The following is a 72,089-nucleotide window of genomic DNA, read 5'->3' as shown; positions in this document are numbered from 1 at the left end:
AAATCGTTCTTTCGTAACTCTTTGCGCGTTAACATAACCGTTTATCCGTCCGACGTAACTATTTAATCGCCGATTACTCATGTTTGAGGAAGATGCAAAAAAAACGTAATGGCATAATATTATTGCCCAAAAGGTAAGAGAATTTAGCTTTCGGCCTGTTATAACTTCCCATTACCCCGGCACGCATGGTGGCAATACAAATTTATGCAGCAGGCTCAAAAATATTTCTTAAAATTATAAACCAATTTTTCGTAAGTTACGAAGGATACGGAGCAGCTGCAGGACCGCTGTTTGAAGGACTCGCGGGCCTTTTGTCGGTTTAATTAGGTTAAAGAGCCGGCTTGTATATATGTATTGTATGTATGTGTGTGGGTATCTGTGTGTAAACTACATTCAAAGAGAATTTTAGTCAGCGCCCCCATGGCAGTCGTCGCAGTGTGTTGACCGAAGCGACCCCCAAATAGGAGAGCCCCAAGCAAACAAATTACGCGGCTTTAAGCAGGCCCCGTCCCAATCCCATGCCCCTGCCCCTGCCCCTGCCCTTTTCTCGTCCTCGCTCGAGGGCACTGCCCCGCCACTGCCACACGTCCCACAGATCCCTTTGGTTTGCTTTGACGCTCGGCGGGACTATCTGCTTTGTATCTGGAACAATGGCATATTTATTTTTAGCACACACAAAACCCACCGTCCCGCCCCAGACCAAACACCCCGAGCGATAACATGCCTCAGCCACCTGGCAAAGGGAAACCCTTGCCACGTTAGCGCCCAAAAAGGAATCAGAAGTCTTTAGCCATAAATGCTTTGCGGCACGTTTCTGCGCCATTTTTCAATTGTGGCCCATTAGATAATGGACTCCAAGGAGTGTCGTTTGCGGATCGAAGAAAGAAATAAGTTCTATGAAATATTTATTTATCGATTGCGCAGGACAAAGAGTATCCAAGCAAGCGGCAAATCTGAAAGCCTTGTAATCCTTTTAGCAGCAAGGAGTTCTGTTGTTGAAAATTAATTTACCAAGACCCATTCACTTAACTGAGAGATTGAAGTGAAACCGCTTGTGTGGCCAACTACTCTCATTTTCCATTTCAAAAGCCAAAACCAAAGATGCAATGTTGCACCTGAAAATCTAGAATTTTTAGGAAAATGCTCAATGGCAGCAGAGTGCTGGAAGCCAATCAAAAATGTTTTAAGTGCTTTTTTTGAATCTCTTGTTACTTGTTGTGCACTTTAAGTAACCCCCACAGACACAGTAGAGCTCGACATGGAGATGCATGGGGTCCCAGTATTAGCCCGGACAACTGTCAAAGGCAAAAGGCGTGACGTGCCCAGGAGCTTGCTCGTATATATATTGAAACATTGGCCAACTGACCGCCAGACTGACCAACGACCAACGACAAACGGCAAACAGTCGAGAGTCAAGTGCTACAGCAAGGGAGGGGAGCGGGTCTGCCTGACGAGCGGAGTGGCCAAGCGGAGAATTGCCATTAAGCTGCAACTTTAAGGCAACTAAAAATGGCAACAAATAAACAGACACAGGGCAAGGGAAGGGGTAAGGGAGAGTACCGAACCGTAATCCAGATGCAGGCACTGAGTACTGACGATGCTCTTCTCTGCTCTCTGCGCTCTTTAGTATCTCTTCCTGTCTTCTGCTCCTACTGTTCCTACTGCAGCAGAGAGTGTTGTGTGTGTGCCTGTGTGTGTGTGTGTGTGTGTGTGTGTGTGTGTGTGTGTGTGTGTGTGTGTGTGTGTGTGTGTGTGTGTGTGCATGTGTGTTTGTGTTTGTATCTTCATGAGTCATAAGCAAATGTGTGCGAGAGGATATATGCGGATTATGCTTGTTCCCTGTGTGCGCTGGCTTATGAGCAATGCCAAGTTTACAGCAAAACGTGTCAATAGAGCTCGGGGTCCAGGTCCAGGTCCAGGTCCAAGTCCAAGTCCGACTCCCTAGTACAAGTCCGACTACCCAGTCCAAATCCGACGGAAATTTAAGTCATTTTGTCGGTGCCCCGCCCCCCGAACAATTCCACAGGCACGTCCAGCAGGGCGTCGACACGCTTATTACGTGGCTGGCTGCACTGACCCATTCGACTTTTGGCAGGGCAAAAGCAACGGCAACGGGCCAGGGTGACACATATTAATGCCAACCCGGCGACAGAGAGCACATTAAACTGATGAGCTTAATTGGAGGTTACCTTTTGCAGCGTTGCCTCCAGGGGTGCAGAGCCCCAGGATCACGTACCACTAGAATGCTGCCAATTTCACATCAGCCGAAAGCCTTTCCATAAGCAGCTTTGAGTGGGGTTTTTAAGTGAGATAAACGTGGGGATACCCAGCAAAATTTAGCACACATATAAACCACTATTAAAATAGAACTTTACATAATATTTCAAGACTAAGTTAAACATTTTTTAGCAGTGATTCGCTGAACTTGTGTTTTATAATAAAAATATTGAAGAACCAATTTAATTCTCATGGGAAACATTTATTGCTTTAATTTTAATTTTAGCAAACGTTTTTAAGCGCTTGTAAAATCATCAAAAATATTTTATCTAGCAGTAAAAGTTGTAACTGCAATTATTTGTTATATCCTGTTACTGATTTTTCTTTTTCCCCCCCCTTAAATAATAACTTATAATGAGAGTGGCTGCCATCACACCTGTGCATGGCACAGACACACACACAGGCAAAAATCCTTTGACCAAATTGCTGGCAGGCTGCTGTCCAAAGGAGTTCCACCGACACCAACCAACCAACCAGCCACTGCCACTGTGCATTCACTTCAGGGGCTCCCTCTGTGCTGCTGTAGTTTTTATTTCCGTTTCGTGCGCGCTTTGTGCGGTTGTCATGCGTTTGCCACGTAGCTTCCTTTTGGCATTATCCTCCTGGCGGCCTCCTTTACACGTTTCTGACTCGTTTGTAGCACACCCCAAAACACAGAGTCACTTAATTAAGAACATCATTTGTGGCAAATATTTAGCTGGCCGAAATACAAGGGGTTGCAGGTGCAGGTACAGCTACAGGACGAGGCCCAGGTCGCGTTTCCTGAACGAAACACTGTTTTATTTTATGCGACTTGCTGACTTCATTAAGCGCACATAATAAAAAACACGAAAATAAAATATGAAATCACACAAAAAGAAAAAAGAGAGAGCGATAGAGAGAGAGAACACAGCAGTAACAAAAAAATATGCAAATTTTGTTGGGCAACTACTATATAAAAAACATCTAGCGTCAAAATGCAAATGTAAAATATTTACTTGCCGTCTCTCGTGCGATTTCAACATTTTTAATGGCATAACGCACACACCATACCCTCACACACACACACTCTCTCACCTGCAGGTGTTCAAGCATTTTTCAGTCCAATTACAAAACTGCCAAAAACGTAGAAACGAGCAGCAGAACACACTGCCACATCGACACATGGAAAAATAAGTCAAACAAATAGTCGCAGTCGCAGGGCCATTCGTGTTTGTAGGCCAACTTCATTAGGGCTTACCTGGCATTGGTGGCGCCTTAATGAATTGTAGCATTTAGCTGCTAATTTGGGCACAACAAGGGGAAGGTGGGTTGGTGGTGTCGGAAGGATTTGCCGCACAGCATGACAGACACTCGACATTGAAGGATGAGGTTCGAAGGGAACTAGCAGTGGGGTTGCGTCAGTTCCGGGATTAAATTAAAGCTGGAATTCTACTCTACACGCTTCCTAGAAGTTCTCATTTTGATGACTTTAAATTTGAATTTTAACTTCTGTAATTTCTATTTAATTTTATTATAGTTTCAGTCATATTGTTAGCATTCAATAATATTATTTAAAGCGTTTATCATTTGACAGGCAGCCAGGAAATCAGAAATAGCAGCAGCAGCAGCAGCACACAAACAAAGCCAAACAAATATAATAACATGTATCAAAATATCGCATTAAATGGAGTCACAGAAGCCGTGATAACGTTAGTTGTTGCTTGTTCATTGGAATGCCATAAAACAATGCAACAAACAACAAAAAATGTGCAACAATGGGCATTTGCCATTGCAAACTGCATAAATATGCAAATTATGTATATTTGTTTAACCAATCTTTATGCTATATGCGCTACCAATAGCCACAGAGCCAGAGCCAGAGCTTCATTTTGTTTGTTGCCATTTAAATGGCTCGACTAATTGCGCACATAAATAAATTGTTATTAATTTGTGCCAAATCATCGTTGAACAATCAGCCAGCGACAACAATGACAGCTTCACACCCCAGCTGGAGGCCACAAAAGGGGTTTCCTGGCATCACATCAGCCATTGGATTTAATGATGATTCTGGGTTTTGGGCAGGCACCGGAACACAGATCACAAATGGCAAGTGGCAGATATTTATGTTCAACTTGGGTCTGGCCTTTGAAAGGGATTATCAGCGCATTGAAATGTTGCAAGAAGGCAACAGCAAAAAGCAATAAATAAGTTACTTGTGGGAGTTAGTTTAGGGATTACTTATATTTATTATAAAGTAAACGATTTCTGTAGATATTTTCGAATATTTTCTTTGCTTATCAAATAGATTATACTGCTCGTCGAAGGTCCTAAATCTCTTCATAAATTCGTGCATTTAATGCCTTGTTTTTGCACTTTAAAACTCTATTGTTTAATTTGGCCAAAACTAAGGCAAAAATGTATCTCAGACTCAGCTAATCGCCGACTGTCGCCAGTAAAGTTCTTGCAGCGTTTCCATGAATTTTCTCCGAGTTTCCTCCGGCTTCCCGACTGCCGTTTTTGCTTTTCATAAATAATTGAATGCCTTTGGAAATATTTTATGATAGTTTGCTTTAACCCTTTCCTCCGCTGGCCCCAACCAATTTCGTTCGTTTCATTGAGTGGAAATATCGAATAATTAAAAATTCAGTTAGTTTTTACAGCCTCCTGCCGGAGAGCTCAGCGTTCGGCATTGTTCATTGTCGAGTCCGGTGGCCACCGCCAGCTTATGAACAACTTTGTCAAGCTCATGAAAATTGTACAACAAAATATTTGGTCATTTTTTGCTGTGCAAAAAGCAAACGACAAGCAGGCAAACAAAGGCATCGACTGACTGTGGAACAGACGGGCTGACTAGCTTAGGAAATGCCAGCTTTTAGTTGCTGAAAACTTTGGGCGCACTTGTGTATTGTTTACAATTTTCTGTGATATGTTTTTGAGCATATAAAAACACAGGAAATTATACTTTCTTTTCGGTTTTTAGTTAGAGAAACTTAAATTAAGATTGAAAGAAGAAATTCGCCTTGAAAGGGTATTCCATCAAGTGCTCAAGGTTTGTGCCGCCTTTTCTTCGTTACTCTTTTTCTTGTTTTTTGTCTGCTTTGTTCCATTTCAGGCGTACGCGATATGCGCGCTAATCTGGCCAACTTCAAAGCTACTTAACTTTTATCCGTTTAAGCCATCAACGCAGGCAGGCAGGCAGGCTGGCTGGCTGGCAGCTGAAAACAAATGGCAAAGAAAAAGCGCAATGGCAAGACGTTGAAAAGGGATGGCAAGAAAAGAGTGCTCGAGCGACAGAGAGAGACAGCGAAAAAAGGGGAAAGAGAGAGAGAGAGAGAGAGAGAGAGCAGCATGAATGTATTGTGTGGCCTGGCGACATTCTCGCTTGACTGCACTGAGAGCTTAAAATGTCTCTCGGCTTTCAGCTGCTGCTGCTCCTCTTCGAGGCCAGGCTGCTGCTGTGATTGCGATTGCGGCAGCTGTTTATGACATTACTCATACGCCTCGTTGACCTTTGGCATTGTCAGTTGGCCAAGTAGTCAGCTATCTCTCCAGCTCCCCATATCTGTCTGTCTGTCTGTCTTTCGGTGCTGAAAAGGCGCCAGCACTTAAAGTGCAGCAAGCGAGCTTTGAACATATGCTGGTCCATCCATTCGACTGATGAACAAGTTGCTGCAGCTTCACTGTACTTCCGTCAGCCGTTGCGGATGAAAACAAAAGGGTAAGGCAGGAGCTGGAAACAACAATGTTGCCTGCCCGCCTGCCTCGCCTGTCTGCTTAGAAATGCAAAGCAGCGTGCAGCGGCAAACACAACACACAAAGTGATTTTTATATTAAGACCACAAGTGCCTTGCATGCAGCCCGACCACGACCCACCACCACACTCATCGCTGGGCTGCCATTATGATGACTTGCAAGGCACGCTGATTGCCACAGAAAGCGAGAGAGAGAGAGGAGCTCTACCCCCCGTCTCAGCGTCTCGGGTTAGGGTTTTTCAACTGCTTTGGGTTTTTGTGTTCCCTATGCGGGTGCATGCTGCGAGTGTGTGTGTGTGTGTGTGTGCGTTGCATGAGATAATCTCTGGGCTATGTGCGTGCCACACGCCAAGCACGCAAGCATCCTTGGCTCTAGGCATCCTGGGATGCACAGCCAGAGCCACAGTAAGCGCGGATTTTTTGATGGTTAATAAAAATTCCAACATTGTCTCGTGCAGTTCATCATGGCCAAGCCATATAAGTAGGGCAACGAGCGATGACAACATTAAGAAGCTGCCTGCCTGCCTGCCTTTCACAATTTTCCATTTCCTCCATTTATATTTTGTCTTGACATTTATTATAGTTTGCCAGAGATTCTTGCCTTAAATTATATTTGAATTGGTTGGAAAATTGTAAGCCAAATGCCATAACCAAGACTCTCTTTGTGGCGTTTGCCAGGCTTTGGCTTTTCAATTAAATCTAAATGCATTTGTGTACATTTTAGTTATGGCAACTACAGCAGCCAGAGCCAGAGCCAGAGCCAGCCATGTCAAACAAATACAAAATATGCTGCGCTTTGCACACACATAAATGAAAATGGCAAGCAATCACCTGCAGCCATTTTCCAATCAAGCTGCGTAGCTTTTCTCCAGCTAAATCCCCGGCACATTTAACGCTGAGCTCAGCTCAGCTTTATGACCAAAAACAAACAGAACAAAAAACAAAAAGCAAAGCGAGGGATAACCATGAACATGAACCGTGAAGCATGAACACTCGGGGACCGGATCCGGATCACATTCACAGCTGCATTCTAGTCCTCGTCCTCGTCCACATCATCATCATCATCGTCCATGATGGGCCATCGTCAGCGTTTGGAATTTAGATTTTCAATAATCAGGCATCATTGAAAAACAAATACGCGTTGGATTTTTGGCTTCAATTGAATTGTTGGGGGGTTGCAGGAATGCTCTCCGAGTGTGTGAAGCTAGTCCTGGGGCTCCTGGATTTGTTACATAAAACGTGATTGGCTTTGGTAGAGTGCGTAAACGAGCACGAGGACAGGTGGGGGCGGGGCGTTGGCTGCTGCGAATATGCTTATGCCACACACACACACACACACACACGCTGCAACCTGCAGCTGCAGAGATCAACTGTTGATGGAGTCAGCTTGGAGCTGCGCAACTCAATCAAAGATTTATGCTGGTCGGGGCAAAAGTCTTTCCAACTAAATTCAAGTCAAGTTTCTGTTTGTGCTGACCCCCCAAGAAACTTACTCACGTAATTTCTGTTACAATTTTGTGCTGAATACGAGCAATCAATTCACTTTCACTTTGGATAATTTTACTCACACTCGAGGAGCAGCAGCAGCAGCCGCAGCAGCAGAATATATGTGGCCACGGCATCTGCATTGACAATTTGCTGTAAGGTCATACAACATTTGCATAATTCAATGAGCATACAATCAATGGGCTGCCACATAATGATGCACGTGGCATGGGCACCGGCACCGGCACCGGCACAGGCACTGCCACGAGTGGAGGTGGCTGTGGGAATTCTATTCGAGCAATTTGGTGCGATTAACTGCTCAATTATTTAAGCATCCCGTGGCGCATGGCAGCAAAAGCAAAGAAGAGAATCTGAAAGAGAAATCAGACTGGACTCATGCTCCACTTGCGCTCAAATGGAACGGCCAATGGCCACACACACACACACAGAAAGCACTTAGTGCACAGTTACTGCCACTGTCCAGCACTGTCCTCGTTCCTCTGTCCCTACCCAGCACTGGCCTGAAAAAGGGTTGCAATCAATTGACATTGATGTGCGCCAGACCAAAAATTATTTCAATACCCACGAGCCTTGGGGCACGTCGTGTATCAGTCGCACAGTCGCACAGTCGCACAGTCCTCAGACCTCGTTAAATCTAACATTTATAGCTGATGACTTTTTGGCTGTGACTGTGCCTAGTTCACGGCTACGAGCTAGGCATACTTTTAATGGCCAAGACACAGAACCAGGGCCAATCTTGTGTATCATTATAATCCGTGGCCATTTAGTGGCACTATTTGTCGCTGATACGACTCCCTTTATGGGGCTGAGTGGAGCCTGCGAGGCGGACCATTGTGCATGCAAAGTGTGCCACTCGAAATGGGAGGGGCAATCGTAAAAATACGTTTTATTGCCCAGCAGGAAGCGCCTCAAGACATGTCCCGGCATCAAAGCCACTTTAATGTCATGTGTGTGGGAGTCTGCTGTGTGGGTTGGGCAACTAATTTATAAGTGGGTGGAAGCAGGAGGTGGCTGTAACATGAAAACTAAAGTGCAAAGTATGTGGAAAGATGTTGGGCGGGTGGGGGGGGGGAGGGGTAGCAACAACAGAACTATGAAACGACAATAAAATTTAATGATTATGTCAGCACTTACAATACACACGGCCAATCCATGCCACGGCGCTTTACAACACTGGCGCACCCTTTAAACTTGTCAGCAGCAGCTCGTCGCTCTGTCCGCCTGTCCGCCTGTCGATGCTGTCCGCCTGTCGATGCTGTCCGCCTGTCGATGCTGCCTGCCTGCCTGCCTGCCTGCTTCATTGATTTTTATATCAATTTTCACACTAATATCTTTTATTATGTAATTTTTATGCATGAGACAACACACACACACACACGCACACCAACACACACTTACAGCCGTTACAGCAGCAACCATGTCCGTGGCAGATCTTTTCTCTGCTGCTCCTTCTGCTGCTTCGTTGTCATGCCACGGCGTATACGTTATATTTGATTTTTATTATCAGTTTGCCTTTTGCCCAGGTATTATTTGTTGTTGAGCGCGGGGGTTTTTCAATCACAAAAATTGTTCAATGCATATCTGCACCGTTAATTAAGTTAATTTTTGATTACATTTTAATAATCAAAAGTTTTGTAAGTGGCCGTCCTCGTTGGCACGTCCTCCATGTCCTTTACAAGCTGTACGTCCTGCATTTTTTTCATTAATAAAATTGTGTTGATAATTTAAAAAGTGCTTTGCATGCGCATCATGTGCATCGATAAGCCAGCCTCGTCTTCCTCTGTCCGACAAGCGGTGGCAATTAAATTCCATTTAAAAATGGCATTAAAAACATCAAAAATGCATTGCTACTGTGCGTACGTAGCAGCTCTGATAAGCTCAGTAAGTTAGGGTATTCGTTTGGGGTATACGCCCATGGATCAAAGTATTGTGACACATTTTTGGCTGCCTGAGGCTGCTGTATATCCTTCATTGAGGTTTATTTCGAGTCACACAAATCACCATAAGGTATAAAGTACTATGACCATCGGTCACTTGTCGCTGCATGACTGCAATTGATGTCTCTGTTATCGCATAAATTATTACATTCCGTTGCTTCGATTGAATAATGTTCAATGCACATTTGATTATACCAATATGTTGAATGCGCACTTAAAAGCGGCCACAATGCGTTTTTTATATTTAATTTTTATTCGCTTTTATTTGCTGTTGCTGTTGCCTTTGGGCTTGGGCTAATAAATGAGCTGCCGCAGGAGCAGTGATTCATTTATTGATTTTTAACAGTGGTGACACGAGCACCAATCACGCGGCAAAAGTCAAAAGAATTTGATGTGCGCTTGGGGTAGCAGAGAATTAAATACCAAAGAAAATCGTAAAAGAAAATACATTAGAAATTATAAAAAAATCACTCCAAAGTTGACTTTTCTTTCATTCTTTATAGTGTTGTTTATTTTTGTCAATGTTTATAAATGTGGGGAATGGTTTGTGTATCCTTGAGTGTGGGTCCGACTTATATTTGTCAAACTAAACGTCCAGAAGTTCCATGCGAGTGCACACCGCGAGAAAGGTTTCCTCCAGTGCGCATTGTCATTTGCATGCACACGATGGAACTGCAGAACAACCAAGATCACATCGGTAATCGGGGGAACATCCTGCTTATGTATCATCGGTGGATCGAAAGATATCCAAGGATGCGCTTCACACTTGCGATGTCAACTTGAGTGGTCTGCAGTGCCACCGTTTGCATGAAAATGGCGATGCGTGCCGGTGGAAAACCTTCCTCGTTGTGTCCACACTCATGGAACGTTTGGGCGTGCAGTTTCACAAATATACATGCCGGCCTTTGATTACTTTGTATTAAATGCAATTGTAACACCGGCACTGTAGACCGGGTGTAGGTTTCGGTTGAGTCTCCACGCAGCTGTAGCCATGGGCGGCAAATCCCTTGGCGTTCCGGCTAAGAATGTTCCACTGGTAGTTGGGTTGTTGAGGATCCCGAACAGCGCATTGAGTAACTCCTGTGCCAAGAGAGTTCAGAAAAGTTTCTTCTGCGCCAAGAGACCTTTCAGTTGCTGTATTAATTCGAAATTTATTTTTAGCTTCGTTTTTGTGTGAATTGTTTGAACGGAACTGCAAAAAGGAAACAGTTTTGAATTAATACAAAATAAAACCGTGACAAAAAGCTTGCTTTTCGCTTTTCCGAAAAAAAAACTAACTTTTTCAATTAATTTAATTTAATTTTTTTTTTAACAATTACTTCCGGTTTTTGTTTTGTTGGCTGCTTTTGTGGCTGCCTTGAATTGAACTGAATGAAAGCTGTCTATGTGAATTCCAGCCAACTTCGATCCGAAAACTTTTGTAGCAGCTAAAAATTGTTTTGAAACCGATAAGAAAATTTATTTTTAAATTTAATTTATTTGCCTCTAAACTCACTATTTTTTATGCCGAACTAAGCAGAAATTTTTATTTTTTTTTATTAAAAGAAACACGAGACTGATGGGTTGCTTTTTCACACGCGAAAATTACTTTAAAATTTTTTTTTTTTTCACTAACAGTTTTTTCCGAATTTTTTTAGTTAGACTGCCTTTGTGGCTGTCTCGAATTGAACTGAATGCAAACTGTACGAACTGTTGGCTGGTCAGTTCAATGACAAATAAAAGCCTACTACGTCGACTAGAAAAAGTTTTGTAGCTGTCAAAAATAAGGCTGAAATCGTTAAAAATGGATACATAAAAAAAAGACGCAAAACAGGGTAGCCAACGATTTATTTGAAATTTTAATAGGACTTGGTACTTGTCTCCTTATTCGATTCAGTTGGATAATGGATAATGTTTCCACTGTACGTTGTGGTTTTTTACACACTTGCACGATGATTACAATAGATCAAGGGGGAAGGCTAGGAACGAGGACTAGAGGATGCTTTAAGGAATATTAATGGCAACATGTTTTCGGTTAATACAGATCAAAATGCGGACGGCAAAAATAACAAAAGTTGATGTGTTGATGCTCTCATTGAATATCTGATCATTTATATTTTAAATAATTCAATATGCACAATTTCGGGCATACCTTTGGGTAAAATGAAGCAAAATTGTTCAATTAATTTCGCTGAGTATTGCCATTCCCCCTTGCAAAGTTGAACAACCTTCGGCTAGGCTGTGTATAAAAACACACAAAGAGACGTTGCGTGGACGTGCACTTTGGCATTTGGAAAATCATAAATATTTGAAAGGAAAATAACTGAAAATGAGCGGACGAGCAGTCGTCCTGCCTGTGGCATTCCATTGAGCCAGCCAAGCAGTGTGAAAATGCTCACAAAAGAGCCATTAGCAGGGAATTGGTAGACACAGAGGCACACACAAAACCCCAAGCCACACATATGCCAGACGACGGATGAGGAGCAGTCAAGTCAGCTGCTTAGCCAGCGAAAGCCTCCTCCTGCACACCACTTCGCAGTCGCTGCATCCGTGCCTCAGATAGTCAGCATTTTTCAATGGCGCAACAGCCGGCGGTCGTTATTAGTATGGGGCGTGGCACAGCCAACACCAAAAGCCGACACACACAGAAACAAAAACAGCAAAGAAAATGTGCAGCTTAATGGTCGAAGTTGAGAATACACTTTGGCGGGTGGCAAATTAAAGTTCAAGCTGTGTAAGCAGTTCGATTGAGAGACAGCAATGAAGCTGCCAGTAGTCTCTGAAATGCTTACGCTGCTGCCTTGCCAAATAGTTTTGCACAGCCAAAATACCCTGAGAGAGAGAGCTCACAGAGAGCTCGAAGCATACTCATATTTATGAGAAAGCCAGCGATTCCTCTTGGCCGACTTTTGGCCATGTTTGGTGTCATTTTCTCTTAAGCCATTAGCACGTACTCGGCCCAGCAGCACGGGGAAACGAATAGGGATTCTGTCAGGGAACAAGCAGTGCCACAGCAGAGAGCATAAAGAGAAATATATTCATGTATGGGCAGGCCGCCGCAGGCTGTTGACGGAATTGGCTTCATTGTTGTAATGTTTGCCGCGGGCAGCGGGACAGAGAAAAGTCTAAGCAAAAAAAAAACTAAGTAGTTCATCTTGAGGTGGGGGAGGGTTGCAGCGCTCTTTTGTTTTAAATTTTAAGTATCAGGCTAAGTAAAGTATCAAAAAAAAAAAAAGGCAGCAAATTGTCGCAAAAACAAAAGACTAAATATGCTGGCAAAGAGGAAAATGCCTAAAATGAAAAGCGGGGGGAGAAAGTAGAGTCTCCTCCCTTGAAGCAGAACACTCGCTGTTCGCTGCGTCTTGACACAAATAGGTTTCCGCCCTAAATCCCAAATATCCCCGGAAGCCGATTAAGTGTTGCCCGTAAGCGCGCGCAACAGCATGAAAGGCGACTGCAAATTGTGCTCATAGAAGGGAGGAGGAGAGAGGCTTGGAGCTTGGGACAAAGATGTAGTAGGACTGGAGAGAGAGAGAGAGAGAGAGAGAGAGAAAGAGCGAGGGAGCGAGAGGTTGCTATGGAAAATAATGGCAATACACGCTGTTTTGGCAGCTGCCAGGACTGTGACGTGGGTTGCTCGAGTAGTGGCAGGAAATCTGCTCTTCTGGGGCTGACAAAACTCCTGTTGCTACCCTCGCTGACTGGCATCAGGCGCAGCCGGCATGTAAACACTGCAAAACACATTACAATAAAAAATTTATCGTTATTATCCTTTGGCAAAGTGCTTTTCAATTGAGGTATGGACAAGCCGCACACACACAAACCCTGACAGACTGACGGACGGACAGACGGACAGATAGACGGACAGACGGTCATATCCTTGGCTTTATCTGAGCTCCTGCCACACGCGTGCGAGTGTGTGTCTCTCGTCGAAGGATGATTGATGCTGCCGCTGCTGGACGACTTCATTAAATTCTCTGAAAATATCCCAAATATCCGTCATGGAATATTTTCTTTTCTTTTCTTTTGCGTTTCTTTATGCGTAATGTAATAGTCAAACAATTACCGGGCGATGCCGCAGTGTTGATTTCCCTCATCATATTTATTTAGATTTTTGCCAAAGCAATTTGCATGCGAATGTGCGGCAAGTGGGACACAGGAATGGGGAGTGGCAGATACGTGGAGCTTACACGCTTAAGCTTGAAGCGACAACTCCATTTATATTATTTCGTTTCCCCTTTGGAAATTAATATGTCATTTTTGTCACCTACACAAGGACACACACACGGGGGAAGAGAATTCTGGCAGATAAAGTGAGAAAAGGACACGCCAGCAAAAAGGAGAGACAAGAAAATGCCGAGCAGCAAATGTTAAAGGGAGGTTGTGCCCCAAGCAGAAGCTGTGCAAAAATGAAACCAAAAAAATAAGAGGAAAAATAGCGCAGAATGTGGGCAGGGGCTGGGGCTAAAAGGGGGGCGGTGGGCGTGTGAAAAGGAGCAAAAGAAAAAGAGAAAAATGCAAATAAAATAAAATAAAAATGGGTGTCCTGTCATGTCAATATTTGCCGCCGCCAGTAGATGAACTCAATTTGCAATTGGCATTGAGTGGGACACAGCCAGCGACATGTGTGTGACACAAGGTGTAGATTGGGTGCACACACACACACAGAGCCAGACACACACTTTAATGGCAAATCATGGGAAAATTGATTGACATTTTCATTACACAACTTGCACAGACAAAAGCAAAACGGAGCTAGCGAAATGCGAGAAGGGGTTTCGCCTCTCGAATATTGTTTGCCGTTGGCTGCTGCACCGCAAATAATTAATGCCACTCATTAAAATAATAAAGTGCACATGTATGAGGCTTGCAGCAAGCAGCATGAAATGTGCCTTGAGTAATTCAGTTTTAATTGGGGGAATATTGAATAATTGAAGACTGGCTTGAAGATCCTGATGGATCGGCAGGCAAAATGTTAATTATCCAGCATTAATAATGGCACTGGCTAACCACGCTACCTGCTTATGATTAAGGCACAAGAACATCACGCAGACATGACAGGTTGACCCGAACCCAAGACATTAAATTTTGCCAAAGGTTTTGCTTCTGTTGCGTTGACACTTTGTGTAAAGTGCAGGGCCATTGAAGAACAACAGACAATTGACTTTTTGGGAGCAGACGCTGAGCATTCAATTAATTGAGCAATTAATTAACACACCATTGGCAAGAGGCACGAGAAAGGAGCAGCCTCTGCTGAAGCCACAAACAAAAGGAAGGAGCAGGCAGCCAGCCATTGAAGACAGCTGCCGACAAGAGATGTTAAATGGGAATGGAAATGGAGGCACAATGGTCTGGCTTGGGTTGGGTCTGGGGTTTGCTGTTATTAAAGCTTCGCGGAGCACGTGAAATTATGAAGTTGAAAAATTAATTCAGCCAAAAACTTTGAACTTTCCATTATGTGCAAAGAGATAGAAGGCAGTCGGGGGGCAGTTTGGGACTTTGTGTAAATGAAAATGAGATTTTTGCTGCCGCTTGGATGCTGCAAAATTTTCCAATTTGTGTGCTCGAGTGGCGCCGTCAGCTACACTCGAGTAATCAATGGCTGGAAGAAGACTCCAGCAATGCGACGCCCACTTCGACTCCTTCCTCCTCACACACTCCATCCAAACCCAAAGCGGAATGTGTAAAAATTAATGGCAAATGCGGCACCCGCTGGCTCCAGCTCCTCATTCAGCTGCTGGCTTGTCCTTTTGGTACTTGGATATGTTATAGATTGCTGACGGATATCTAATTGTAAATACACACGTCTCGGACTGAACTGAATTGAACTTTTGGCATCGATGCAATCCGACAGACTGCGTCACGGGCAGTCACGGACGACATGTGTCTGGATCAAGCTACTGTTGTTGCTAGCCAGCCACGCCCCATGCTGTGCCCTGACCTACATATATGCATATGTAACACCTAACAGCACATGGCCTGACTCTCTCTTTTACACTCCTTTTTCTGTGGGAACTCTTGCTTGCCTCACCAGACACTTTGTTCGCTTGTTAGGTTGAATTTTCGTGTTAAGCGGATGCCTGACTCCCTGTGGCACTCCACCCAATGGTCTCGTACATGCATTTCCGGTTTAATTGATTTTGCCACAAAATGTGAAATGTGTCGAAAACGAGAGCCACAGCAGGCCAGCTGTCGCACACCCCCAATGTCGCCACAAAAACTAGAAGAAACTTGGGGTAGCTCTCCTCTGTGCTTCTTTCTGGTTCTGGTCTTTGATTGCAGATACTTGGTAAATAAATATTGGCAAAACCAATGACTGATTGAAAGGACCACACAGGACAAGTAGACTGCTGGCTGCCTGTCTCTCTGGGAATTTTCAGAAGTTTTGCAATCAAGGCAAGAACCAAAAAGCTTAGACCAAGGTGAACAAATCACAATTACCAAAAGGGAAAGCAAATCAAAGTAAAGTCAACTTTTGCTGCATTCATTTTGGAGACTTGAATCGTTAGCTTTCAATTTTTATTCAAAGTTTTTCGTTTGCTTAATGCGTAAATGCACATAAAATAATGTTGTTCAAATGAAGAAGGGAATGATGATGAGAACTTACAGCTACAAGGCACAACAATTTTCCAATGCGCAGTTGAATTCCGGAACCTATCCCTAGGATTTAAACACTACAAAAATTGTACAAGTGACTAAGCTACAGCAAGAGACATGCAGACATACATAAGTGTACCCTTAGAACCTAATAAAATCATACGAAATGGAGCGCACAGAGCGCTCTCTCTCTCTCTCTCTCTCTGTCTCGGTTAACCCTTCTTGAACTTGAGCAACAGGATGGTGAGCACAAGGAAGACCAGCACCCAGGATGATATCGATATGAAGCCATTGTACACGGTGGGATTGTCAATGCCCCAGCCGCGTTGCAGAATGGAACGCATCGATTCCGTGGGCTTGGTCAGCGGCAGAAAGGCGGTGGCCAACTGCAGCAACGGGAACATGCCCTCGATGGGCCATATGATGCCGCACAGCATCACAATGGGCAGAAAGGAGCCCATGGCCACATACGTCGCTGTACGCTCCGTGTCCACGGCGCAGGAGATGACAAACCCGAAGCTCATGCCGCACAAGCCGTTGAGAATGCACAGCGCCACCACCAGCCAAATGTCGCCCACCAAAGTCAACTCAAAGAAGTAAAAGCTGACAATCAGCACAAAGATCGTTTGGCTCAGCATCACCGTGAACTGTGTGACGACCTGGGAGAGCAGAATTTCGGGGCCCGTAATGCCCGCCACCAGGCAACGCTCCAGCATGCCCTCATTGCGCTCAATCAGCATGGCGCCGGATGTAATGGCCACGGAGAGAAAAAAGATGATGGTTAGAATAACGCCTGGAGCGGCAAAGTCCGTAAAGTTGGGATTCCGATAGCCATAGATGGGCTGCTCGACGAAGACGGGCACGGTGCCCAGTTTGGGATTCATTTCGCAATCGGTCAGCATGCCCTCCACAAAGTTGAAGAAAGTGTACTGCAGATCGCGATAGAGCAGCGTCGAAATTTGTTGATCTGCCGGGGGGGAAGAGTTGAAGTTTAACAAATGAAAATAGAAGGAGGAGGAGAGCTGCTACTCACTGGACCAATCCATGCGCACGCCCAAATCGGAGGCCTCAATGGTGGCATCCTCTGCATAGCGGCCATCCTCGACACGTTCCATCAGCGCTGTGGTATAGTTGGGTTGGATGACCAAAGCGGCCCAGGCACGGCCACGTTTCACCTCCTCATAGGCGGTTTCATCATCGTCCACATATTTCTGGAAGGGCGGAATGGTATGGTAAATGGCAAGAGTCAATCAAATGCTCATTCAATTAGCTTAAAAAGTCATTGCACCTGGCAGACAGATGAACGGAAGGACTGGCTGGTTGTTGCGCAATTAAAAGAGGAACAAGGGCGTGGCATAGGGGAGTGGGGAGTGGGGGAGAAGCCGCTGAATTATTGAGCAACGCATGTCGTGGGATTCAGGCCGCGTTGCCTGCCAGCCTGCCCAAGAGCACTTCCTTTCTTGGAAGCTTTGTGCCAGCGCTCTCGCTCTTTGTGCCTCATTGTGTGTCGTGTGTCTGGTGTCTGTGTGCTTCATTTCCTGTCGCATTGTTTGTTGCATGTTGGAAGGGGAGTGGTGTGGCGCTTGTAGGCAACAATAAAAGTAACTCCCCGTAATTAATGTGCGTACTTTGCGCCAAAAGCGATAAATTCAGCGAGGCAAACAAATCAAGAAACAAAAGGACAAGCAGCAGCGGCAGCGGAAAAACACTCCTCCCCTCCTGCTTTCTCGTCTGCCTGCTGTAGCTGTTGTCAACAATATGTTCCATGTTATCTTTAACAATTTCATTTCTACGCACAAAGAGAAAAAAAAGGAAAAAAATAAATAATGAAGTGTAAGCCTCCGCCGCTGCTGCTACGATTCTTAAGCTAGTTTCTGTAAGTGCTTCACACATTGATTAAGTTGCTGGTTTGGAAGTTTGGCCCCCGAAAGTTTTGCCAGCCACTTGGGTGTGCGTGTGTGTGTGTGTGTGTAGGCCGCAGACTAGGGCGAGAGTTTCTTGCCACAATATGTGCGTTTCGGGTTGGGTTTGGGTTGAAGCGTGTATTGGCATGTGTATTTGGGCTAAGCTGAAGCAATTTTGCGGCTTCGATATGCAGTTATTTAAAGCAAAGAAAGGAGAGGGTAAAGTTCTAGGAATAGGCATAGAAACGGGCATGAAATTTCCGCAATTGCCGCATTAATGCCGAGACAAATGAAGACATTCCGCAAACGTATCTGTGCCCAGGGTACAACTGTGTGCCTTTAATTGCCACTCATTAGATTTAATGGCCATGCTGGAACGTGTGTGCAGAGCACACCTTAAAGTTCTTCAGTTTGTTGTGGCATAAATTATGCTATTAAATAGCCTTAGAGCCCAGCCCTTCTTCCTCATCAGACAATCAAACCGCAAAAGAGCTTGAACAACTTTTATGCTACTGTTTTGAAGCTCAACTTGAAACATTGTTTATGACGAACTTGAGCCACAAACTATGCGCAAATGAAGTCAACTTTGGTCAGCAGTACCAGCAGCAGCAGCAGCAGCAACGCAAATGAGCTCGAAAGAAGCAAAGGGAGAAAAAGTTTCCCCACCTTGGCAGTTTTTTGTTGCGCCAAGTTGCCTCATAAAATCTTTGCCCACAAGTGGATGGAAAAGGAAGAGGAAAAGTCCCCCTGAAAAACTCCATTCTGCGTAAGTTAAAGCTTGTCGCTAATCAAGTGCCATCAGGACTTTTCCCTATGGAAAAAAAAGGTGTGTACAAGCAGAACAAAGTGCAGTTTTGGGCAGTGAATATTCTTGGCCACGCCCCCCGTGGCCTAATGAGCAGCGTTGTCATGCCTAATGAACTTTTAATTAGAAGGCAGCCACGGCTGACCACAATATGTTTTTCAATTTTCCCATAAATTACAGCGGCAGCAGAGTTTTCGCCCCCTTTTTGGGAAGTTTTTTTGTGTAAAATTTCATACCGGGGCAGCCTTTCAGTTCAGGTCGCCCCAAGCGCTGGGAAGAGCAATTTTTGTGTCGTTAAGACGAGGGTAACCGAAAGCGCGTTTGATCTACAGAAAGATGGTGGAGAAAGGCAAAGGAAAACAGGCAACCACAAGGCAAAAGAACACTGCCGAACACACACAATTGGGGGCTCGAAAAGCACGAGGAGTCCCCAAAAATTGATGCGCTTTTTGGTGCCTTTTTGGTAACGCCAAATATATGCAAGCTGTCATCAGCAATGGAGTCAAAAGGAAAGGCAAAAGTGATAAAAGTACAGACCACGAAGTACCCTGTTTAGATGCACAGAAATGTGGCTTCATCCAACACCAATATGCCCCGAGTCGCGTCTTGGCACGGGGGGAAAAACTGTTATTGGAAAAGCAACCAGCCAAAGGCAACAAGAAAATTCAAATTATTTTTTTTTGGCTCCGCCTCCAGCTGCTTGAGAGAGATCGGTAAGGTGAGATGGCTCAGTGTTCTGGCCATGTGCTGATGGCACGTTGATACGCTGTTCATTGACCAAAATTAACTTTTGCTGCCTGCCGGCTCTCTCCCTCTTCGCTTTTGGCTTTTGGGGCTGACCAGACAGTGGGCCCAGGGGCGGCTCTTTGATGCGGCCTAAAGATACGCGGCCGCTTTTTATATCTCTTTTTTTTTGCTCTTATTTTTATCTTTGGACTTGGAATTTATACAAATTAAGTATGATAGGAGGATGGGGGATGGACTTGTTTTTCAATTTCCAAAAGGTAAACAAAACTTTTCTTCACAAATTGCCAGTTGCGGCATTGCCAATGGAAAATTGAAGAAAAGTTGAGGGCAGGTCACGGTCTGTTGGGGTGCACCGTTTCCTTTTCGTTTGCTTTTATTGGCCCCCAAATGTTGTCTCAATATGATTGTCTTTGCCGTGGCAGGACAATTGATTGTCGATGAAAATTTGCAGCTTAAACGTTCAATATGATAATATTTTTTGGAGGCCTTTGGGCCTTTTGGAGGAACTTTAAAATTTGCATGAAATTTTGCAGCAAAAAAACTTTAAAATTTGCAAGAAATTTTGCAGCGTAAAACTATAAATTTTAGATGCAATTTCCGCTTGGAACTTGACTTCTTTGGGCAGCAAACTTTCGTGTTTTGTGTTTGTGTTTTTTCTCTATAAAACTTATTGAGAACAATGCTTCCGGTTTTATGCCGTTTTCTAATGTAAAATGCATGAAATAATAAGCAACGGACAGCAAGAACTGGAACTCAAATTAGGCAGCAAAAGAGAGGACTTTGTTTTCGAGGAGTAATTTGCAATAAATTGCCAGAAGCAGCAGGCAGCAGGCAGCGTCCCAAAGCCATAGCTGGAACTGGACCTGGGGTCAGTGCTGGACAGTAAATTTATTGATGATCTCGCAACGACTGGGGCCCGTTGTTGCTGTTGCTGTTGCTGTTGCCAAAGATAAGCAGCTGTAATTTGTGTGCGCCCAAACACCAAGGGCAGCAGCAGTCCAAGCAGCACTCCACAATTTGTGGCAGGAGCAACAGTAGCCAAGGCAATGCCAAGTCGATACTTGGGTCAGGCCTTGGAAGTAGTGGGCAGGGCAGGGAGGAGATGATGTGTGCAGCAGATTGAAGAGCAGGCAGCCAGCCACTAGGGCCAGGGGCAGCAGCGCTCCTCTCGGGCTGTCCTCACAAATTGAAATAAATTACAGGAATGGCCGGCCAGCAGGGCAGCATCAGCTACATGGATGGGTTATTGTAAACTTCTCACTGCACAAATGCACAAACGCAAAAGCCAATGACAGTTGATATTGCGCCCAAGGGGGGGGGGAGGCCTGCTCCTCTCTCTAGATGGCAAGGCTTAACATATACTCACCACAACCATGCTCTTGTTCTTAACCAGCATATCGAGATAGCGGCAGCTCAACATTGTCTGATTGCATCCGGCCTGGACTGGGCAGAATTGTTGCATAATCATTTCCTCGGACATCTCATGATTGGCCACGGCCACTTTGAGGCCGGTCGGATCATGACCGATGGCATAGCAAAACAGCAAAATCTGCACCACAGGCAGACCGACAATGAACAGCATAACACTGAGGATAAAGTGTATCAAAAGTTAGTTGAAGGTAGGCAGAAATGAGACCCCCTAACTCACCCCACATTGCGCATCATCCAGAGAAAGTTCTTCCAAATGAGCGCGTGCAAATGATGCGATTGCATCACATGAAGGTTGTACCAAAAGGATGTGGGTATCTCCTGGGCTGGCGGCAAGGGTGGTGCCACCGGCGCGGTGGTCGTAATGGGATCCCTGGCAGCCGAGGACATGGAAATGTTGTCGCCAAACTCGCCGGAAATCTCCGCCGCATGCTGCTCGTCGGACATGTCCAGCGCGGGATTCGAGATGGCTGGCACCGTCACCTGTTCGACTATCTCCTGGGCAATGGACGAGCGCCGCCGCTTGCCCATGTTCTGCATCACGGAGAGCTTCAGAAAGACCGCCTCCAGTGAGTCGGCGTTGTATTGCTGCCGCAGATAGTCCGGGGATTCCTCCGCCAGCATTTTGCCGCCGCGCAGCAAGCCAATCTGAAAGAGAGAGAGAGAGAGAGAGAAAAGAAATTGATTTGGTGCGTGATCCAACCGAGAAGAGAGTGTCGCCCAGGCAATTAAACTTTTGTTGACTTTGATGGAGAGTCGTTTGGAGAGTCACTTCCTGGCCCAATCTTTTGTAAAGTTTTTGGCCAATGCCAAAATTATGCACAACTCTGGGGGCAGTTGCCCAGCGTCGTTGCAAAGTTTTATTGACTCGATGTTCGGTGTAATCCTTGTAGTGCCTTGTCCTTGCAACGTGCGGAAATTAACTTAATTGATTTCTGTGTCCGTACATGACCAGCCAGACACCCAGACACACACATAGGGCAATGCTCTGTGTGTCCTGTGCCAAGTTGCTGGCCAAACTTTGCTACAAAACTTGTATCTTCCGCGTCAACTGGCTGGGTCTTGGCTTGTGCCCATCAATTCCAAACGCTTCCAAACGCTGGGTTGGCTTCATTAGGCATGCACATGAGTTGAGTGGGCACCGAAATATCCAGACCACACTGCGCATCGAATTTTCTATGCTAAATAAACCCACACACAAAAGTTTTGCTGCTTGATTTGGCTTTCGTTTGCCTGATTTCTTCGTCCAGGAAATCGCCCATTTCCTCCATCACCGCTGCCTGTTGTGTTTTGGCTACGCTCTCTCTCTCTCTCTCTCTCTCTCTCTCTCTCTCTCTCTCTGTGTCTTTTTGACTTCTCCTAGAGCCAATTAACGTCTTAATTGAATTGCATTGGCTGCAAACCAAATTAGAAACTTCCTGAAGGCAATTGTAGCTCGCAGACGTATGAGACTCGTGGGGCATTGTTATGGCTGCGGCGCAGTTTTTTTGTTGCATGCCATAAATAATTTTCCCTATTTTGCACACACGCAGCGGAAATGTTAGAATTGAAAAATGCACACGATATTCATGGCCCGGTAGCTGGGGTTACGAAGCGTCCACTTAGTGGAGTTGGAAATTTATGCGGGTAAAATATATATATTTAAAGTTGATTTATAATCAAGGTTGTGCTTATTATATGTGGGATATTAGCTGGAAAATGGGAGAGCAGAGGGGGCATTTTTGTAGCTTTGGGCAGCCAAAAGTTTCAACTTTAAACAGCAAAAGGTTCTCCCTTTATGTTTCTATTTTACGCCCACACGGCTAGCCTTTACCCTAATTGACAAATTCCTCTACTAAGAGGATAGTCTCAACTTGAACACCTAAAAAACCAACTAAAATCTGCAGCCAAACTGCTCAACTATTCCATTTTGCCTTTTAGGTGCGACAGCCTTAAAACTTTATTGCCGGGCACGTAAAAAGAGGTATCCCTACGCTCGTTTGGCGTTATATGAATTGTTAATATTATTTTTTATGCTGCAAGCAGGCAGGTAGCTTAATGCATAATAACATGCCACGTGTAGCTTCGCATTAAAATGCCAATCAAAGGGGTTGGGCAAGCAAAGCCATCGGCAGGATACAGCAGGATATGCCGAGTGGTGGCTGAATGTTTAATTAAACAGCAAAATCCACTGGCCCCATGATGTTGTCTGTCATTCATCAGCTTTAGCAATTATTTCAACTGTCCATTTGCATTTTGGCTGCCCCTTTCTTACTCTCTTTTTTTGGGATATTCAAAGGCAACATGCGGAAAATTACGCGACAGAAAAAGCGTTGGAGGAAATGCAAACTGGAAACAATATAAACTATTAAAAGGCGCAAGGCAGAAGGCAGAAGCAGCAGCAGCAGCAGCAGGCAGCAGGCAGCAGCCGGAACGAGAGTAAATGCTGTCGCAGTGGCAGTGGCTGCTGGTCCCTGGTCCGGTCCACTCGTATCCGTAACAATATATCCATCACATAATGTTACGCTCCCTGATTTCATTTATTAGAGCTGAAAGTGCTGCATGTACAGTCACAGACAGTGCTCCAGTGCTCAGACCCAAAACTCCACTCCCACACACTGTCCTCTGTCTTCAGTGTGTGGTGGCCATGTGGCGTATACGCGATTGCTCTCTAAATACACTGCTAAAGGACATGCCTAACATAACAATATGCTTTGCAAGGAAACTTAATAAATATAAATATAATTGAATATTAAAATGAGTGAAAACTGCTGTCAAAATTAAGGTAGAAATGTTCGATAAATTCTGTAAGTGCATCCTTTGCTTCGACTGTCTCTGCTGCCTGTCCTCGTCTTTTTTTTTGTGTTTTAGCTTCTGTCTCTTTTGGGTTTTTCTTTCCCTTTTTGTGTGTTTTTGAACCAACAATTTCCCAGGAGCCAAGGCAAAGGCAGAGCTGACATTAAATTCGGGGGAGCAATGTCTGTCATACAAAAAAAAAAGTGAAGCGCTGCACTTTGTTAGAGGGAGGACAAGGACAACGACAACGACAACGACAACGACGACGTGTAGAAGCCATTCTGTTGTGTGCTGCTGCTGCGGGTTGGATGACCCCGCGTGGAGCATGTGTGTGGAGGACCTTCAGGAGGTTGTTTTTGTGGGGGAGGGTGGTAGTCAGTCTCCGGCTAATGACGACACCATTGCAGGGCGTTGATGCTGTCTCATAATGCGATGAATGGCAGCCTTTGATGTGGCTACACGAATTTAAGCCAGAGAATGCTTTTAGAGACAGAAACAAAAGCGGAGAATATAACATAGAAATAATATGGAAATGTTTCCATTCAAAACTAAATTCGTTTTTAGCCACTGGACATAAATAAAGCTGCAGCTACTCGAACTCGGATTTAATGACTTTTTGTAACAGATTAAAATTTAATAATCGCCATGCGAGGTGTGTTGTGCGGTTTTTTAATGCCAATAAATATATTTCAATTAAAATAGAAACTTTAAATCTTAATCGCTGCACAATATACAGAACGAATAACAATAACCAAAAATTAAAGCACATAAAAACACGCACGAAAAGTGGCAGCTAACGCACACACACAGACACTCTAGGAAACACACACATACACACACACACACACACACATACTCAGACACCGAGTCGTAAATGCATTTTACGAGTATGTTTAATGCATTTTCGTTCTTTTTTTGCTTTTGCTTTTGCTTTTTTGAGTGCATCATCATCATCGACATGGAGTGGCTGTTGCAGCTGCCCGAAGCTGCCTGCAAAAAACTAACATCAATTTTTTTGTTGTTTTGTGCTGCGCATAATTTTTATAGCCACATGAATTTTCAGCTTATAAATTGGCAACATGCCATAATAATATTTAATGGCAGTGGGGGGGGAGAGAGAATAGATCAAGTGCCGTGTAGAGGTGCCAATTGAAGTGCGTTGCTCAATCAGGACTCCGTTGTTAAAATTTACGAGCACGAGTACGAGTGTGTCCGCACCGTTCTTAGCCATTCGAGTGGATGGTTTAGCATCTATACCCCATGCTGGACACGCAATTCTGTTGACTCAACGCAAAAAAACAGGAGCAAAAACAGAGACAAAATAAACCACAAAAAAGGCACAGAGAAACCCAAAGGAAAAGCTCAAGTGAAGTGCTCCTGGCGTGCGGAATTGTCGAAAAAATATGTGCACATAACTGCCTAGGACGGAGCACTGACTGGAGCCCCAAGAGCTCTGGGGGAAACGTGAACGTGAAATTGCAGTTGTTGTTCGAACCGAACTCCAGTTGGTCAGATGTTTCCAGGAAGCTTGAGCTGACTGAGCTGCAGAGCCAAAGTGTGCCAGAAGCAGACAAAAAAAACCTGTGACAAAGCTGAAAAAGCAATTTGCTGCCTGGCATAATACTCCGAGAGGCAGAGGCTACTGAGGCGTGCACCAATCCCGACTGTGCGATGTGAAACGGAAGCCAACACGTGTTCAATATGAGCAATTAAACACTGTCACCAAAAGTTACAACAGAGAGACAGAGAGATGTCCTTAGGGGTACGCGTATGTGGGCCATAAATTTCAACCAAAAATTCGAATTAAATTCACATTTCAGCGCGGTTTGCGAATAGATTAACTGAGCGGTCTCCATGGTGGATGGGGCCCGGAATGCTTATTGTTTTATGGACTGCCCGAGTGTTGCCCGAGTGTCCCCAGTGTCTCAAACAAAGCGCCAGGTTTTTCTATGCCCTGGCAGTGATTTTGTTTATTGGCCATAACTCTTTGCCGCAATGACTTTCGGCGGGGCTGTATCTTACGTTGTTTGTGTGCCTCGAATGAGGGATGAGCTCTTTGAATGTCCTCTGGGGCAGGGTCAAGTGGGGTTAGAGCTCTAAGCTTATTGTTTAAGGATTTAACATGAATTATGTGCACATAAAAGTCGCTTAAATTTAAAGAGAATTTAAAGAGAGAGAACTCGTTTTCAATCATAGATCATGGCTGAGTTTTACCTAAACCAATGTGCTCAGTGAATAATTTCTGAGGCGAGCAAAATCAATCATTCGCTTTAAACGTTGAAGGTGTGGAGGTCTGTCCAGCTCACACTTTCTCCCCCCTTTTGGGGTGTGTGTGTGTGGTGCAGCATCAATCTTTTTCAAAGTGTTGTCATTGATATATTCGTTGCTCAAACCAACTCACACTTCACTTGAGCGTGTAAGGACTTTGTTTGTTTTATGTATATGCCCATGGCCATGTGCGTGTCTCTGTGTGCTCCTCCTCTGCCTGTAGTGGATTTATATCTGCCTAAAGTCAGCTTGTCCATTGTGATGGGCTTTGTCACGATTTATTCGTGTATTTTTCTGTGTATTTCCTTGTAGCCGCCCAAGTTCATTGTTTGCTGCACGCATTAAATGACTAACGCAGTTATATTTGCCTACACGCCAGTCCGCCACATCCACCATCCAACCTGCGCCGCACTCATGTGTGCGACATAAATAAATCTGAAGTACAATTTTTGCAATGTGTCTCGCTCGGAAATGCCTCGTAAATCTGTGCCTCCGGCCATGGGTCAGCTGTCTGTAATATTCTTTTTTTTTGTATTCGTACAGGACACAGATTTGTTGCAACGCGCAGGATACAAATTTGCCACGGGGCCGGGCATGGGCGGAAGCACTTAGCGCCGCTTGTTGACAGGCGCTCCACTTGAGCTGATAAGCGCTGAACTTTCACCTCTGCCAAGAGAGAGAGAGAGAGAGCGCATAATATTGCTCATACGCCGCATAGTCCAAATAGATGTGAGAGCGGATCATAAATCAAATGTGCAAACAATGCGTGGGCATTGACACTTGGCCGCCCTCTAGTGTCGCACTTCCCACACCAATTCTCACTTACCATATGCGCCTGGGCACACTCGTCAATGTAATGCGTGGTGATTATCACAGTTGTGTGACCGTTTCTTGTAATGTCCACCAAATGATCCCAAATGCTGCACAGAAACGAGAACGAAAACGAGTTAATCAGCTGTCAGCAGGGGGAGGAACTTCCCATCACTCACCTCTGTCGCAGCACTGGGTCCACGCCCACCGTGGGCTCATCCAGAATGAGCAGCTCCGGTTCGTGGAGCAGCGCCACGGCCAAGCTCACGCGTCGCTGCTGCCCGCCGCTCAAATTCTTGACAAATTTCGAGCCATTTGGCAAATTGAGCAATTTGAGCAGGAATTCGGTGCGATCCTCGATGTCGCTGCGTGGCATGGCCGAGATAATGCCAAAGTAGATTAAGGTCTCACGCATTGTGAACTCGCCATAAAGGGCTATCTCCTGCAAATAAAACGCAAATGGGTAAGCGGATATTATAGTTTTGCACCTGCAGAAAGCACCAAGCACCAAGCACCCCCTGCTCCCTGCACAAGCAATGTGAAAAACTGTTGCCTACTTTCCAGCGCTGCTGGTTTATGGCTCCCCACAGGAGGGTCCGGGCCAGCAGCAGCAGGAGGAGCAGGTACACTGAACATTCACAGTTTTGGGTCAGAGTTGAAGTATTCTTACGGATTGTGAAAATTAAAAGTTTTGTACTCTCTCTCTCTCTCTCTCTGTGTGTTTGTGTGGCATTTAAAAGTTTTGCCGTTGGTATATGTTTTCTTTTGTGCTTGCACCATTTTATTGCGTTTATTTAATTTAGTCGAATGGTCTGGTGGGGGCATGAGGCAATAAAAAGAGCATGAAATATTCAGGCAGCCAGAGAGACTGCGAAACTCACCTGTGGCATATAGCCAATTCGAGGTCCGGGCACACCGGAACCACGCGAACCCGGCCGTCCGCCAAGCACCCAAATCTCACCCGAATTTAAGCGACGACGTCCAACGATGCAGCTGAGCAGCGTTGTCTTGCCACAGCCAGAGGCACCCAAAAGGCCATAGCTGCAATGGCAAAAAGAGCGAAAATATTATATAGAAATGATTTAAAGTGCTTCAAATATATTTTAGTGTGGGTAATGCACATGGATTGGGTAAATAAATATACAACAAATATTGTTTGAAGTTTAAAATATATATTTGGAAATTAATTTGTACAGACTATAAATATGCAACTGCAACGCCTTGCAGCTCATAGAAGTATATTTTAAAAGGGGAAAAAAATGCTCTTTAATTTGTAAAACTCTCCCGGTCCCGCATGCAAATTACAGCTGAATGTGCCACTGGCAGCAAGCACTTGTACGCGCGCGCTATGTGGAGCCTTCATTTAAGTTTTTGGGGGCGACCCATAAAGAGGTTGGCTGCTAGGCCAAAGTCAGGTGCACGATGGGGAGTCTGGGGGCGGGACAAATATTTTAAGCACTCGCAAAACCCACTGGACTCGCAGGCAGCAGCTGCACAAAGGCAGGCACGAGCTCAGAGACAGAGACAGAGACTGGGGCTGAGGCTGGGCCACCGAGGTACAAGGATGAAAAGCATCAGGTGAAAAATCAACTGTGAATAGTTTTGCAAAAATTTTCAGGCGCAAAAAGTTTCATTGCGCTGCAGCCAGGGGGGTGGCCAGCCAGTCCCCTAGTTCAGGTTCAGGTTGGTGCGGTATGTGCGCCGCTTATCTCATGTGTGCATGTGTGTGTGCGTGTGTGGAGGAGCTGTTGCAAAATATATTTAGGGAATGTTTAGCACAGCTTAGCGCGCCAGTCAGCCTGCTCATTCCCCACTAGCAAGCTGCCAAACACACACTGAAAGAAAATGTATTATAATTAATTAGGAACCAAAGAAGAATATTGCTGAAAAACTATGAATGTATTTAGTTTATTTTTGTTGTTGAATTTTTCTCTCAGTGCTGCTGCTGCTGCACCGACAACAACCTGCCCCCGAGCTGCCGTATTTTTTATTACGTGCGCAGCGCGCGAGTTTAGAAAATTGTTGGTCTGGCTGTTGAGGGCGGGTGGGGGCGATGGCGGGGGAGGCTGCCTCTCCAGGCGGTAGCAGCAGAGTCGCGGTTAGAGGTCGGTTAAGGTTGCTGCGGCTGCGAGTATATCTGTGTATCCCCGTGTGTGGGTGTGTGTGTGTGTATCCGTGTGTGTGTTTAGTCATGAATAACATGCAGGTCGAAGTGACTGCACTCAGTATTTGTGTGTGTGTGTGTGGGGCCACACTTGTTTAAGCCAAAGCAAAAAGCCAAAGGGGTAAATAAAAGCACAGCTCTGCGCTGGCCAGCTTAAGGACACACGAGAGTTGGACACACCAAGGCGTGGGCCATGGGGCCAACAATGGGGCCAGATACGATTAAACTCTGCTCTAAAACTGAAGCAGCAGTGATAAAACTACATAACTAAAAGCCGATAATTTGTTGGCTTTTATAAAGCGTTTTCAGGCCCTGAGCTGTGTGCGCGGCATTTAAATATTATTTGCTTTAATTAAACGTATTAAAATTCACACAAAAAACTTAATTGAAGCTTATGGAATTTCACACAAACTGGGAGCTAAAATGTAACACAAAAAAAGTGAACTAAAATTTATAAAATGTCACACGAAAAACTAAATTAAATTTTCACACAAAAAACTATACGAAGAATATGTTCAAAATAAATTGCAAATATTCGATTGGCATTCGATTGTATTTTTCAGCATTTAAATATGTGCTAGCAACAAAAATTGTCTATCAATAAATGTGTTTAAATGTAAGAAAATGATTATAAATATAAAAATGAATGCACAAAAGATATTTCAGCCAGGAGGGAATTAAATTTAATTGTTGAGATGAAACATAATTAGCCTTAAAAACAATTTTCCCTCAAGAAAACGCCAGCCAACTTGTCTCCATCACTGCGACATACTTGAGTATTTCCTCCCCGTTTTATGCCACTTTTCCTGTCGGTTATGTCCTCGCATTTAGCGGCTGTATTTGCATTTTGCATAAATCCAAATGCCGTAAAGCGTTAAATGGCCGTGTGTCGTGTTAGGAAAGGGGCCACAAAACATTCCGAGCCACAAATTACCCAACATAGTAGGGTAATACCTGCGCATATTTTAGCCACCTTCCTCTCCTTTTTTTCAAACAATAAGCAAACGGTGCAGACGTTGACGCTGACGACCCGAGTTGAGGTTGATTTTTAAACCCATTAACCTTTTTTCTGCTGCATTTACTCAGCGCTTGATGCATGCCGTGACAGGGGGTGGGCACCGTGATTGATGATTTGTGTGAGTCAAATGACTTCTGACATGCGGATTGTAAAACTGCAAAACTGCAGTGAAATATGCGCTAATTAATTGTCATTTGCAGTAACAGGCGGAGGGCGGACCATGAATTTAATATTTGATTTTAAAATTACAATTTTTCCACCATGCTGTGTCGCTGGCTGTCCCTTTGGTCGGAGGTGTCATTGGGTAATTAAATTTAATGTTTGCCTGTTTTCTGCCATGATATATCGACGCGGCGGACCCTGCACTCTCGGACTCTTTGCACAAAACTTTGCACTTGACTTTAACAATTAGTTTTGTGTGTGTACCACCTCCAGCCCTTACCCCATGCCACCGATGGAGTGAGGTGGAGTGGAGTGGCGGTTCTAGTTGTTGTTGCTAAGCAGCAGCGCGTCACAGGCAATTACAGGGGCGGTAATGCGTATTTAATTAACAAGCTTACTTAGTAGTTTTTCCAGGGAAAATTTAGCTCATTGTTTGGCCGAAAGCAGCTGGTTGGGGAGTAAAACTTACTTGACATTTAGACACTCAACGAGTCGTTGCCGCCGCCTCATGCTGCAATCTCCTGTAGCCTGTAGCCTGTAGCCTGTAGCCTGCAGCCGCCTGCCTATTTGCCTGTCCAATTAAACGGTAAACTTTTCTTGTGGCCATTCAATTCCCACACCAAACTGCTCAGCTCTGCCATTCCAAGGATGCTCTCGAAAGTAAAGTTTTTGCTGCTCTGTGCGAGTGGATCTGCAGATCTTGAATGAATCCTTTGTGTGTGTTATGGGGCTCGAAGCTAATTGAATTGTCATCGATTAATTGTGGCCTGTGACTGTGATAGGCTGCTCTTAAATTCAGTCATTTCGTGCGGCAGCAGATGCCAATAACAAACAGGACTCCGAGGCACTGAGACTCTGAGAGTCTCTGTCAACATTTCATTTCATTATTTGCCTCTAGGAGTAGTCATTTTTGTGAGCTTGTGAGCCGGCTGTGTGTTATGGCTAACCATCTCCTCTCTCTCTCACTCTCACTCTCTCTCTTGCTGTGTTTCGTCAAAAACAATGGCACAACATGGCGTATGCTTGATTTTTTTCAATTAGATACAGACGTACGCAATACGCATACACAATGCGAGTGGGAAGCAGTGCAGAGTTGGTCAGGAGCAGGGCAGTGGGCAGAGGCAGAGGCAAAGCAGTGCATGACAGAGCAGAGCAGCGGACAGAGCAAAGCAGTGCAAAGGAGAGCAGAGCAGTGGACAGAGCAGAGGGCAAAGCAAAGCAGTGCAAATCAGAGGCAGAGGCAGAGGGCAGCGCAGCGCGCAGAGCAGAAGCAGTGCAAAGTACAGCAGAGAACAATCAAACTCATAAAACTCAGACGGCTCTCGGGGTCTATGGGAATGTACGCTAATAATTAAAATTTGCCTGGGACCAAAGATAAGTCCCAAAGACACATCAGACGCCACACACACAAAGAGAGGGAGAGACAGACAGAATGAAAAGTTATGAACTATAGAGTTTTGGGAGTGACTACTGGACTGGTCCACTTACACTCGACTGCCAGCCGCCAGTGCCACAGCTCCCCATGTACGTGCCAGCACTTGACCCAAGCAGTTGCAACAGTCATAACAATGACTGGCTGATGTTGTTACCACCCCCTCCCTTAGCTGCCCTAGCTGTCCATTTTAATTTTTGCAGCTGGTGTAAATAATTTAAACAATTTCATGTGCCGTCCAACAGGAATGCGAGAAACAGCAGAGAAATGTTTGGGTATTATTTGTTGCCAACCTTTTGCCTATCACTTTGCGGTTGCCTTCTCTCTTCTCTCTTCTCTCTTGTCTCTCTCTTTTTTTTCGTATGCTTTCAACCAAAAATTTTTGCTGGCCAAGTTAACTCGAGTCCTGGCCAGCTTGTGCCATGGAAAAACAAATGAAAACAATAACATGTTGTCCTGCCGCTGCTGATCTTTTACGGCAGAGTTGAGATTGCAACATTGGCTGACTGTTCCTCCTCTTCCCGCTCCTCCTTGGCTTCGCTTTCTGTTGCTGCTGCTTGAAGAAGACCTTTCCTTTCACCCTTGTGGCTGCATTCATGTTCAGTCCAGTTCCCAGTTGAGTCAGTTTTTGGTCTGCCTGCCTGCCTCTCTCTGTTTGTTTGTCTGGCAGCGTGTCTGTTGCATATCAGTGTCTCAGAGCATATCCCTTGCTGCCTGTAATCTAGACAATTTATCCCACCCTTGGAATGTTTTTGTATTCCAATATTTTAGTTTCTCCTTTGGTTTGCCTGCATGTTAATCAACTTTTGCTGTGGCCCCAACAATTGCTTATTAAATGGCAAAAATCAAACGAAGTAAACTCTTTTTTGGGTGGAGACTGGAGGCTGTTTTTATGGGGTGACGACTGTGTGCTGTCGGGCTGGCCATTTTGGTTAAATATTTGACTGCTGGACAGCTTTTAACACAATTTTTGCGCTACTGCCTTTGCTCTATTTGCTTCGTTAACCGCACATGCAGACCGACAAAAAATATAGAGAAAATATAAAGAAAAAATCGGAAAAAAACTTTTGTTTGACCGTCCGGCCATAATGCTAAACTTTCTTGCGCTTGATTCCCATTTCTTCTTTTTTTTTGTCAAATGCAGAGCAAACCAATTACAAAATTCACAACCACAGCCGGAGAACACACAAAAGTGGGCCATGGACGGAGGCAGCAGCGATACCTCCGCCCACCCTGAGTGTCCTGAGTGCCCCACACAGAAACAAAGTTTAGCTTTGCAAACAATTGCAATTTATTAAGCCAAGAGCCGAGGCGAAGCGCAAACAATGTTCGTGTTCGTGTGGCTGGGCGTCTGCTGCTGCTGCTGCTGCTGTCCGTGTCCGTGGCGTGTCCGTCTGCTACTGACCGTGTCCGTGTGGCTGGCAGTCTGCTGTCTTGCAGCATAATTAAAAGTAAGTTCAATGCGCTGGAGCGCGCTCAAGTGCAGTCCAGAGATGAGCAGAAGGATGTGCCCGGAGGAGTAGTAAAATTTGCAAATATTTGCAAACACAATTACCCCAAAAGAATATACAATTTAGAAGTAAGTAATTGGGTAACAAATCTGTAATTGCATTATGTCATATAAAGTAACCAATGCCTGTCGCCAACAGTTAACAGTGCGACGCGGTGTACCCGCCGTGTATTATGCATCGCAGCACTTGCAACTTGTAATTATGTTGCAATAAGTTCGACCGGAATCGATGCTTTTGTTCGAGTAACAAATATGTGAGTTGGCAATAGCCAATCCAGGAGCGAGCGGCAAAGGAGATAGAAATGAAAGCAGACACGGACACAGCTAAACAATGGGGCCACTGATTAGTTGTGAATTTACTGCTGATTAAGATGCTTTTTAAAAGGAATTTCCAAGCCCACAAATGGAACTTTTACTCCACGAACTTTTGTGCTGTCCATTCAGGAGGAGCTTTGTGTGTGGGTGTGTGGCTCTGTCTCGTGTGCTTTTTGCTGGTGTTTGTTTGCTGGCAAAACTTTTCGTTGAATTGGCAGTTTATGAAAAATTCAAGGACAGGCATTAATTCTCAGCGCCAAACTTCTCATCTATCCATATAAATTAGGAGGAAATAAATGAGACACGAGTACACAAACACAGCACTAAAAAAGGAGAGCAAACAAGTCAAGAATGCTGAGCTGAGCTGTGTGGCACATGTGGACAGTGCTCAACCGGATGCGGATGCGATATTTAATCCCTTAAAAAACTCTGCCTATCAATTGCTGCATTTTTTTCCGCTCAATATAAATAGTTATCTTTATGGCGCAGCCCTTTAAATCAGTCCATTTTTTCCATATTTTAGTAGACTCAATTTATTATCTAATTATGCGCGCTTGCCGTCACACTTTATTGTCTGCACATCACGCTCCAGTCAGACTCTGGTTTAATCTGATTTTATTTGGAATGTGTTGCCCACTTAATTATAATTTAGCGTTTGTTTAGCCATTGTACTCTGCCGTCAGACAAATATTTAGACATTTTGATTTGGACAAAATGTTAAAATGTTATTTAACGCTACGTAAAATCACAGAGTGCTGGAACATTTGTTGTTTACAGGCCATTTGTTTGCAGGGCTAAGCGAAATCACGACAATGCAGCAGCAGCGGCAGCAGTGAATCAACGCAAAATCAGCTGAGAGAACAAATTGCAGAGAACACGCAGGCGGCACCCACAGATAAATTTATATGCAGCTGGGAGCTTCATCGGTCAATTACAGTTTTGTGATGCTGTTTGTGGCACTGTTGCTGTCCCTCCATTGATGAGCTAAACGGGGTTGTATACCCCTACTATTACCTCTACTCCTACCCCCATTTGTGCCCCTTAGCACCCACCTATTTATTTAAATTTATCGCATTGCAATTTTTGGTTTGCGTGCGTGCGCCGCGATTCGAAATGAATTGGGAAAATTCCCAAAGCATCACAAAATACACACGAAATATACAACTACATGTGTGTAGTTACGTGTACGTGTAATTAACAATTTAGCGATTTGCCATGGCAGCCATTTTAGCATGGAACAAATTGCACAGCACTGCGTATACGTAATGCACGTCTATTGCGCTTTTTTGTTTATGCAAAATAAATACTCAAATTAATGCAAATTCAGTTCTGATGCACATAATTTTGTTTTAATGGAAATTGTTCCATACTTGAACGTATTTTGCGCTGGGGTCTGGCCTGAGGCGCTGCAGCATATACATAAAAGGTGCTGGCGAACGTAATTAAATTGCTTATTCTGCCATTATGGCTGCACTGCCATTTATGCGATATTTCTAGCGGAAGTGTGGCAGCAGCAGAAAGGTCAACGAAAAGACTGCCCCCAGCTATGCGACGGCAGCGGATCCCCCCCCAGTATGTGGCATACAGGAAGTTGATTCATAAGAAGCTGCGGCAGCTAGTTAAATGAGCGGCAGCTCCGCAACGACTGACTGTTGGCCCCTGCACATGTTGAGGCATTTCAATCACAAAATGTCGTCCAATGCAGCGCATAAAATATGGCACAAGGTGATTTATACATTATTTTTCCGACTTTATGGGAAAGGGAAAACTATGTTGCTGCAGCGGATGCATGGCGCAGGCTTTGAAGGATTTTATTGTACGAAGGATATGGGCAAGGGGCGGCGGGTTGGGATCGGTTTATGAGCTTCACCTGTGGGTCTCCGCTTGGGTAAGGCAATGCTTAACTTATTAAATGCGCACACTCCGTTTTAATTACTCACACACACACACACACAGGCATAAAGGATGCACATATGTGAGCTGCTAATTGCGGGCACACACACACACGCACGCCGTGCACAATTTTAATGCGCACTTCCGTTTCCGCTGTAATGCCTGCGGCATAGTTTATTTTTATAACCTCCTGGCACCCGACCCGCTCCATTTTGCGGTGCGTAATTGTTAATTTTCAACTGAAATGAGAAACGACTCCACTGGCTGACTGACAGACTAATTGACTGACTGAAAGTGTGTGAGTGATTGAGTGATTGAGTGACTGAGAGACTCACCAACTGACTGATGCATTGGCAGCCTGCCAGCAGCTGCTCTGCTGACATTTTTGCATGTTAAAATTACGAGTAAAATTTCAAGTGCATCAAGAACGAGAACACGAACGAAAGAACGAAAGTGCAGCTTAAGCAAATTAAGCGTAAAATGACAGACAGCAAATGGAAAAATAGAAAACCCAAGGAAAAAGCATGTGCAATTATTTAAACATTGCCGCAGCCATTGGCTTACGCAAATGGAAATCGTCTAATTGCCGCCAACACTCAAATGTTCCAGCAGGAGCGGGACCCGCATCCGCACAGAATTCGTTTCATTTGTGGATAATTGCTGCTTGAATTTCAATTCGAATCAACCTTAAACTCCCGTCTCCCTTCCTTATCCTGCCTGCACTTGTCACTGGGCTGCCATGCAAATTGAATTTCCGAAGCGCAAAACGCAAAATGGGGTTACAGCCGCCAAGGAGATATCCTTTTTGGCGTGGCTACGATTACAGCTTGAATGGGGGAATGGAATGACTGTAACTGGCTTATTATTTCACACACACACACACACACACACTCACATCCATTCGCGGAGAGTATCAAATTCACTTGAAAGCGAAAAGAAAAGCCTTTGAATTGGATTCCCGCTGCTGCTGCTGCTGCTGCTCCTCTACTCAAATTTAGTAACTTTGAAACACACACTTCGAGGCATTGAATGCCTTTGTTACTTAACCACAAAAGGCAGGGAAAGTTCTTGGATTGCCACTCGATTCCCTGCGAGTTTCAGCCTCTTCGTTTGCATCTAAATATTCCACCGCAAACCTCTACCCATAGTCCCCACGCTCTCTCTCCCAGCGAGTGTATGCGCAAAATTAACATTTTACCTCTTGGCCAGCACTAATTTTCTATGCCACTTAACGGGGGGGGGGGCATAGTGCGGGAAAGTGGGCGTAGGAATGGGCGCTGGCAAATGAAGTCCAACATCGTTGTTTGCCTTCCGGCGACCAGCACTTCTGCAGCCTTCCTTCAATCAATTAATTATTGTTTTACGCCGCTTTCAATCCTTCAAAAGAGCCCAAGAAGGAGCCAGCCCCACAGCCAGTGTCCTTAGGCCAGCAAAAGCGAAGGCAAAAACCAAAGCAAAATGGACGCATACTTTACAATTAATTTGCCATTACTGCTGGCTCCAGCGAGCGGGGCTAGAGGACAGCACTTGCTGCCATTTTTAATCGATTTTCATTACAGACTCGTTGGGTCCTCCGCCTGCGCTCGTCACTCACTTGACGCCTCAATTGGCCTCGTCTAAATGGGCAAACAAACTCCTCGACGTGGCGGGCATCTTCGTCTCTAGCTACAGCAAACGGAGATGGTTCCCCGCACTGTACTTGGTCCCTTCTGCTGTCCCTGGTCCCAGCTGTACTCCTGCTCCTCCCTTCGGTTGCCTAATTTGACTAATAAGCTGGCCATTGCAACGGCTGTTGAACTTCCGTTGGGTTTGGGCAAGGGCAGGAATGCCCAGGGGCAGCAGTCGGAGAGGCTTGTACGGCCTTCAGCCTCATTTGGTAATTATATGCCAGAAAACAGTTCAACGGCTCGCCATTTCTTTCTCTTCTCTATATTTTTTGTGTGCCTTTCCTTATTGGCTAATCATTTGCCGTAAAGATTTTAATTTCCGCCTTTTAATACGTTGTGGTTTGGGCGTTTAATCCTTAGTCTCTGCCGCTCTTTGTTTGCCTTTTGAATATTTTTGTGCTGCATTAATGCGCAGCTGTAATTGGGTTGCCGTCAGTCAGGCTTAAGCTAAGGGTTTCAAATTCTCACTTCTGTGACTTTCTTTCCATTAATTATATTAATTTTCCTGCGACAACCAAAGACTGATATGATTGCCCGCGAGGGCCAAGGTCGGAGGCTAAGCGATTTGACTTCGGCCACTTGAACTTCAAATAAGGCCAGGCGCAAGTATCGAATATTCAATGTGTTCCCCAGGTGCGGTTTGTGTGTAGGGGTTTGCCTTTGCCTTTGTGTTTGTGTTTGTGTTGGATAAATCGTAGGCACACACGCAAATCGGAGAACAAATGGAAGTCCAGGGGCGGCAGCCATCGATTGACGAGGGCAAACTCTTGCCATTGAAAGGCATTCAATAATCATTTACTAATGCCGCGCTGGCAGGGAGCTCTCAACAAATCACAACAGCAATAAGTCCACACTCTAATAATTTTAGTAATTTACAGAGATATACAAATGACACTGATTACATGCGGTGAGGGGCGTGTCCACGGCGTCATCAGAAATATATCTACAACTAAGTACAGGCACTCAAACTCAATTGATTGACTGGACTAATGTTCAGCAGGGGCAATACTTTAGACGAGTCTGAGTTCGAGTGCTGCGAGTGCCTCGAGTGCATGCATTAAATGTGGCTTGGCTTGTGCATAAATTGAGGCGTAATTAGTGGCTAATGATTTTGATATTGACCCCAAATAAATACTTACTGACACAACGAAGGCAATTGCCAAGGTTGCTACATGAAAATAGCGAACTGCAGCTTAAAGCTTTTGCTAGCTGTTGAGTGTGTGTAATTAATAAAGCAAGCAATGAGGATAAAGGTGCAGCTACAGATGCAGCTAGAGATGCAGAAAGAGATGCAGCTAGAGATGTAAATACAGATAGAGATCAAGATGCAGCTATAGATGCAAAAACAGCTACAGAAAGCAGCACTGATGGGCTACTAATTGGTTGCCTGGCTTATAATAATAATAAACACTACAAGAAAATAGCTCTAGTAATCAAACAGGCAAAAACTTCCACAATATTCCGCTCAGTGTTTTTGCTGCTCTACGAGTCCTGTGTCTCTGCCTTTGTTAATTGTGCCCATCATAGGCATACTCAATCCACACGCCCGCTCCTCATTTGTGTGTGTGGTTAATAACCCATAATTTGTGCAGTTCTTTCACAGCCTGACTCAGCCATTCACTGCTCGCTGCTTGACTTGACTTTGAGTGTGAGTATTCATTACACAGAGCGGCAGTCAAGGGCTGTAATTGATATGTGAAGCGAGAGAGAAATAAAGACTAAGGGAGAAAGACAATTAATGGCAGGCCTTGCCATGACGTATACGTAATGTAGCCACAAAATAATTATAACCATATTAAAGTGCTCCACAAAATGGACAACACTTGAGCTCAACCTCTGGCTCTGGCTCTGGCTCTGTCCCTGGCCCTGACTTTGGCTTGAATAATTCAATAACAATTTACAATCAATTAAAGCGACTTGCGAAAGATTAAAAATCTCAGCCAACATTTATTACGTGTGAGACGGAATGAGTGTGTGCGGTGTGTGTGACCCTGTCTGAACTCAATTTAGCGTTTACTCATGGTCCATTAATTTGCCATTTTCATGCTAGGTGCAATAAAGTGCAAAACGGGAACAAAGGCGGAAGGCAGAAGGCAGCAACCAGAAGAAGGCAGAAACACAAACGAAACAGCCCACACACACACACAGAGAGAGAGAGAGAGAGAGAGAACAGCCCCACCAAAAGTCGACACCATCAAGGACCCAGAAAAAGGGTCACTTCCAGTCGACAGGAAAGGCACAGCACAAAGCCCTGTCTCGGCCCGAGGACCCCCTCAACGACCAATTACAACTAAACAGCTTTAATTTAATTTGAGCCCGAGCCGGAGCCCCGCTCCATTCGGGCCTACCCACAGTCCAGGGCCCTTCCGACCAACTCTTCTCTTCATTTTGCTGCCGCTGCCCTGCCGCTGCCGCTGCCTCTGCCTCTGCTGGCCGAGAACAATGGCGCGGATGTAATGTTCGCATTATGCTCGTTCACAAATTGTAAGCAGCCATTATGTTTCTTCATGTTGGCCATGTTTCCCCCCCCCGCCAGCCAGCCAGCTCTGCTTCTCCCCTGTGTTTTGCCGCCGCATTGTAAGACCCAAGGACCAGGGGCAGGAGCGAACCTGAAACCGAAACCCCGCCCTAACATCAGGCTCTAGATTTTGCCGTGTTTTCCATTGTTCCAGTCGGACTACTGCCGGGCTGCTGCTCCTTGTACCCTGCTGCCTGGCTCTGTCTCTCCCCCTCGGACTCTGACTCTCTGTCGTATGTCAAAATAATGGTGGTAATGGGCAGTCATTGCGTTTTGTTTGGCACTGCCCCCCGGCCAGCAGCAATGTCCCTCACCTGGAGGTGGGTCTACTCCTGTAAGACAAGCAGCAACCCAAAACATTTTCCAACATTAATTTGGCTGTGTCGCAAAGCTAAAGAGTTGCCAAAAATACATGACTTAATGCCCAGAAAGTGTCATAGTTGCCGTAGGAATTGCATGTGGAGTCTGATCAAAAGTGATTATACATTGGGGAATATTTCAATTAAACTTCAGGGAAGTATAACAGAAAGAGCCAGGCAGCAGCTCTTTTGATTAGTTGTATCAACTGCAAGCCACTCTAGCTACGACTACAGCCCTGTCTGAGCATTTCCACACACATTTTTCAATAGTTTATACGAAACGATCATCTGAGGGTTAACTCCCTTTGAGTGCTTTTCATTTGGTTGCAACAACTTTTCAATTTAGTTCATCTACACATCAAATAATAATAGAGCAGACCACAAGACAGACAGACAGATTTTGGAAATCACACAGCCTACACTTTGCGGTCAAGAGCAACAAGTGGAGCCAGGGCCGAGATTTAGACCCCCAAAGAAGTTTGAAAACATACAAATGTGGTTGTCGGGGTCACTGCAAATAAAATGAAACAGTTAATGAAACACGCACAAGCCATGGACAATTAGGTTGTTCAATTTACCCTACAAGATTCCACATTAAAGGCAACAATTTTGTGTCTAAGTAATTGAGTGTGTCGCAGCAGTGGCAGGTGTGGGCCTTGCGGATTACGAAATCATCAGCAAATGATTACGCAGCTCAGTGATTAGAACCAAGTTTAATTCAATTGAAAATTCGATAATCGAGGGAAAGCCACAGCCAACTTTAGACCCATTGGTTGAGCATTAATTAGACGCTCTTAAAATACAATTAAATAAGGGAAATTAAGTGTTTAAATTGAGTAGTAAAGTGCCAGGCAACAAAGGCAAAAGTCAAGGTGAATGGGCAGACTTGAGGCAGTAAATAAAAGAAGAACATTTCGAGGCTTAAACCAAGCGAAGAAGGATCAAGGCTCTAAATTAAGAGCAGAAAATTCGAGTTTTTCTCCAAGAGCAAAACATTCGAGGCTTAAACTAAGTGAAGAAAATTATATTCTTCAACTAGGAGCAGAAAATTCAACTCCGAGTAGAATTTTCCACTGCCTTTATGCTAGTTTTTGTTGGCTTTTCCTCTGCTGCCTTCGTATATTTTTTTGCATTTTTTATTCGCCTGCCATTTGCACAGAATATATTTTTGGTGCAAAACTCAATTGAAATCAAACCCGGAATGCCACGCATGAGTTTTCAATCCACGCAAATCAAACGCACTCACACGTTGAGGGTCATAAATTGTGTGCTGGCTGCAGAGAGACCAGCAACCGCGTAATTTCAGCGCTTTATTTATGCATCAAATGGCGTGATTTATATGCCAACACAAAAACTCTCAGCGGCAGACCACAAAACACATCACTTCAAGTGTTCATTGTTGTCTTCTACACTTGTCTTGTTTGGGCACAGGCCAGAGCCTTAACATTCATATGTGTTTGAATATATCTACCAAAAAATACAACTATAATTCATTGTAAATAAAGCAAAGAAAACACACAATTATTTATCACAGCGCAGACAGACATCAGCCAGTGATGCCCAGCGGCTCACTACCAGAAGCATCGAGCAGGAGCTGCTGCCCCACACACAAAGAAAATTCAACAAAACAAATGTCAGTCAGCAGACAACAGACAGTGCAGAGGGGACATTGGACAGGGGTACGGGGTACGGGTCTGTGTCGCGCCTACCAAAAGCGGCTCAAAGTTTCAGGGCGACAACAAAAAAAAAACAAATCTTCTCGGGTACTTTTTTTGTCTTGCCTTTTTTTGTTGTTGTTTGTTTGGCTGAGGGGAACTCTGCGTGGACTCTATGCTTGGCTTTGGTTGGACTCTCTTTTTGGCTTTGGTTCTGGGACACTGCTGACAGCACAGGGTGGACGGGGGGGCTGGGCAAGTGAGTTGGAGCTGACACTCCGTCGGACTGGTGATGGTGCTGTTGGCCTGGAGTTCCGTCTCTGGGCGACATATTTTGTGCTAAATCTTCTTGTTCACACTAACGCGTTTGCTGACAGTTTTTTCTTGCTTCATTTTTGGGTGTGTTTTGTTGTTGCTTTTTCACAGATTTCAAGTGTGACAGTCGGTCCGTCAAGCAGTCAGGCAGGCGGCTGGGGTGGGGTGTCGTCGTGTCGGTGTGAAATCTCTCGGTAAATGACCAAAACAAACACCCACATAACAGCAGACCCAGGCACTTGCTAAATCGTACTTTGCATCAGGGTCACACTGTTCCGGTTGCCCCACCGCCCAGCGACTGTAAGCTGCGAACGATCTGGCAACGATCACGCAAGTGGTTTGTGTCTTGGCTATAAACTGGTTTTGCGACTCTCAATGGATGCTGCGAGATGTTCGTTCGTTTGTTCGGACAGCTGCTGTTAATTTGGCAGTTTTTCAAGCGCCGCTGACATTGACCCAGTTAACGTCTGACGCTCCAACGTCTTTTGCTGCCTCATTTGCCGCCGCCGCGATCGGAACAATGCTCGTAAATGTTGAGCGCTAATTGCGGTCACTAACATTTTGGCGGCCATTCACACAACAAACAAACAATGGTAACAATAACAACAACAGCAGCAGCAGCAGCATCAGCAGTGACTTGATTCATCTTTGGAAAATGCATTTGCATTTCGTTGAGAGCAGTCTCCACTGACCTGACCCGAAGCCGAAGCCACAACCAAACAAGCTGCCAGCCCATCAACCAAATTTGCATATTCGATTTTGGATTTGTGTTGCGCTCCTACCCCACGTTAGTTTTGATTCTAATGCGCTTATGCGTAGAAAGTGAAACTCATCTCTAATTAGACGAAACATGTGCCTATCAGAGCAGATACTCCTGCATATTCCACAACTCAACTCATATGCCCCAAGGCTAATTATAGTTCTTTTTTGGTTCATTATGAAACAATTTTAGCCCGAGCTTAGGAAGCATTTTCATTGTCGGAAAATGAGAGAACCAAAATGGTTTGTGCCTCATGCGTAGATTGCCACTGGATTGTTTGGCTATGAATTTAGAATTGATTAATAATTTTGATAAATTGTATTCCTCCTTTTATTTCTGTTTATTTGTGCATATTTATGTGTCTTGCTTTTATCTCCAATTCTGTGGCAAGTCATTATCAAGAGACAAATGGAATTTGATTTGTAGATGGGGCATATAAAAGTGAAATAATATGGAAATTCAACAATAGAAAATCGGAAAATGCATTTAGACCCGAGTTTTAAGTTGAATTTTTTGATAAATTCTTTTTATGTATGAATATTGTGTTTGTTTTTTTTTTTGCATTTTTCTCTAATTCGTAGCTAAAATGTATTCAAGTATTTTAAATATTTATACAAAGTGAAAATAAATTGCTTTTTAATTTGTCAACAAAGGTTTGAAATAAAGAAGTTAACAAGGAAATTCGAAGACAGACAATTGCTGTTATAAATTTGAATGGTTTTAAACATTTTAAAAATATTTATCAAATATTTGTATAAATTAAAAATAAATTACTTTTGAATTTAGGAAATATTATCCCCAAAAAATACTCCCAAAATTCCTAGACACACATTTAAGTCTATGGACTGCTTTTCTCTCTAATATAAATGAATTTTTGAACTCACATGGAGCCCTTGGGCACTGTCATGTTCAGGCCATCCAGCACGACATTGGGATTCTTGGTGCTGCCGTACATTTTATGGGCACGCCTCACACACACCGCCTGCTGGCGTCGCGTCGCCAGTGTCGAGGGCTGTGAGATGAAGAGCCGGCGACGGGCCGCCAAATCCAGATCACTGTTGGCCGTTGTCGCTGCTGCTGTTGGCGCCGCTGGCGGCACACCATCGGCTGCTGCATCCATGTCGTAGTGGCAGTCTGCGAAAAAATATCATAGTGCATAAATCGATATTAGTATTGTATATGGGTTTGGACATGGCGCAAAATTGAAATAAAAGAATCTCAAATTGGCACACAGTGCGCTGGCTCTGGCACTGTCTCTGGCGCTGTCTCTGGCGCTGTCTCTGGCGCTGACTCTAACGCTGGCTGTGTCATTGTATTTGGCGTTGCTGTTGTGTGCATTGACAAGGAATGTGCATATCGATGGTGATGTGTGTAGCTCTAAAATTTATAGTTTATTTAAGGGGTACTTGCAGTTCCTCATAGAGTTTGTCAGGGGTTAGGTATAGTATCAGCTCATATGCTAATTGATCCATAAATTCAGCAAGGAAAGCGGCAGACAAAGTCTCTTAAATATATATAATTGTTGCAGCTTGGTTTCCGCAGCCTCTCCAACCCACTTTAGTGTATAAATTTCTACTGCACGCCATGCATACTTTCCAGCTGTCTGTCTTGTTTATTGCTGCCTGTCTGCCTATCGCCTACATTGGCCGCTGCACTTTTAACCTTTGTCCTTTGTCGCCCCCTGGTTGTTGCTGGCTATTTTAGCTAGTGTCGTCGTCGTCGTCGTCGTCGTCGTCGTTGCAGTTGTTTCACAGTTGATTAAACCAATTTTTGTATATCGTCAAGGCAGCCCCCCGACCCGCACCGGTCAGCAGCTTTGGCTTTAGCCTCGTGATGGATATTGCTGTCATGTAGATTTCGAGCCACGCCTCGATGTTTTTGTTGGTCCTGCTGCTGCTGCTGCTGCTGCTGCTGCTGCTGCTGGCTATTGCCAATTTTTGGCTCGAACGAAATCAAATTTTGAAAATGGCTTCGCTTGTCGCCAGAGACCCCGCATGATGCTATCTCTCTCTCGATAACCCCATGTCCCAGGTCCACGCAGGACCCTTTCCTGCGTCCAGTATCCTCTCTCTGTGCTAACTACCATTTGGCCCCTGTGCAGTAGTGGCATTTGCCAGTTAACGACAATTTGGCCAAGTGCTTTGGTAGTTGCTTTTTATTTTCGTTTTCATTTTCGTTTTCATTTGAAATTGACATTTTGCTAATCGAAAATGCAGCAAACTATTTTCGGGGGGATAGCAGCAAAAGTTTTGCAATTATTTTGGATGCCGCAAAAAAAAAAAGAAGGAAGAGAAACTGAAACAAAAATCCAGCACCGATTTATTGATTTACTTCGCACTAACAATGGGCCCGGTACGCCGTAACAAATAAATAAAAATAAGCATACAAAAACAACCAACAAACTAAGTAACGGAAACAACAACTGACGGGAGACGGACGGGATGTGGCTTCCAGAGTTCTCTTTGGGCATTGAGAATGGGTTTCGGGTTTGGGTTTGGGTTTTGTGTGTGTTTGGTTTCAGTTTCGGTTTGGGTTGCTGCTGCTGCTGCTGCTGCTGTTGTGTTTAGTTTTTTGGTTCGCTTTTGGAGCGACTCCGGGCTGCAAGAAATAAACTTTCTTGATAAATGACTTCAATGTAATTAATTTCTGCTCAGTTCAGACCCCAGACAATGGCCCTGGCACGGGTCCTGCTACTGGATCGGTGTTTCGGTTTGTTTCTGCTGCTGTTCTGTGGCAAGCAGCTCATGAGCTATGCCTTGGCAGCGGCAAATGCTGTCATTGCTAATGTCCTGCCCCCAGCATTTCAATTAAGAATTATTGTTTAAAGCTGTAAGCAGCCAGCAGAGCAATCTTTATTGCTGTCAGCTGGCCATGTGCCTCAGCAGATTATAACCGAATTAGTGTCAGGCAAAAGCACTGCAATTGAGTCGCAACAAAAGACAAGTCCCTTCAAGGACTCTCAGTCTCTCACTTATGTCATCCCTATACGTCGACTTTGGGTCAAGCGTTGACTCAATTTTGTTGTTAATTAACTTATTTTTAAGGCAATTAATATGCACAGCACGGGGCTGACCCACAGGAATGAATCTTGGGCACCAATTAAAACTTTATGCGGTAGCAGCCGCAACAATTTAATCAAATAAATGCTCAAAACTAAGTCCAGCAGAAGATGGATCTTTGCAGCAGAACAAACAATAAATAAATAGATAAAAGGTAAAGCCATTCCAGCTTTAAATGTAATCAAAATTGGAGAACAGAAAGGGAGAACAGAAAGGGTTTCTCCCAAAACCGTTGCCAAAAGATCTTTAAACGTGTGCCTGTCTCTCTCCCTCTCTTTACCTCTCTTGTCTATGAGATGCCTATCGACTGCACAGATTTTTCTATACGCTTGGTGTGCCATCTTTATGGTTGCTTTTGTCTGAGTCTCGTTGGTGGTCGGAAACAGGTGCCGTCTTGGCAGCCACTCGGAAATAAATAAAATCACACACAGCCAGCCAGCCCCTGAGGATAAGCCCAAGGTATTTGCCGGAGGCACACATGCATGAAAGGTAAAATATGTTTATACAAATACAAAGACAGTCGGGCAGAGAGAGAGAGGCGTATAAACCTTCCCCCTCGAAAAAAAGTTTCAAGTTCGGGCCAAAGCATAAAGAAGTGCAAATTGTTGCGTGCTGCGATTGTATCTATCGAATGTGAGCACACGAAAGCTATTTCCTGCCAACAAATATAAACGCCGCAATAAAAAAAGGAAAAGGAACAGCGGCACAAGCAATGGCCACGCCCATAAAACAGGCGCGACAATGAGTGGAACTTGTGGGTCGGGCCGCAAAAGTTTTTGCGGCAAACAAGGAAACAAAGTTGTAAACTCAAATGATTATCTGGTGCCTTACACTTGTCTAGCCATAGATAAACACACGTCTCTGTAGCTGTAGCTGTGTATCTGCGTTTTGGGATTTGTTTTTAGGCAGGTAAATAAACGAATGCTTAACCCCAAACACACACACACACACACGCACACACACACACACAGAAATGCCAGTCACATCCCAAGTGGTGGGCGGGGCATTTATGGCGGCATAAGTTTATGTTCGACTGACTCGGTTCGACACTTTTGTGGCATTTATGATGCATGTTTACAGCTGAATTAGGAGGTTGCTAGATCAGATGTAGCAGCTAGCGTGAAGGGCAAAATTTAGTACGAGAATTAGGTTAAGGTTATGGAAGATTATAGAGGATTAGAGGGTATACATTTTGGTGCATAAAAATAATGATTTAAAAATGATTCTGCTGCTTTTAGCAATTTAAGGACAAGGCTCAAAGCCTCTGCCTGCAAAGGTTTTTCCCAGCAATTTTCTTGCCATAATTTTGGCAGCACTTTCATTCATCGGCTTGAGTGAATCATTTGAGTGCCTCGAACTGAGGCGCTGCTTCCGTCACATCAAGTTCGAGGCAAACTCTCTCGAAATGGGTCAATGGCAGCCTGGCCAAAGTCATTTGCATACACACAGCGACAACGACAACGACAACGACAACTCTTTTGCAGACTAATAAATATTTATATGCACACACACTGCGCCGCTTTGTCGCTTTTATGCGCCGCCCTCAAACACTTTTAACAACAACAAAAAAACAGAGAAAAAAAAGAGAGAGAGAGAGTGGAAAAAAACGTGGAATATAATAACAAATTTCCACAAAATTTTACGCTCAATAAATTTGTAAAGCAACACAAAAAAAGTGTAGCCTGGTCAGCGGCGAAAAGTGCGCTCATGTGTGGGTAATTCATGGACACGGGGAATAACACACACACACACACACACACACACACAAGCGAAAGAATTTGCAAAATAGTTAGCAAATAATTTGGCACACAAGTCAAGGGAGAAATCCTTTCAGGGTTCAGGTTCATGCAGGGCTATAAAGTGTTTAACATAATTTCTTTTTTTTTTTTTTGGGTTACAGACAGAGACAGAGACTGAGGCTGAGACGCTGACTTGGCCTGGCTTAGAACAAATTGTTTGCATTTAAATGTAAATTTTCATATAATTTTCATGTATCCCAAAAATTGAAAATCCTCGCACACAACTTAAGCAGAAGCACACACACACACACGGAACACACACGAGCAGAAATTTTGTGCATATTTGTTTGCTGGTTTAAATTTTGTGCTCCGACACACGCACAGCGGAGGGGCTGGGGCTGGGGCTGGGGCTGGGGCTGCGGCTGGGGCTGGGCTCTGGCTGTAGCAAAATATAGTTCTGAAATTCAACAAACAATTTCCTGGGTGTAACCACAAAATGTTCGAAGCCTGAGCCAGGCATACAGAGATATGGCAGATGGCAGTAGAAAACACTCATAGATACTCATAGATCGTTTGTTATGCTCGTTGGGTTTGGTTTTGGGAACAGAACGGGGGATTTTGGGCATGTGGGTTAGAGCTGGAACTGGGGCTGAAGCTGCCTAGGGAGCTCTGCTGATGTGTGCTGTAGCTGCTGTAGCTTCTGGTAAGCGCATTTGTATTTAATGAAGCCTATTTTTCTTACCGAACATGAACCGCAATTATTACGAGTCATTAGTTTGCAGCTCGGCCCATCGAGAGCAGCATCGAAACTAATGCATAATGAAAGGCCTGGGCCTGGGCCTGGGCCTGTGCTTACAGATAATAATGTATGGAACTGCTGAGTGAATCGAGTGCCTCGGCAAGGCTCAAGGCTGTGGTTTTTGCATAGAGAGAGAGAGCGAGGGAGCCAATTAAGCTGTCACAATTTGTGTTGCAGCAGCAGTCATGTGTGGGGTATTTGTCAGTGGTTTTATACTGGCAGGGAGAGAAGGAGCAGCCACTGAGTCAGCGGCAATTTCGAATCGTTGTTAATTGAAAATTGTGAATTCAAAATTCTAGTTTACAGCTGCATAAGCAAACGCTATTGGCATTCCACATGCCAAAACGGAATCGCTGCTGAATGCGTTGCAAAATCAATGGCTACGAGTTGCCACTGCTGCTGGGAGTCCTGCACTTTGACAAATAACTGATCAGGCAAGCGAAACGCACCAACTGAACTGCAGCAAAATGGCAGCGGCAGAGTCCCAGAAAATGCTTCACAGAATGTAATTAAAAACTGATTTCACTGCCACAAAATGCAAGTTTGCAAGCTGCAAATATTTTTGAGCTGTTACTTGTGGCCAACTTTAAACTTTGTTCAATGTAATCAGCCTGCAGTAAACCCCACAAATACCCATTTAGATCCGACAATCTGTCGGCAGTTAGACGCTGTTTAATTGCTTTGGCTTTGAGTGAATATTAGTAAATAATTGTTACCTTTTCTGTGTGTGCAACCTTTTGGCGCTGTACTTTCACGCGGGGAGGTGCACTTCGCAGCGAATTAGCAACTGCCGGGTGGGTAATTACTCGATGTGTACAACTTACACAACAGTCAGGGTCGGACCAAACTTTGCACCCTGAGCCCTCTTGAGTCAGGGTGCGCAATGCAAGGAATGTGCATCCCCTCAGCCATAGAGCAGGCGGAGGAGTAGGAGAAGGCGTTGGCTGTGCACTTAGTCACATTTGAGTGCGAAAAACCAAAACCGGTTGTTAATCAACAGACATAAAAGGCTAAGGTCATACTTTGATTGTCTGGCAGAGATCGTTGAGAGTATCGAACGAATGGAGTAAATACTGATGCCCGCATCTTGGACCGGCACTTGACAATGAAAATTCGCATGCAAATGACACAAAATCTCCGTAATTGATGGACAGCAAATTACGAACAAAAGTCTTAACAGCAGCGTTATATTTTTCGAATGGAAAGGCAACTGAGATTTCTATTTATGAGCTGACATAAATGCTGTGCACAATGTTGTGGAAATTGTCTAAGGTCAGTGTTGGGGTTATGACCATAAGGAGTTACTTCTGTGTGAGCCTTTGAGGTGACTCCTCCAACTGGTTATTATTCGATGATATTCCCAGCGCCACACTAGTGAAATATTTATGTCTATGCATATTTCACAGACACATTTGCACTTGACAATAACAACATGGGAAGGAACAAGCGCAGCAGTCGCTGGAGGTCGTTGCAGCATGACAAGGATTAGCGCAGAGGGAGGAAGGAAGCAGCCCACATGCTGATGCTGATGCTGATGATGATGATGATGATGATGATGGTGGGAATGATTGGTATGAGAAGTAGCATTGCTGCTGCTGACAATCACAGGCAGGAGCAGAGAGGGAAGCAGCAGCCTGGCGCCGCAACGGCACATAAAGTGCATTGCGTCTGGGGTTTGGCTTGTTAGAGAGGGTGTGGCCTGGTCTCACTAGTAGACAACAAATAACTCAACAGATTGTAGATGCAGTAACAGATACAGATGCAGATACAGCTCCCAGCACACGCAGACAGATATTTGCGTGACAAAACGCAAGACACACGCAACCCGAAGGGTGGGGAAGAGCGTGAACATAGAACAAATCTCTGTGACACCGACAATCACTTTCGAGGCACAAACAAACCTTCCGCCTGCTTGGCATACATGGAACATTTTGTTTTGCTTTGGGTAAATCGATCAAGTCTGGGCTCTGCGCTGCTTCGCGTCTGAAGTGCTTCTGTCAGTTAGTCGAAAATCTTGGCAGACTGCAGAGCGCAAAGAAGGGTTGGGAAAAGGAGGAAGGCCCCTCAGCTGTTTAGCATTTTATTTGCATATGAGACGGATGAGATTGCGGCGCTGCTTGCTCCACGCTTGTTTGCTCTTTTCTGGCATGTAAATATTTAAAGGCTTTTATTGCGTTTTCTTTGGGGCAGGCTCACAGGCAAAATTTTCATTCATATTCGTGAGTGGCAAAAAGGAAAGACACGGAGCAAAGGCCACTTGAAGATTTAAAGACTTCTGAAAGTGCTCCAATGGGAGGTGAAGCCAGCAGAGACATGCCAATTAATTGGCTAAAATAAATATTCACGCTTCAAGAGCCACAGTGCCCCAGGGTACAAAAGGGACACACAGAACTGAGGAAATAAAATAAAATGCGAGAGAGAGAAACGAGCGAGTCAAATGCACAAGTCAAAAGGGCCATTTTGTTGACCAATAAAAATGAAAATATATATAAATATAAATTTATTTGATTGCATTTTCATGTGCTCTCTCTCTCTCTCTCTCTCTCTCTCTCTCTGTATGGATATGGATATCGGTGACTGCACGACAAACGTTTGTCGCTTTTATTGTTGTACCAGCAATCGACTGTCGCCTGCAATTGTTTTGGGGCTATGATTTAACTAACGTTGCAACGCAAAATACACACACGAAAAAGCAGGTCAAACGAGATTTTAATATGCCTGCAACCGATCATAACTCAGATTTCCCCTCCCTTCAGCATGCATTTAATTTATATTTGCTTATAGACACTGTCCAGCAATAATTAACACACACCACACGCACATGGACTAACTTCAGGCTTTGGTTTTGGTTTGGTTTCGGTTTCGGTTTCGGTTACGGCTTCCGTTTCGGACTATCCCAAACATTTTCCAACCAATTATGCACAGATTTCCAATGCTCAAGGTTTAACGCTACATTTTCCAACTAAATTTAGTCAACAGCAATAACAATTAAAAATGCGCTTTCATTGCATTTTATGCGAGTTTTACAGTTGGTCGCATTGGGGGCCAAAATAGAAATACACCAAAAAAGGGGAAAAATAAAGAAAAGCTAGAAAGAAGGTTAGAAAACGAAGTCGAGGCTGTTGATACTCTAAGAGGGGTCTATTAGTGAGGTTTTGGGTGCTCTCAGAGGGTTCTGTTGCCTGCTCTTTGGAGAGTTTTTCTGTGTTTTATTGCCTAGGTTTTGGTTACTTTATTCAGCCTGCCGCATTTAGCAAATATTTAGCTACAAAATCGAAGTACATGTTGCTGTGCATCTTATTTTTTAGCCCTTTAATAATAAATGAATATTATTTCTTCACAAATATTTCCATTTCGACATTCGCAGCTTCAGCTCATTCCATAACACCCGCCATTAGAGTGTGCCTGACTAAAATTGTGATCCAATTTCAAGCCTCGCCTTCAGTGCGCTTCTCGGCTTGGTTTTCCTCATCTTAGTTGCTTAGTCAACTCGGTGAGTAATCGCAAACTGACTGCCGTTTTGCTTGGTTTTGTTTTTGGTTCCTATCTATTTTTGGTGGGTAAAACCAAGCGAAACCGAAAGGCCAAAGTCTGGCACGGACGGACAGACGGCCGGACGGACTGTAAGCTGCTTTTGTGTGTTTGTAAAACGAGAACGAATGTTGGACCTTGGTGCCTGGTGGATGGCTGCTTCAAGTGTCACTTGAAGGAGTCATTAACCCGAAATAATCTGTCTGCAGTATCGTGCAAATAAATTCATTGCGAGAGCGTTTTTCAATTAAGCGGCAGACTAAGAGGATGCTTCAGGCACCTGAAATTAATTAAAGTGTAGCAATTCAATTCATAACACAAGACTCGACTCAATGTCAGCGGTTTTCCCTTTTTTTTTTGTGGGTAAACCCTTGAAAATCATGTCATCACAGTGGGAATGTGAAAACCCCCCCAACAGCAACGAATTCAGCTTCAGTCAAATGAAATCACTGACAGTATGCCCCTAGGATTTCCTTTAAAAAAGCGAAAAAAACACAAACTTGGAAATGAAATGCAAATGGGGGAGACAGAGCCCTAAAAAAAGCGTTGCAAGCGGCTACATATGGCTGTTTATATGCAAATATTATGGGGTACATATGTGCGTAAACATTTGGCAATTACTCGGAGGCAAAAGCGACGGAATCTGCGACCATGCGGCTTGGGCCTACATATTGTTATTCTCTTTTTGTTGCGCCTGCAGGCTGATGTTTGTTCTATTTGCTGAAATATATGCGAGAAACAAATTGTAGATGAAATATATATACAAAATCATAGCAGCGCAACCTCTGGCTTTCGGGGGATTTTCAATTTAAATTGTTATTAAATTTCCTATTCGCTTGAGTGGCAAAAGTCGTGCAGGATTCGGCAGCCTATTTTATTGATTGATGTTCAATCTTTCAGTAGACACTTTTAGATTATTGCTACATTATGTTTTTTTTTTTTTCAGGCATTTCTTATGCAAATTTATGTTCGATTACTTGTTACCAAAGATTTGGCTCGGATTATGTAAATGTGTCACAGCGGTAGTTGGGGGGGAGAGTAAGTATCTCCATTATAGAGCAACATCATTTGCTGCTGCTGACTTACAAGTGGCTTATTACGTTCAGTGTTTGTCAGTTTGTCCCGAAAGTGGGCCAAATAGAGCCGAGCAACTTTGCATATTCTCATGGACATCAAAGACGTTGAATTGGAACATTTATTTGCTTCTCCACTGAAATGTATTGATTTTTTGCATCGCTGTCGAATGTCATTGGGTCATTTTGTTTGTTCCCACAGTCTGGCGAGTATTTCATAACTTTGTTAGGAGTATTTTGCATAATTCATTTTTGCTATTTACAATAATTAAACTCGACTAACTTGTGGTGATTTGATTTCATTGACAAGGGCTCGGAATCGAGCGGCAAATCCTAATTGGATTTGACTGCCAGAACAGATATTTCTCCCCAGATTGTGCTACATTTTAGAAAGAATTATAATTTAATTATTGATTTGCCGGCTGAAATCAAATAAATAAATTCAATTTCCCCACGCACTTTTGGCCCTTTTTCTCGTATAAAGTAAAACTTTGATTGCATTCACGGGCATTCCGTGTCTCATGTCGCAAAATGAAATAAATTGCACAAGAAATACAACAAAAAAATAGAAGTAAAACGGGGAAATATATTTATTTGTATATTTGGTTGACTGTTTTTATTGGCGGTTACCTTTGCTTCGTGTGCTGTGTGTGTGTGTGTGCGGTCGTTTAATTGAATAATTATATACACACAAAAATATATATTGCAGGGTGGAATTCTATTTTTTGTTGCATGCAAATCAATTGCCATTACATATCGGCGGCATCCGCTGTACGCGTATGTCGATGCGCCTTGACAAACTCAATACAATTACGAGTGCGTTGCGGCGCCACCAGACAGAAATGTTGTCAAAGCAGCGCAAAAAAAAACACTACAAATGGAAAATACATATATCTGCAATATACAAATAAATAATTGTGCAGCAGCTCGGCGTTAATTGCACTTTAAAAAGCCCCCAAACAAGTGCCAAAATGTTGAGTGTAATTTATTGCATGTGCAATTGTCGGTTCGGTACGGAGCACGGGGCCACGATGGGTTTGGGCGGCACTAATTCGAATTTTTGGTCGAAACAATTATCAAATTTGCAGCCAAATTATTTTCTATTTGTTGAAGAACTTTTATTTAATTTGACATTGATCGAGTTTTTGGTAAATTACGTTTTTTATGCACACTCTAAAAACTCAATTAGTTATTACAATGGACAAAATGTAGTGGCTGAAATTTTGTGGGAATTAATTTTCGCACGTGTTAAGAGCCTGAAGGGGTTCGTAATGATTAATATCAAGTGCATACAAATATATATTCCCGCGTTTTTTTTTCACTCTAATATTATTTTACGCCCACTCAAAGTTGTACAACCAAATGGCTCTGGCTCTGGCTCTGGCTTTTGACCAAAGCTTATTCCTCATTTGTGTTACTCATTCTGACTTGCAGGTTCTTTGCAGAGCCTTGATTTACATCTTTATGATCTTCAATGAACTCAAATCGATGCAAAAATTAATTCATGACAAAGGCAATAACATTTAATGCTTTGGGTATAAGTTTTTCTGCAATTCATGTGAAATAATTAACTTAAGTCGAGTCCCAAGCCAAGGCTGCGACGGCTCCTTGACCACATTCATTTTTTCCTTCAGTTTTTTTATACATTTTCTTCATGACTATTTTGTTTCCCATAACCAAATTAGTCAGAATTTAAGTGTTCGCTCTTTATGGTGCGCTCATAATTTTTGCGTTTAACTGCTAACCTCTTTAAATCTGAACTTTGCGTGTGCGTGGAAACCCTTTTTGCCTTTTGCTGTTTGCTGTTTGCTGTTTGCTGTGCAGGTCAAAGTTAACTAACGACTGAGGTTGAGTTTTGCGGTTTTAATTGTGCCAAGTCGTTGGTGGTGGTCTGCTTTTGTTGTTGTTGGGGGCACTTACTCTCATTGTTGCGGTTTTTGTGGTTAAATCGTGTAGGTTAAGTGCCCGGTTAGAGGCAGAGAAAATTAAATAATTACCAACTACAGTCAAAGACACACTGCAACCGGTTGGTTTATGGAATCAACTGAAGGCCACTGAAGACACTAACCTACAACAATCTCAATTCAGTTAGGGCCGCCAGCAGCACACATTAAACGGATACGTCTACGTATGCTTCGGTTTTTGGCTCCTCTTGCTTGCCACATGGCAGGTTTTTTTCTGCTCTTTAACAAAGTAAACCAAAAAGCCAAGCAGACGATGCAGAAAAGTTCAAAAAACCCAAAAACAAACAGCGAAAAAAGAGAGTCAAATAATAATTTCAAGCACGCTGAAGTTATACACTTTTATGGAAAATGCAAAAAAAATATACAAAAATATGTCTGGGAATTATTTCTGATATTTTTGCAGCTTCAAAAATTATCATTGATTGGAAAGCCAATTCTTTTGTGGAATTTATATGCTTCGAAGCTGCTGCGTTACCAAACCTCTAACTGGAGCTGCAATACGCACTCGCAGGGTATAAAAACGTGGCAGAGGCAGCAGCAGCAGCAACTTTAACGACAACAAAGGCAGCAAGAAGCAACATCAGACTCTACTCATATGGAGATTCAGCTTTCAGTTTGAGCTTCAACTTCAGGTTCCGTCTTCAGTTTCTTTTTCAGTTTGAGTTGAGTTTGCATTTTAAAGCCGCTGAGTTGCCGCTGACCTTGGGCTGCATAAATCGAATTGGAGCAGGTCGTTGACGATGCTTCTGCCGCTGCTGCTGCTTTCGCTTCTACCTCTGCCGCTGTTTCTTTTGCTGCTGCTTCTGCCGCTGACTGTTGCTGACTGACGGGGAGAATGGTGCCTGCCCTGCCCTGCATTATCTTTATTTTTGTTGCGGTTTTCGTTGTTGGCATCCTTGAAATATCGAGTGGAGCAGCGTGGCTGCATCCACTTAACCCTTTACATTTATAATGAGCAGCGTGGATTGAATTTACCTGTTTTCCCGGTGTTCTTAAGGTTGCTGTAGACAGGTCACCGTATCGATGGGTAAACACTGGAATTGTTGTCGTTTTGTTTTGCCTTTGATTTATTTTGTAATATTTGTTGTTGTTTGCTGACTAACTTTTGGCTTTGCGTGCGCTGTGCAAAGTCAACAAAAGCGTAAAGAACACGTTTGCTTTTAGTTAACCAGTTTGGGCAATGCCCAAAGATTGCGATTGAGCAAAGATTGAGCGCACATACACAGATACACACACACACACACTGTTACACAAACAAAACTAGACGAAAACGAGCGTCGCGCATGCGAAATATAAAGCGTGGTCTGCTGTATCTTTTACTTGCACAATTAGCCAACAAACTAAGGCACAGAAATTGCCACACCGCTATTGAGATATGCAAAAAGACAGACAGATCAAACAAGCAATACTGCTGGCTGGCTCATTCACAATTTCAATTGCTTTTTAACGCTAAAACTTTGGATATTCGTGTATATTCAGCTCAGGTTCTTGCGATTATTGTATAGCGTTCGCTCGACCGTTTCCGCGTACTGCTCTGTTAGTGCTGCTGCTCGACTCGGCGACGTAAGTTCAACTGATCGCAGTCATCGAGACGGTGCTGACAGATCGCGCGGTCCCGGGCCGCTAGAGCCCATTCCGACGTCTTTTTAAAGTTGTCTAAACGGCCCGACGCACAGTGGGAACAGGTGGGGGTTTTCGACAGCTAATTTTGGTAACTTTTAAAGCAACAAAAAAACAAAACAATTTTAATTTGGGAGTTCTAAACGCTTTCTAGATTATTTTCTAATAGATAATTATTTAAATTCGTAATGGAATGTTTTTTTAATAATAATTATAATACAATTTTAGTCATGAAAAAATCATATTTATATGAAAATGCAAATATTTTCTTCCCTTTTCTTATTTTTAATATGTGTCTCATTTACACTTGCTTTATTTACGTTTGTTTGGACTTTGATTTGATTAACGGGAACAGCTTCATCAGCGAGCACTGCTTTGGTTGGTTGTTGTCTCTGCTAAGCTTCAAGAAACGATCAACTGAGCGGCGCGCTGGGAGAGAGCGCAAAGCTTAGTGTGACAGCGCGAGAGAGAGAGCGCGACGCTGCGCTGCCTTGGGCGGTTTGAAAATTCGCTTAAAGTTTCTGCCCTTTGATCGTATTTTATAGCTCTAAGTTTCTGACTTTTTTTTGCTTTTGCAAATTGTTGCTAATTTTTGCTTCTCTCTCTCATTTCAGAGGAATTATTACTATATTCAGCCAACCAATTTGTAAGTTTCAATATTTTTTAGCAGCTATTTATATTATTTCCGCTTTAAAGAATTATTTAAAAAAAAAAAACCTTTCCTGAGCTTTAATTTCCAAACAATTTGTTGTCACATTTTCATTGTAGTTTTTAGGATTTATTACTCCATATCTTGTTGGCCCTGCTAATGCATTGAAATTCCCCAAACAAAACAAAAACTTAGTAAATGACGATAATATTGTGCATTGCTACGCGCCACCCACTCAGGCCCGTACCCCTAGCCCATATTCCCCTTTTTTTAATAACAAAAACGGCCCACAAACTGCGGCCTGGCTTATGTGCGTTGGGCACGCAAATCGGTTATTAGCTTTAATGCACAAACACATCCAAAGCATTATATAGATCCACATCCACACATGCTCCTCTGTATCGCTGATATTTTTGCGATGGTGCATTATGGTGGCAGCCGCTGCCCGGCCAGATAAAGGCACAGGCCTTTTGTTCCGTTGGCCTGGCCCAACAGATAAGCGAACCATTTGTACTAAACAACTCGAAACAACAACAAAGAAGCGCCAGCAAACAAAACTGTCTATTAGTTATTGTTGTTTGATTTGCAAAGCGCTTGTCATTTGTTAAATAAATGAAGGGCCATTGCGGTGGTGTCCAAGTAAAATGGGGCACAAGCCACACACAGTTCGAAGTGGTCCCAAAAGTGTTTCGGGTGTAGAGCTAATATTGGGTTTATGATTTAAGCAATACGCAGAAATAATATGCAACAATTTAAGGCTAAGCCTGATAAAAAAAGAATTTTTAAATTCAAAAAACTGTCGAGGAGCAGACAGAGCCGCGGGGACAGCCGTGGGGGCCGGCTAAGCATGACAAACGCCTTGGATATTACGGGTTTTGTTGCCACTATTGTGAGGAAGCCATTCTATATAGGCAGCCCCAACAGTCATCAGCAGTCGGTTGAGACTTCAGCTGCCAAAAAAGGGCCACAGACAGAGCGACAGAGTCAGAGTCAGAGTCACAGAGGGGGCTTGTGTGGGTGGTGGTAAAAATGAAATGACATTGACATTTTGAATAATGACGCAACAAAATTGGACTGGGGGTGGTCCAGGTCCCTTACTGCCTGATGACAGAGATTAGCATGCAAAATGTTGAAGGATGTTTTGCTGCTTGGATTGCTCTTGCCTCTGTCCAATTGTGAATTGGCTGAACAATTTCCTTTGGAAGCGCAACACTAATGAAGAATGTCAAGGTGTTGTCAAGTACATTTTGCAGCTGGGAGACTAGTTGCAAGAGGAATGTCATTAGAGCTAGCCAAAAAAACATTTGCAGCCAGTCCCTGCCCCCCCCTGCTGCCCTGCTGCCCTGCTGCCCCACTGCCACTGCTATTCCCCATCACTTAAATGGCTAAATGGAGTAACAAAGCTCCGACGACAGCGACGAAGACGATGCCAAGTGGCCATAATCACAGAGGTGCAATTTGAGAGAAGAGCAGAGCGAAAAGGGAGCAAAAATGCACCCAAAGTGGGACCCAAGAACAATGATAAATTCTTGCACAAAGTGCAAAGTACAAAATTAAAAGACACAAAACAACAACAGCAATGGGCATAAGAAATAGGAGCACAGCGCGCGAAGGGCGTGGGACAAAAAATAGTTGCAAAAACTAAAATTAAACTTGTGCCCTCCCCCCTCCCCAGACACTGCTCCGGTGCACTTTTTAATATAATTTTTGTAGCTTCTAGAATTTTGCTACAAGTTGCCTTGGTTATGGGGTGCGGGGCGCGGCAGTCCTCTTTGAGTGTTGGAAAAACAACTTGAGATTGTAATTAGTTTTTGTTGCTGCTGGGTTTGGCTGCAAGGAAACTTTCAAATTGAGAACCGAAGCCGAGACGGCGACTGAGCTTGGAAGCCACGCCCCTTTTTTTCTCTCACTTTTTATGTTGGAAAAATATTTTTGCGGCTGGCCGGCCAACAGCGTCGGCGTTTGGGTCTCCACATTGCAAATATGTCTGCGAGAAGAAAAATCTCATTAGGTATACGAAATGTGGTACGCGGGCGCATAAAAATGCAAAAAAGGAACAGGGAGAAAGGGAGAGAAAGGGAAAACCGAAAAGCGAAATGAAACTGAAAAGAAGGAAGGCAAAGGAAAGTAAATAAAAATTATGAATGTCGTTTGCACAGTGGAAACACGACAACGCGGTTGGGGGGAAAGGACAGTGGGCAAGGCCAGAACATGGCAGGAAGCTCGTCTCTCTCCGCCCCTTTGGCAACAGGTAACACCGCCTAGCTGGCACCTAAGCTCGGACTTGGCCGCGTACTGGGTCAAGTTTGAGTGGAGTTCATTTGAGTTTCCACGTCCACAAAAGTTCACTGCGGTCAGGAGAATTAGGTCCTTGGGTGGTGGCTGCTCGCCTAACGACCAGTTTGGGGTCTTGTCTAGGTCATTTGGTTGCCAGATGAGCCTTATAATGTGCGTAATTTGCGTGTGATGAGCTACAACAGAGATAAAGGCACAGATAATAATATTCCACGAGTGTGAAACAAAGTCTCCGCAAGGAATACCAGCTTCAATCTGAAAGGCAATTCAATTAGAATGTCAAACACACACCTTCAGCCGACTTTCATTTGAAATATTTGACTTTATAATTTTTTGGGTGTTGGGGTTTTAATTCTATTTTTTATGTTTAATTAAACAAAACTGGCTCAATTAAAATGGCACACCCACAGACCCAAAAGAGAGCTCAAAAAGCACACACAAAAATGGGGCAAAAAATGAGGCAGAAAGTTTGCTTTCATTAGACAATTTTGCTGGCGCCAGTGCAGCAGGAGCAGCGTCTGGCTGCCTGCCGCTCAAAGTCAGAAACGTTTTAACCTTTTAAGCGGCAGAGTAATGCGACTAGAGCCGCCATCCATGCCTAGGGAGTGGTTGAAATGGGACAGAGAGCACACAGGATGCCAAGGACACGCTGCTGCTGCTACTGTCTCTGATGGGTTTCGCAACACATTGAGGTTACGCGAAGCGAAAGCAGAGACACACACACAGACTGACAGACAGAGATGGAAGAGATGCCTGGATTCAGGCAGAAAGCAAAGGAAAGCAAAGCCATGTTCTGTCAAGATGAGGTTATGGCATTGGGTTTATGGCAATGCGGCAATACTCATACGAGACTCTGAGTGGTACGCAGTCCTTTCATAGCCACACTTGAGGCAAATGATCAAAGACAATGAATGCACCTCTGCAGATGGACAAAAGAAAGGATGAATAGAAACTAAATGGAAGACTCAAGTTGTGTCTTGTGGCCGGAGTACTGCTTCAGCTATCCTTAACCCATATTCATAGCGGGAGATGTTGGCATATTTCTACGCATTTTTTCCTAGCTGCTAATTAGACTTCAAATATTAATCTGGGCTGGAACGAGACGCGCTGGCATACCAAATTTTTATGTCTGTCAGTTTGGAGTGCTGCCTGCCTGCCATGGCGTATACGTGATGCCACGATAATCATGCTTATTTACAATAAATCTCGGCACGAGACAACACAGGCCCAAGTGGAAGTGTTAGGCAACGCCTTCAGGGAGGGGTGATGATGATTTATTTAATGCGTAATCTCTGCCAACGCCTGCAAGACATTCCCCAGCTCATTGTCCAAAGGGAAGGAGAGAAAGAGAGAGCGGAAGAGAGCTGGGGGAAACATTATGATGACAGACACCTCAGATTGTTATTATTATTATTTCTATTGTTATAACAAACTCAAGTTGAGTGCTCTCAACAAATAATCAATTAATTGCGCCACTGCCAGAGCTCCTCCCTGTGCCTCAGCGAAACTTTTCACCATTTTTGAGCCACGTAATTAACTTGGTTTGGACATCAATCAAAGGATTTAGCTGGCAGTGGAGCGGATAAACATAAATCTGGCAAAAAGTGTAAATGGCTAAAGTTCCTCCCGCCACTGACTATTATTGCCCTTGTCATTATCATTAGAGTGGAAGGCAGGCAGGCAGCAACAATCACAGCTGCCTGCCTGGATGCTCTGGCTGTGTATCCATCAGATACATAATCTATACGCGAGGCAAAAGTTTCTGACAGCACAGCAAGTAAACTGCTGTAGAGACATAAATATTGATTGATTGTTGTCAAACTAGAGATGTCCCTCCCTCTATGTGTCTGTGTGTGTGGCTTGCCAAGGTGTCAACACTTTGTGGCAGTGGCAGGCAGACGCCTGGTTATTGGCCTTCCCTTTTGGGTCGTGTAAATTTATGTTTATTGGCTTGGACAAGTCTCTTTCAGCTGTCTGTCTGTCTGTCTGTCTGTCGCACTGCTTAATCGCTGTCTACCTTTGCTGTGAGCTCTGCTGTGACATCTACATCGTACATCTACATGGCCAATGTCGAGTGATAAGCGTCGTGGAAATTGCATTCAACGTAACATCAATCATCGCATAAGAATAGCAATGCCAGCCAGGGGGCTTTGTCTATAAATTTTTAACGACAATGCGACATACACACACACACTCACACACACACACTGAAAGAACAGAGGACACAAGCTTATGCCTTGGGATGTCGCTTAAATGCAATCAAATTGAAAATCAAACCGATGAAGACATTTTGCCCACAATCGAACGCTAAGTGGGCGAACTGGGGATCGACCCTGGCCTCCTGGCCACGCCCTTTTGTTGCATTAGCTGCAGCTTAAGCTGCAAGGGAGAGCAGAGACCCCAAAAGAAAGTACAAAAAAAAGGAGGAGGAAGAACGAGGAGCAACTCAATGGGATTTACATTTTCCAGCTATTGAACATTGGCCCCTAGTCCGTACGGTCTTAAAGCATTGACGAGAGCATATCGATGGGTGGAACTCAGACAGGGGGAGGGTATTGGGGCTGTGGGGAAAAACCAGTTAAGTCAGCATGTCTCTGCGTCTCTGGCCAAGCGAGCGAACAAAGACCAGCAGCCAGGGTGGTGGGCAACAGAGAGAGAAAGAGAAGTAGAAGAAAAAAATGTAAAAACTATTAAGCGGCATTAGCCGCGCGTTGCGCTTTGTATTTTCCACTCCGAATCCACTTTTACCACTGCCCCTTGCCCCACTGAAATCCACTTTCACCCCCCCATGCCACACCGAAACCCTTTTTGCTGTCCTCTGAACCAAATGCAATGCGCTACAAATCAGCAATGGAGGAGGGTCCGGTCCGTTCGAGTGCTTGGCAGTTCGCATATTGTTTGACGCCATTAAGGGCAGAATATGGAAGAAGAAACAGATGATAAAGGAGCTTAAAATAGAGAAGAAGGAGTAGATATTGAGTGTCCATATTCATTTTATTGATGTGATAGCCAAAAATATTTATTTTACATTATTTTATTTGCACACAAATTTTCGTTTGATTTTCTGCTCAAATGTATGCTTCCAAAATGTATATTTTACCTTAAAATTCTCCTTAAAAATCCACTTTAATTTGTGCCCGTCATGTTGTCCATTTATCTCTCCTCAACTTAAGCTCACCCCCACCCAAGTTCTGTCTTATTTTTGTATAAAAAACACATCCATTGTAGGGTGACTGCAGCATTCCATCTCGCCTATTCCGTGTAAATTTGCTGCTCGTTTGAGTCGTGGCTGCCGCCGCTTTTCGTGGCGTTTCCCGTCGAACTTTTGATCGAATGTCAAGTCATTCAAGTCAATGTCGGTCGCTTGGTTGACTTTTGCCATGACCATTCCGCCGCATCCAGCACCACAGCCTCAGCGTTGCCTTCCGCTTTGTCCTTCGCCATTCAACGCCGCGCGCGAACATTAAGCTATTTTTTTTTTTTTTTTTTTTTGGTTGCTGTAAGGACTTGCCTTGCACGGAAGCAGTGGATAACCGGACGGAGTCTTGCTGCTGCTTGCTGCTGCTTGCAAATCTAATTTCATATTTTATGAAGTGCCGCAAAGGACCACAGGCCCGGACCGGCCCGGCCAGCATTCTGACGCCTTTTCTTTTACCTTGCGGTTGCATTTGCCAACAAAATCAATTGTGGAATGGAGCACATAAATTTGTTTGCACCGAAAAATTGCACCGTTGGGTAAAATTTATTTTAAAAATGCACTCGAAAGAGGAGGAGCAGCAGCAGCAGCAGCAGTAGCAGCAAATACCCGTAGAATGGAGCGAATAAAATGCTATTGACAGCAGTTCGATTGGCGTGCGACATGGCCCCATGCCCATGCTGCAAGTCCTTCATTAGCGCCATCTTCGCAATGTATTCTAGATGCAGCTACCAAGAGTGCTCCACGACTTCACTTATCTGGGTTAATACGATGCACACAGAACGTGGAAAAGAAGGAATAAATGTCGTTGCCAAATGTCTGCGAGTGTGAGCAACAATTTATCTACAGCATTCTGCAGCTTGCAGGGAGAGCTTGCTGTGGCACGTTGAAAGGTAGCAACATTAATGTTTTTGCATGGCTCCCTCCATGGAAACGCGTCCAGCCGTTGCAAGGAAACGGAAATGGCAGTGGGAGAGCTCGCAGCGACATTGTTGGCAACATGCACGACGTGAAACTTGTTACACACGAACTCTGGAGAGCCAAAGGAGCATGCAAGAAATCTTAACAAAAGCGGCAATTCATTTCAGCATTCTTTGAATCTTCCTGAGACGTGCACATGTCATGGGATAGTGTTTGGGGTCGAGCAGCAGCAGCAGCAGCAGCAGCAGCCCCAGCCTCACCTGTCAACTGATACACACACCCAAGTGCTGCCCTCGAGAGCGTGTCTCAAAAAGCTAAGCGCACAAATGAGATAACTGCGAATGGGGCACCAAACAAAGTGGAATGCAATGCAATATTTGCATCCCATTTGCCCCCCTTGCGCTATCAAAGTGCCGCCAAGTGGCACGTTGGGTATGTCCCACAAAGGCATTGCGATTGCGACTGCGGGCATGCCTCCTTTTTGGGCTATCACTCAGCCAGTGAGTGAGTAGAGAGTGCCGCCAGGAGCCGCTGCAAATCGAAATCAAATTGAAATGCGCAATGTGTGTGTCCGCGATCCGAAAACAAGGACACCAATTCATAGCAAAATGTTTAGACCCAAATGCAATTTCTAGCCATTGCCATTGCCATTGGCAGCGACATGGCCTCCCGGCTATTAGCCCTGCCAAAACGTCTGACTGACTGTCAATTGCACAATGGGTCCTCGCATGACACCCCAAAGAGAGAGAGAGAGAGAGAGAGGAAAAGAGAGAGCGAGATTGGGACAGCGGCACCGTATAATCGCTCAGATGCCAGACCGCAGAGCCAATGGGTTGGAATTACACACGCAGTGACCGAACTAAACGAACCCGGGACACGGACTGGCACTGGTCATGGCCTGGAACTGGTCCCAGTCCTTTCCTGGTCCTGGCTTTTCCTCCTCTGTTACATGGTTTCATGGTCAATTCAGTCGGAATGTTGCCAAAAACTGTTGCAGATCTTTTGCAGCGATTACATCAGAGTGAACGTTAGGGGGGGGGCGAAACGAGACAGAGATGCGCTTATAATTGCCATGTCATGGAGTTACAGCTGCACGATAAGCCCACTGAAAAGTGACACCATTACGAGGTTTGTTTTCGAGACATTTAGTTACTGTCATTATACAAGTGTGTGCCCTTATAAACAGAAAGGCAGTGGAACTAAAGTAAAGCATTAGAATTAGTGACGAGGAGTGAAAATTCGTAGTAGAAATGGCATCATAATTTACTGTAAATTTGCACGGCTGTGCTTCTTGGGGTGGGTAGGTAACAAGCTAAAACCGCAAGCAAGCGGTGGATCGTGAGAGAGAGCGCTAGTCTGCTCTCAGTGCGCTGCCAGAGAGCGCTGTCCAGAGAGCTAACAGTGAGCGAGCGGCCACAGACTGTTAACGGAGACCGCTAACATTACGCTGTAACTTGGAGGGGCCACTAGCTGTTAATGAAGAAGACAAAGAGCGGCTGCACACTGTTAACGAAGATCAGCCACACGCTGTTAACGGCTAGCCGTAACGGACTGTAAACCTTAGCTGTTAACAGCGCTGTTGCACTGACAGAGCTGCTGCCTTGTACAGTTATTTACCCAAAGCTTCATACAACTCTCACGCTCCCTCTCTCTCTCTCTCTCTTCGGCGTAATAAAGACCACAAAAGATTTTACAACAGCAAAACTGTAGCACGCGGGCTCTTTCGCTTGTCTCCCACCCTCTGTTGTTGTTGTAGTTATTGCACTCTTTTTATGTGCTGCTAGGTAGGCCTCGTTGAGAACACAACACTCGAGAGCAACAGCTATGAGAACTTCAAGAACTAACTGCTGCTGCAGGGCATTTAGGAAATGAGCCATAAAGTGCCGTTGGGCCGAGGCCCCTAACCGGGACACTATTACACATACTCGGTAGTGTCTTCTGCTTGGGGGGAAATTGGCTTTTGTGAACTGCACTTGGGCCTGGGTTGGAGCTTGTGCCTCGCCTCGTATGCACTCAATTTTTGTCACTAGGCCGAGTGCCTTTGCCTCTGCATGCATAAGTAGCCATTTAGTGTTGTTATGCTTATTACATGTGCACACAGTCAACCTCATAGACAGAACTATCCACTGCTCCACACCCTGTCGTCTGGTGTCATCTCCTCTGGTCCTCCGGTTAGCTGTCGGTCTCCTCTCTGCCGGTTAGGCCCATTTTCTGAGCAGTCTGCTTAAGTGCCGTTGCTGTCGGCGCAACAACGAACAACCAACGAGTGGATACAACAGGGAGCAGGCACACCAGCAGCACCAGCAGCACCAGCCGCAGCCGCATCCTCAGCAGAGACAATTTCCATTCCATTTTTTTTTATTTTTTGTTTTGTTTTTGTGTGTGTGTGTGTGCAGCGCATAAACCTTCAACTTTAGCCTCGGCAAGGACATTATGCAGGTGTCCTTACGTGTCGTCTATGTGTTAGGCTGGCCGGTGCCAGGCTCTTGATATTTTTATGTGAATTTATGTTTTTGATTAGCTCCAAACAGCCCCCCACCTGACTTATGCATGCAATTCAGTTTTAGCTGCAGCTTTAGTTCAGCATTAGCCTCGGCCTTAGGCGGCAGCGGCTTTGACTTTCATTTTGCTGAGACTTTAATAAATTTAACGCAAGTGCGAAAGACGATACAGCAAAAGGGTGTTCTAGGATACAGAATCAGCGGGAAATTTGTGGGTGTTTTATTGGGCTTTGGAAGTATTTGGAACAAGGAGGAAAATCCTTATTTTTTGCTGGTTTGTTGGATTTCTAGTAGCATTATTTAATAATATTTAATTTTCGTTATAATTTGCTGCAGGAAACTCTTTAAACAATTTTATTAATTATTCTTAAACGATTTTTAGGAGCAATTTATAATTTTTCCCATTATTTTCAAACATTTTATTCTTAGGTGAAATCCAAATGCGGAACGTCTCGAAACAAATCTATGACACGGCTCCCAGGGGCAGGGCCATGCCATGCCCATGCCCCATCACTGCGGCGGCTCATCTTGTTTATGGGCTCGTAAAGCAGCGCGCCTACTTTTGCCTTATAACTCAGCCCCAAGCTTCGAGCCTGCAGCTCCCCCAAGTCCCTCCCTTATCACGCACTGAGTTTGCAGACACCCTGAACCAGAGCCACACCCACCCCATACCCAGAGACCCACTTGTACACACTCGTGGTACAAAATATTGTGGCGGGAATGGGCATGGCGCTGTGCTCGGTACATGCGGGCTGTCACATTTACATATGGCCCCAGACTTATGTATTCGCATTGCCCCAGCTATTCTTCTCGTTTATGCCTGCCTGTACCCTGTCCACCCTGCGGCATTGTTCTGCTGTTTGTTGCTTTTGTTTGGCCAAAGTGTGCAATGAAAAGTGGAATTTATGCATTTCACCTAATAGAAGTGCACAAAATGCTGGCCATAAACTATTTACACTGCTTTTGCCACGCTTAAAATCTTAGCAAAAAGTCCAGCCAGCCAGCCAGCCACGACGCAGTCAAACACGCAAAATACACACAAATGTTGCAATATTTATTGCAGCCGTCTGTTAAATAATTTAAAATGTCAAATGGTAAAAAATGAGGGGAAATTGTATAAAAAATTAAAAATTGCATAAACATTTTGCCATTTAAATGGATTTTTTCGGTCGCTCCCTGCGGAATATGGATTTTGTTTGATTTTCTCTTGCTACTTTTTGTTCTTGTTTATTTTTATATTTATGCAATCTGTGTAAGGTCCCTAAACTGCCACTTGAACATTTATTTATAAGCTACACACAGAATTTAATTGCGTTTGCCGAGTTCTTCGTCGTTGTCTTTGGCATTGTGTCCTTGCCCCCGGGAGTCAGCAGAGAGCTGCGCAAGAGCCGGCCAAGCGCAGAGCACAATAAATAGTTTATTTAAGGATTGTTCTTTGGTGACGAATGACTGCCCCGCCCCACACCAGGGAGGAGCCCGGAGGAGACGACTAGGTGGCATCCAGCATGCGTTGAAATGAAGAAATGAAATTTTCATTGTTTCTGGCGCCCCAAGTGTTTGAAAAAGTGTCGCATTTTGATTGCGTTTTTCCTTACATTAAACCGGTGGGTGGGTGGCGGGGGTGGTCTTGGACACGCTCGGATGGCTAGGTATTCCTCGGATCCCTCACCTTGCCATGCCCCCAGGCACCAGATTCCACTCACCCTGCCATTCGACTCTTTTTCCCCTTTGAAGTGCTGCTACAGGGGACGCCGCTGCTCCGTTCTACACTCTGCACTTACACCTCGCATTGTAGTCAATGTCCTTGTCAGTAGTCGCCTTGTATGCCCGGCCACGCCCACTGTCACGGCTTGGCAGCTTCTGCGGCAGCAGCAGCAGAAGCAGCCCAAACGCGTGGCAAAGTCATCTTTAATTCATGAGGCAAGTTTTTGTGCCGCATGCACATTCCTCACACTGCTTCAGTCTGTGTGTTTTTTATCTTGTGGCTGCTTCTTTATATGATTTAAAAGTAGATATGAAAGTGGCAGTGTGGAGCTTGTCGTGTGGCTGCTTCTTGCTAGAGATCTTGTATCATAATAATACGAACAATCAGATGATTTCTTGCTTCATTTTTTGCCATTTTATAGCTTCATTTGCGGACCTTTTATGGCATTATTTTCAGCAGCTTTAATGCTTTAATTGGGAACTTTCTGGCACTAAATTCTCTTGCCAGAAAGCTCTTTCTTAAGTCGCTAAACAAGTGACCAAATATTCATTCAGCAGCCAGTGCCAAAGAAAACCATTTTCATTCAGCGACAACCAAAAAAGAGGATAACAAAAACTGACAATGAGTTTGCATTGTTAACGCGGGCAGCAGCAGCACCACAGCAGCAAGGAGCAGGAGCTGGAGCAACAGCCAAAGCCAGCAGCCGCGAAAGGTGTTCAAGCGAGTCGCAGCTTACCTGGTGGGCAGGTCCTTGAACGCTTCAACACCAGCCATAGCCGCAGCTCAGGATACAGGCAAACGGGCTACGGCCAATGCCCACGTCTACGTCTCCAACTCCATTTCGTTCGCTGTCGCAGGGTTTGCCTTTGGCTGCGGCAAACGAGTTGTAAATATTTATTTATACGCGCGCTGCGGCGGTCTACAAACTGAATGGCTGGCCGACCCACAAACTAGCAGCAGCCCAGGCAGCCCACTAACCAACCACCTGGATGGGTAGCCTTCTGGCTGCTGCCTGGCTGGAATTTTGATTTAGAATTTTCTTGCCCGGCCAACGATTCGACTAACTAACTAGCAGTGCGACGACTGTAGGATTTTCTCATTTTTTTTTAGTTGTTCTCGACTCTCGGCTCTCGACTGGTGTGTAGAAACCCTCAAAATTGAGAGTTGGAATGGGTTTGACGGTGACGTGACGGCGTCACTGGCAGCATTTTTATTTGGATTTTGCGGTTTTTATTGCCGCAGCTAACGTTCGTTTCCTGCTGTCAGCAGAATCGCGGCCAGACTATTTAATGTTTTTCTTTTTTTTTTCACCTTTTCTTCCTTTTTTTGTGGAGGCCCAAACAACATCTGGCAGCCACTAAAATCATCATCGAGCGACTGGCTGGCTGGCTGCAGCTGGTGGGCTTCCATCAAAATATAATCTAGGCGAACAAATCTAAACGAGGCTGCCTGCCGCCCAAATGTGTGACAAGTCGCACACTTTTATTATAAACATTGAAGGCAGCAGGAGGACCAGAACCATACATGCCACAACCAGAACTCAAGTTCAGGCGGGATATTTTTTTGTGTGTGGCCCTTTCTTTTGGGGGGTCCTTTCAGCGTGCAGGGTGCACAGCATTCAAATGCAGTTTTACAGTTCGTTGAGTGAAAACTTAAGCGGTTTTCGTGCACCATAGCGGGGGCACGTTGGTGGGGCTGCGGTGGCAGCCATTTTTGTGTTGTGACAGCATTTTTTGGCCATCATGCAGCTGCAGCTTTTGGTCAGTTTGTCAGCGCATAACTGCAGTTCTAAGCTAGTTTCAACCTCCACTTTTTTTTATATTTTTCGCTGGTTCGGTTTTTGGTTTTTTTACAATATGCAAACGTGGCCCGTTTGCCTCACGGCTGTGGTTCTTCTCCTGTTCCATTGTTGTCCCCTCGCAGTTCGAGTTGATTTCCATCAGATTTTTTCTCGCTTCAGTCTGTTTCAGTTAGTGTGGAGATGCACGCAACATTTTAATGGAAAACATACAATACTCCTGCCACGAAAATATTTAATTCAATTTGTCCATCAAAATATGTTTGTTGCTTGTATGTAAATTTTAAATGCTGCCTCGATGCATATTGTGTTTTGCTTTGGGATTCGATAGATTTAGGGTTTTTTTGTTGGGTGTTTTAATGGAGTTCTAGAGCTGATGGATGTAGCGGGAGTTTGTGATGGAAATAAATTGAAGAAAACTGGGAAGACTGAGAAGTTTATTAGATACAGTTTGGGATGTGTTTCTACAGTGTAAAAAATAAGCAAGAATTTGTTGTGTATTTTTTAGATCAGAACTATTTTTTTTATTTAATAAAACAACCTTTAAAATATAACAAAATACTTGCAGTTCAATCAAATCGATCTTTCTTATTTATTAAAACAGTTTATATATTTTTGGATAGATATTTTATTTTTGGAGACTTTTTAATTATTATTTCCCTCACACATCTTAGCATGGATTTTGATCATTTTTATAGCAATCTTTGAAAGAGAAAAAATACTTTTATCGTTTCAAAATCGAATGTTCCATATATTTAATGTTTTATATTATAAATTAGAGCACTGATTCTCTGAGCTAATAATTTGTAGAACAATCTTTTTGAGTGAACAATTCATTTTCCATTCAAAAGTCAAATTATTTATAGACTCAGATTTGCATTTTACAAGTCTTAGATGTCATAAAACTCCATTGAATGCGAATTTTAATACGGTCTACTCTGCTTCGCAAACAATTGAATTATTTAAGAGTGAAAGGCAAAAGACAAACTTTTGCACCGTACAATCCACTCCAAGTCAAGTCAAGTCGGGCAGGGACATTCCTCTAGGCATTTGTCTATGCCGCAGCTAATTTATAACTTGGTGACAGCTACTTCTGTGTTACTTTTGGGCGCATGGACTGGGCATGGCTCTGTCAGCTATAAATCCAAATTCTGTGTGCGGAAAATACCAACGTCAGCTGCCTGGCGACGGCACCATAAAAGCATAAACTTGCATATATTCAGGGGAAAAAAAAAGATAAAGAAAAAAAAGCAGCCGCTTCGCTTCCGCTGGTTATTATTGCTGCTGTTCCCGCTTTTGTTGTTGTTGTTGCTGTTGTTGTTGTCTGCCGGAAGTCGGAAACCATTTAATTTTCTCATGTGCAACTGGGACCTCTACGTCCCTTATCCCAGCTACGTCCTGCGGCTGTCGCTGGCGCACAGCTGACATGTTTCTTTTCGGCCCTTTTCTTCATGCTCTCTTTTTGGTTTGTTTGTTTTGGCAAATTTTAACGCTGAAACATTTAATTCGGGGCAAACGAGTTAAGAGTAAAGTTGTGTTAAGTTTTTCTGTCGAGCTGCTCCGGCAGAAAGAAAAACAAAAGCGGCAAAAGTGCAGCAGGGAGACGGGGGGCAGTCCTTTCGCCCACCGTAAACCGAAAAACAGCCGGCAACATTTATTTATTTTGCAGCAGAAGAAGCCCAGGGGAGTCGAGACAGGGTGTTGGGTGCGGGGTGCGGGATCTGTGTAGGGGCCAAGTTCTGGGCCCTGTGTCGGGGGTCCTTTGCGTCTGTCAGTCCTTTACATACAAAGTCTTGTGCGCAGAATTTTAATTTGCAATTAAATGCAACCCACAAGCAGCTTTGCAGGGGTTCGGGTATGGCCTGCTGCCTTGCCAGGGGTGTAGGCCGCAAGGGGGTGGGGGTTACTTAAGGGGCCAGGTGTGTGTGTGTGTGTGTGTGAGAGAGTCTCACTGCAGCTCTAGCGCCACGCTCGCTCTTCCTCTTTCTTGCGCTCTCTTTCTTGCTCTCTCTCTCTCTCTCTGCCTCTCCCTCTCCCTCTCCCTCTCTCTTTACATACAAATGTCTATCGCCACCTCTCTATCCATCTTGCCTTGGCCATGCCCCATCTATCTTTTGCCTGCAGCTTAAGTATTTCCAAGCGAATGTTTTGAATTAAAACTTTGTAATTTCGCTTGTTTCATTGCATTTCGTTTCGCTTTTCACTGTGGAACATTCATTTCTACTGCTCGCTCCTTGCCTGCTGTGTTTTCATTTTCTGGTCTTGACTTTTGTTATGGTTTTTGTTGCTCCTGCTGCTGCTGCAGCAGCACACATAAAATGGGCTACCACTCATCCATCTCTCGTCTTCAGGTTGGTTTAGCATTTTCGTTGGCTTTTTGGACTGCAAAGAGAGAGGGGAGGCGGCTCTCGCTGGTCTCCCAGGAAAACCGTCAAATGCATTGGAGGGGCACTTTTGTGCTGCTTGTAATCCAACAACCGACAACCGACATCCTCCTTGGTTGGGGCGGCGGAAGGCACTAAAACTTGCCTTTTACAGTCGAAGTGCAATTTGTTCAGCCCCCACCCTCCATCCACTATCTTGTCAGAGTTTAATTTGTTTACGCGTTTTGCCATTTGCATTTTGCCTTTTGGCTGCGCGACTGGGCCAAAGTTGTTCTAATTGAACTAAAACCAGGCGCCAGCTGATGGATTGTCATAGAAATTAGTTGCACAAAAATATAAAA

General features: G+C 44.3%; 1 protein-coding gene and 1 long non-coding RNA gene across 2 annotated transcripts; both read right to left on the bottom strand.

The window, feature by feature from the left end:
- Positions 1-10,309: 10,309 nt before the first annotated feature.
- On the bottom strand, positions 10,310-11,087 carry LOC117585255. Its single transcript, XR_004573909.1, has 3 exons — positions 10,929-11,087; positions 10,753-10,860; positions 10,310-10,625 (listed from the first exon to the last, which is right to left on the bottom strand). It is a non-coding gene; the product is annotated as an uncharacterized LOC117585255 (long non-coding RNA).
- Positions 11,088-15,899: 4,812 nt separating this feature from the next.
- On the bottom strand, positions 15,900-56,249 carry LOC117585299 (ABC transporter G family member 20). Its single transcript, XM_034274727.1, has 9 exons — positions 55,655-56,249; positions 43,399-43,648; positions 27,628-27,787; positions 26,926-27,188; positions 26,763-26,856; positions 21,114-21,541; positions 20,832-21,051; positions 17,043-17,220; positions 15,900-16,976 (listed from the first exon to the last, which is right to left on the bottom strand). Exons 2-9 carry the CDS (start codon positions 43,632-43,634, stop codon positions 16,222-16,224), a joined length of 2,334 nt encoding a protein of 777 aa, XP_034130618.1. The 5' UTR covers positions 43,635-43,648; positions 55,655-56,249; the 3' UTR covers positions 15,900-16,221.
- Between the last annotated feature and the right edge of the window lie 15,840 nt (positions 56,250-72,089).

Source organism: Drosophila guanche, unplaced genomic scaffold (genome assembly GCF_900245975.1).
Source record: "Drosophila guanche unplaced genomic scaffold, DGUA_6, whole genome shotgun sequence".
Classification (NCBI taxonomy): Eukaryota; Metazoa; Arthropoda; class Insecta; order Diptera; family Drosophilidae; genus Drosophila; species Drosophila guanche.
This window is presented reverse-complemented; position numbering and strand designations above follow the sequence as displayed.

What these genes read in the sequence shown, in the direction of transcription:
- LOC117585299 (XM_034274727.1), bottom strand. Translation starts at nt 43,634, where the DNA reads ATGGATGCAGCAGCCGATGGTGTGCCGCCAGCGGCGCCAACAGCAGCA. An exon ending in ACAGTGCCCAAGGGCTCCAT is followed by an intron (nt 27,788 to 43,398) that starts GTGAGTTCAAAA and finishes TTGCCATTGCAG; the next exon opens with CTATGGCCTTTTGGGTGCCT. An exon ending in AGAACAAGAGCATGGTTGTG is followed by an intron (nt 17,221 to 20,831) that starts GTGAGTATATGT and finishes CCGCCCTTCCAG; the next exon opens with AAATATGTGGACGATGATGA.